Source organism: Acipenser ruthenus, chromosome 13 (assembly GCF_902713425.1).
Source record: "Acipenser ruthenus chromosome 13, fAciRut3.2 maternal haplotype, whole genome shotgun sequence".
Taxonomy (NCBI): Eukaryota; Metazoa; Chordata; class Actinopteri; order Acipenseriformes; family Acipenseridae; genus Acipenser; species Acipenser ruthenus.
In genome coordinates, this window is record NC_081201.1 from 28,413,340 (window position 1) to 28,485,428 (window position 72,089).

General features: G+C 35.0%; 1 protein-coding gene across 5 annotated transcripts; it reads left to right on the forward strand.

Moving 5' to 3' along the window:
* The first annotated feature begins 4,507 nt into the window (after nucleotides 1-4,507).
* pax2a (paired box 2a) lies at nucleotides 4,508-40,757 on the forward strand. 5 transcript variants are annotated; one of them, XM_058985016.1, is made up of 11 exons: nucleotides 4,508-4,740; nucleotides 6,864-7,029; nucleotides 8,812-9,009; nucleotides 13,953-14,038; nucleotides 14,441-14,560; nucleotides 23,992-24,167; nucleotides 26,629-26,749; nucleotides 32,510-32,719; nucleotides 34,978-35,079; nucleotides 36,950-37,036; nucleotides 37,355-40,757. In XM_058985016.1, exons 1-11 carry the CDS (start codon nucleotides 4,698-4,700, stop codon nucleotides 37,474-37,476), a joined length of 1,431 nt encoding a protein of 476 aa, XP_058840999.1. In that variant the 5' UTR covers nucleotides 4,508-4,697; the 3' UTR covers nucleotides 37,477-40,757. The 5 variants fall into 5 exon arrangements, with proteins under 5 accessions (XP_058840999.1, XP_058840995.1, XP_058840997.1 ...); XM_058985012.1 differs by having other exon boundaries at nucleotides 4,553-4,740; nucleotides 37,336-40,757; XM_058985014.1 differs by lacking the exon at nucleotides 32,510-32,719 and having other exon boundaries at nucleotides 4,553-4,740; nucleotides 37,336-40,757.
* Nucleotides 40,758-72,089: the final 31,332 nt, after the last annotated feature.

Consider the following 72,089-nt stretch of genomic DNA (forward strand, 5'->3'; position numbering starts at 1 on the left):
GTGTATTATTTTTGTATGGTTTATAATCTGCTTGCTAATACACATGCACTGTATGCGTATGCTTGGAGTTCTTTGTTGTTGTTCGTGTAAATATAAGTACATGTGATGTCATATGGTTTGTGTGTAAATGGCAAAGCAGGTTTATTGCGGTTACTGTGTATAAATAGCCAACGGCAAATGTTGTTAGAGATTATGTATTAATGTATTAATAGCTAAGGCTTTATATATCATATAATACGCCACTTAAACATTTTCCAATTTGGGCATTTACGTTAAATATTCCCTAAACAATATGCAACTGTAGGTAATAAACCAGAAGCGATACTAACATTTGTTTACGTATTAGGTCCCTACTTTAAAATATACGGTTCGTATATGTCAGTGTTTAATCTTTTTGGAAATCACAGCTGAGTATAAAACAAGTATAATTTCATAAAGGGGAGTTAATTTCTAGTCTCATTTGCATGGCATTATCTTCCCATAGGAAAGCATATTTAAACACCTACAGGATCAATGACGTAGTAGTAGTAGTAGTAATAATAATAATAATAATAATAATAATAATAATAATAATAATAATAATAATAATAATAATATACCATTGGTTTAACGCGTGTACATGAACTTAAGATCATACATTGGAATGGGTAAGCAAGTTCAAAGAAATTCATTTGAAATAACGGTCAGGTCAAAGAGCAGAGCTTGAAATCTAGAATCCCATTATTGACATTTGTATGAAGTGCGTTTAAAGAATCCTTGCCTTGTGTCAGATTTGTAAAGATGGTCCGTTATAAAGAAGAGAGGTTAGATGTCGAACCCAGAATAGAGAGTATTACACGTGTGCCATTAACATTCAAAACAGGCAAATGCAAAACAAAAAAAGAAGGGAAAAAACGCTATCAGCCAGCTTCAGCGTGACCAGATTGGATAGAACTTTTTTTTTTTTTTTTTTTTGCCTTGGTAGGGACAAATATCACAGTGCAGAAGGGTAAAAAAAAAAAGAATTCAGGGGGTCTTATAGGAAAAAAGGAATGTAGCTTTAGGGGAAATGTGCTCTGGAGTGTGAAATTGCAGCCCATGGTGCTACATATTGTACCAGAAGCTCCCTCCAAAAACAGTAACAAAAAGAAAAATCATCCCCAAACCTGGCCAGAAGGCACAGAACTGAGACTGGCCTTCTTTAAGAGAGACCCACACGGTTCTTTATATTTTACAGTGTCTTAACATGAATCTAACCCATGTACGTTTCAAAAATACATACATACATACATACATACGTACATACGTACATACGTACATACATACATACATACATACATACATTTCTTGGATGATTTTGCCTTGTAGAAAACAAATGTTTTTTAATTTAACCGGTAATTTAAAATTAGCAATATAGTCCTGCAGGAACATATGGAGACAATGATATTTTGAAATGTGTTATAAAATTGGGTCATGCGTTAAAATGTAGATAAGAATCCAGGAATTCTCCTAATAAGGGACAACTCTTTGAAGTATTTTTTGAAAGGCTTTTCGTCAAGCCCTAATAGCGTACTTTATGCTGTTTGTGTTTCATTATTGTTATTGTTTTGCAACATTTACGTTACCGTATGTTAAACTGACAGGGCACCAACTTGATAAAGTTAAAGAAACACACATTTAAGGTGCGCGATTAAAGTTATTTAAATGACCAGTTGGTTTATTGAATTGATCACATGTATTGGGAAGCTAATGATCCAAATCTCGAGATCAGTATCTCTTAAAACACAAAACGTTTATTTTACTTTAATTTCCTCCAAGGGGCGGATACGCTTTTTGAAGTGTAAATTCGAGAAGGGACTTCCTAGTAAAAAGGTTAATGAAAAGTTGTATTATCCAAGACTGGGAAACAGACAACCTGTCTTTAAAGGATTGGCACAGCTGAAACCTATTTAGAAATTCAAAATATGCTGGAACATGTCATGCGTTCACATATTGATATGTATAAATATCTTACACATTATTGCTTACATTTATATAACATTGTGTTATTTGTGCGAGTTACTACCGGGTAGGCCTATGTTGCTAAAATAAGAATAACTATCACGATATTTTGTAAATGTTAATCGTCCTTTCATTTTTTGTTGTATTTTTGTTGTTTAAACAGTAGGAAATTGGAGTTGTGTCTACACAAAATGTTATTATACATACCCACATGCAATGCTATTAACAGAAACCGAAAAAAAAAGAAAAAGTTTATTCTTATTTTTATTTAGTGAACTACTGGCTGACGTTTGGTGAAAAATGATTTGACTTTGATGTTAATGATTGTTAGTAAAACTGCTGCTGGCTGGAAATTTACAATTCAGAGGGTTTAAAATCGCACTGTTAAGTCAGTGTTAAAAATAACACTTTTCATGTAAACAAGACAAAGCTTTGTGAGTCTCGTTACTAAACTCTTTCCCTTCGTTTCAGGCGTTAATTCATAAAATCACGAAACTGTGTCGTGATCTGTAGCCTAAATGGTGTGTATTCAGTCACAAACACTCTAAAACAAGCAGAATGACACAGTACCTCTTTTTTCTAAGTTCTCCTTCTCGTTTTCGATCTCATGAATGTAGGCCTATTCATTCTTTTTTCTAATAATGTATTGGGTCATTGTGCAATGCAAATACAAAAGAGAAAGTTTAGAAATTGCGTTTTTCCCTCAACATGTGTGATATTATTTATTCTTGTTTATACATAATGACTTTCTACGTGCGAAATTTGTACTTAGCCTATTCATGTGAAAATTGTAAAGAATACTTGAGGAGAGGTCCCATTCTGAATTCTGAGTGTAATGACAGAAAATATTTTTTATACAAGTGATTTGCTGACAGAATTAGTGACTTAAAAGTTCTTTTTTTCCCCCTGTGGTGTGTATAATGAATGTGTAATAAATTATGTCCATACGTTTTGATACTTGTATTTATTTTCCTGTTTTAATCTAGTAAACAAAATATAATAGAAACACGTTTTTTTTCTTACTCGGCTGTTATTTGTATGAAGGGCTACTGAAGACTGATAATATCTTGCTTCTGTATTTAACCGCTACTCTGGCCTAAAGTTAAACTACTCAAAAGTTTTTTTTTGTTCACCCTCAACACCGTTATCAGGAAGATCTAAGACAAATGAAACCAAGGAGCGCCATCTACAGAAGAATATTAAACACAACACAGTAACCCAGCCAGACATCATGTTTTCCACAAACATTATTAAAATCAATGTTAAGGATATACCAATTCAGGCCTAATTGGTTATTTTACCTATATTCCATTTATATACGGTATATCTTCTTCTTCTTCTTCTTCTTCTTCTTCTTCTTCTTCTTCTTCTTCTTCTTCTTCTTCTCTCTCTCTATCTATCTATCTATCTATCTATCTATCTATCTATCTATCTATATATATATATATACACACACACACACACACACACACACACACACACACACACACACACACACACACACACACACACACACACACACACATACAGATTGGTGTGGGTATCTGTGTACGTGCGCATGTTTTAAAAATATGTATCACCACAAATAAAAATGAACATTATTTAAAACATATCCAGTTTTAAATATATAATATACCCAATTGAATTATCACAAGTTACTTGTGTCTATGTGTGTATTAAATTGGATCCATAAAACGAACAAAGCATTGTTTGTTTTGTTTTGGGTTTTTTTTTAGCACAGATGCTGTATAAAGTTTGCCATATAATAATTTACAGATTCAAATAGTTTTGTTTTATTTAGTTGTTTATTTAATGCTTTTGAGTATAATGAAACCTCTTATGTAAGTCTAAATAAATAGAGTATTAGCAATCGATGTGCATGCTTTTCTGTTCTCTTGTCCTTTTAATTTCGCTTCCTTTTTTTCTTATCCCAAACTCTAAATGGTTTTCCCCCGTCTGTTTCCCTCCCCTTTCGAAGTGTCAGATGAAGGGACCTCCTCATTTGAGCTCCAGTTTTTTGCGTTGGCGAATCACAAAGTGTTGGAATCTATTGCCTTTGTCTGACAAGTCATCCATCTCTAAGCAAGGGGAGATCTGGAGGGAGGGGGTGTTGCAGCTTTTAGAAACAGAGACACAGGGAGAGGGGCTTCATTCTCAATCCAAAGCTTCTTGCAAGCACATCCCACCTTCAGAAAAAAGACCACAAGACACTTTCAGAGTGTCCATGTTTTCCCTGTCATCTTTATACACATATCTGATCAAACCCAAGACCTGCCATCAGTCCCAGCGACACCATAAGGAGGAATTTCTACTGCAGTTTTAAAAGAAGACGCAGCGACTGAGCAGAACCTAGTTTCTTGTCTCGTCAGCATGTGCTTTGAAATCATCCAATAATTTCCAGATTTGGCACATTTTGTTTATAAATCTGTTGTGATTTAAAGTATTGGTCATGTTCTTCACCTGACGCACCTTCCTAATCTCTTCGGTGCAAGGACTCGACTGAAATACGCGAGAGTGCAACTTTGCCGTGTTTTTTTTTTTTTTTTTTTTTCTTTTTTTTTTTTCAGAAGTTGTCTACCGATCGATTGAATTCGGACATAGACTGCTTGTTTTTGTTCTTATCTAGTAGCATTTTTTTCGTTTCCTTGAGTTTAAAGCTGCATTATCAAGGCGAAACGGCGGCTTCAGTTGATTACCTTTCTTTTCTCTGCTATCCTATGGATATTCACTGCAAAGCAGACCCGTTCTCAGCTATGCACCGTAAGTACACAAAGCCTTCTTATTGTAAACCATGCATGTACCTGCATGCTGTTTTTCTGATACTGTACTTATCGCTTTAATAAGGAGGAATACATTTGTGAAATATATATTAATGTGCCGTAGGTACTGTGAAATCATGCTGATTTGATTTTTAAAATGTGTGTTGGGAGGAAAAATGCATGCAGTCACTCATGCGAAATCTACAGCATGTACCAACGTTCCCACAAATAGAATGTAAAGAACAAATAAGAACAAATCCTACATCTATATGGAATATTACTGGTGTGTTTAATATCCTAAAGGTCAGTGTTTGACTTTGTGATTAGAACATTTACAATTAAAAGCCTTGAACACTGGATCTGTACAGGTGTAATTTTAACATAAGCTGCGAAACGTAATATATATATATATATATATATATATATATATATATATATATATATATCAGGACATAGTCCCATGGTTAATTATTATAGAAACAAATAAACAACATAATTGTTGGCACTAATGTATAATTTCCAGTATATAATTATAAATACCAATAGAAGACGTTGGCAAGGTATCTATTAATCACGTACTTCCTATGTCACCAAAACATATAATAAGATAAGTGCTTTGAAGAATTCTACAAATTACAGTACTAAGATAGGTGATTTAGTAGTTTAAACTAGTTTTGTGTGCCATGCAATATAATTATCTAAGAAAAGCTCCTTGAAAAGTTTGGTCAAAAAATGTGACGCAAAATAATATATATATATATATATATATATATATATATATATATATATATATATATATATATGACTGTATTTTGCGTATTTTAAATAATGCAACGGTGATATGTGTAATATGTGTAATCTTTTTGCCTAAGTTATCAAGGCTCGCTTTAATTATTTATGGTAAATGGCATGGCGAAATTAAACAGCGTGTAACTTTATACCAACAACATGTGCTGGGCTGGAGAGGAAATATCTAATCTAATTATGTTCTATTTCTATAAAATGACTGCAAAATGACTTGAGTTAGATGGGTACAACTGTAATTAAAAAAATGGTGTACAAAATAATTATCTAATTATGAAATAGGGAAAAGAAAGGGGAATTGTTGTGACTTTATGTTAAATTGATTTAGGCCTTGAAATGTCAGGTAAAAAGACGGGTGTCGAAAATAAGCACAACGTTAACATGTCCAAATGTACACACAGTTCAATTTTAGAGGGAACCAACATGAAAAATCCATACTATTTTGGCAATATCACGTAAAGTTTGACGTGTTTAATATGATAATGTACAGGGTGTTAATCTGCAGATGACGCACTGCGTTTCTAACACTATCTGAAACTATAACGGCATTAATAATGGATACCACAAGAATTCAACTATGTTTGGAGATAACTGTGTGTTTTAACATATGCGTTTCTTCGTATAATGGTTAACGGTGTTAGATAAATAAATAAATAAATAAATAAATAAATAAATAACTGTATTATATGCATATGTGTTGGCAGCCTAAATGACTAATGTTGCTTTTATCATTATTCAGTGTTAAACAAACTTTGAGAATATAGATAAACAAGACAGTATGAACAAGGTATTATTGCTATTACAGCTAGGGAATAGGGAAGTGGTTTAATTAAAGTGAAAAGCGAGCTCTGTTCGGTAGTCGGTGATGAAAACGAACAGAAGTCAAATACCTTTGTAAAGCAACGGATTTGTATTTGTGCAATGCTCATTTTTTAAATATATAATGGAAAATATAATTAGTTTCTCAAAATATAAGCAATTGCATTCCTGTAATTAATGGTATTGTGTTATATTTATTTAATTTGTTTGAAAGAGAAACACTGAAAACGTGTGTAGGCCGATAACTCCAGCCTATATTATGATCATGTTGTTATATTGTGATTAAACAGAGATCTCATTTCCGGCACAATGTTGGTTATATCTTTAATCCTTTAATCTGTTAATTCTCTAATCGTTACATTTCCTCGCTCTCTGATAATGTACTTTTATTATCCTTTTTTTTCGTGTAGGTCTGTTTGTTTCCTAACTATATGCATGATCTCCCCCGTCTCCTCATGTATGTAATGTTATGTGTTTTTTATGTTGTTGTTTCCCATATAGGGCACGGGGGTGTAAACCAGCTGGGAGGGGTGTTTGTGAATGGCAGACCCCTACCTGATGTGGTGAGGCAGAGAATTGTCGAGCTCGCCCACCAGGGAGTGAGACCTTGTGACATCTCCAGGCAACTAAGGGTCAGCCATGGCTGCGTTAGCAAGATCCTTGGCAGGTAAGCAGCCATATTCCTTCCCGTTTTTTAAATATAAATTAACGATAACGGTGCCACTAAACCGCATTTCTTTTATAGTAAATCCCTATGAAATCCAGTGCCCCCTTTTAAAAATCTATCCACGTTTGCACTGGAATTATAGTGTCATACAAAAAAAAATAGTTGACAAACATGTATTTGTATTCTTGATAAATCCTATTAAAACACAACACTATGAATTATAGTTTATGCTTGGCAAGATTTTATTTATTTATTTATTTATTTATTTATTTATTTATTTATTTATTTATTACACATGATGAGATCGACGTTTTGAATTAAACCACCATAAGATAATAAAGACATAAAAATGAGCCGTGCGGGTACTGCGCAGCAGGTAAGTACAAATTAGACTAAGGAGCACCGTCCCCTTATCTAAGTCCATCCAATTTAAATTGAAAAATATAAAAAAAACATATACACCTGAAGTACACCTCCATCTTGAAATCCCTCAAATAGGATTGCTTGATGTGAATCCTGGTTATTTTAATAATGATATGGGGAAGGGGGAGGGGGCTTTTTAAATAACCTACTGATGATTTTTGCCAGTAAGCTGACAAAAACACAAATGCGTAAGACTAACTTCAAATTCCATACATACACATATATCGAATAGCTCATTGTGGCACTAATGCAAATATAAATAGACCTAACAGCAGCAATCAAAATGCAGTGCTCTACTGAGATTCCTTAATGTGCGTTAGTATGAAAGTTTTTGAAATATTTTTTCAGCTATCAAAAGGATTTCAGAAGGTATATCTTTTTTTTTTTTTTTTTTTTTTTTTTTACTTATTTCTGTCATTCTCTGAAAAATAATAATGCTTAGGAAATGTTTTTAGTCAAAAATGTTTTAAATGTTTGATTGGTATTCATTCATTTATTATTATTATTATTATTATTATTATTATTATTATTATTATTATTATTATTATTATTATTATTATTATGTATTTATTTATTTTTTTTCTTAGCAGACGCCCTTATCCAGGGCGAGTTGAATTGGTAGCGTGTCTTTCTGTTACTGTATTGTTGCACATGTAGGCCTATTATTATTATTATTATTATTATTATTATTATTATTATTATTATTATTAAGTAATTTTAAAATGTTTCATAATTTGTTGTTGTTTGTGACAAGTTACAGTTAAACACCTATTTCCAAAATAGTAGAACAGATTATTCATGCGGCGTTTCCCGTACATCGTGTTCGCTAAATGCACATCAATAAATGCACTTATGTCCCAAAATGGGAATGTTATTTATGAATCTTATTTCAGAAAGAAAGAAACATCTTTATATTTTCAGAACGGCGTTTTTCGCCGTTCATTCTGTTGTTCTTTTTTTTTTAAATTCGAAAACATACAAAACTTTTGTCCCTTCTGGGAGCGCAAGAGCCGCCACCCTGGAGAAATAACCAGGAAACCGATATAATCAAGGTTTTAATCTTCTATATATATATATATATATATATATATATATATATATATATATATATATATATATATTTGTTATGTTGTTTTGTGAAATCTGCTGGGTTTACGGACTGGAAAGAAAAATGCAAACAGTAACTTTTAAGCTCAATAGCGGTGCTACCCGCGTGAAATGAAAGCACCAAAAATTGGATATATTGTTATGCATTGCAATGTTCCTTACGGTTGAACTCACATTTAAAATGTATTATTATTATTATTATTATTATTATTATTATTATTATTATTATTATTATTATTATTATTATTGCAGGTACTATGAGACAGGCAGCATTAAACCCGGAGTTATTGGGGGTTCTAAACCTAAAGTGGCGACCCCCAAAGTTGTGGATAAAATCGCAGATTACAAACGCCAGAATCCCACCATGTTCGCGTGGGAGATCAGAGACAGGCTGCTGGCAGAAGGCGTCTGTGACAATGACACTGTCCCCAGTGTGTCATCCATCAACAGGTAAAAAATACAGATTTGCTACGACCTGTCAATAATAACACTAAAGTCATATGTAGAAAACAGCAATGTTACACCAACGTCTGTCATTTGTGGCATTGTGTACTGCATCCAATGTGTAATCAATCAAATTGTAACATATGTTTTCAGTATAAGAAATAATACAATGTGTCTTCGATTTAGAGCAAAGGGTATAGTAAAATAAACAAATATCAGCACAAAAAGAGACAAATCGGTTAAACAACGAAAAAAAGTGAAATTGGTTTATTCCTTAAACTAAAAAAACACTTCCCTATTCTCTATAAACAATGCGTTCAAATAATCGTCCACAGCGGGGGAAAATAGTTCGCGCTACGGAAACCGACATAGTGTTCCAATGCATACCATAGTGTATGATGTGCAAGTATTTATATATATATATATATATATATATATATATATATATATATATATATATATATATATATATATATATATATAGTTTTACTAATCCATCGAATACAGAAAAGTAAATTCATTTTATTTAATAGTTTAGTGCATATTGAAATGTGTGTTTTTTTAACTTAATACAGAACATTTGGGAAGTATCAAGTAGCTAGTAATTTCGAATGTAGTTGAAGATGAATTGGGAACCTAATTGAAAATATATAGACTTTTACTAAATGATGCATGTAATTGAAAGCAATATAAATGTAGACTGAAGATGCGGCTTTAAATATGATATTCAATAATGCCCAGGTTGGTTGTTTTTAAAAATTGTTAAGCTATTATGTGTTTTTAAATAAATTCAATGCGAGCACTATATCATTATTTGTTTTCAATACAAACATGTATCTATAATACGTATTTTAAAAGTCTATTAAAAAACGTTGATTTTTTTAAATACCCTCTGTTCACCGAGGGTGGTCTGTATAGTGCAATTCAATCCCAAATCCTTCAAGAATCAGCCCTTACAGAGGTAGATCTAAAGCTGAGAGCACCACAATCACATCTGTCTGGATGAAAACCGATCAATACTCTGTAACCAGATCCACTGGCAATGGGAAATAGACAGCACAATAGTTCAATATTAGGGCTAATGTTCTAGAATAGGCAGTTTCTTCATTGTGAACTGATAGTTATGTTTCCAAATAAGCTCAGACCACATCTGAAGCAAAATCCATTAGATAACAGCATGGCAATAGGGCTGCCTACGAAATAATAACAGTATACATGCAGGTATCATTAATAACTATTGAACCTTGTTCACTATTAGTCTTATTGACATTTCTTGTGAACCCAACTGACTTTTATTTTGACTGGAAATACACTTTCAATAGAAACCGCTTTTTGCTGGATATTAAAATAACATTTTTATATTTATATTATGGATTTGGAAGAAAAAAAAATATTGGATTAGACAGTGTTACAGTAGCACTTCATAAGATTCCTCTTTGGAGAGTGGAATGAAAGTACACATCTATCTAATAAAACAAAGGGGGCAGTCAAGACTTTATTACCTTGGAGTAATGTTAATTATATAAGCATCATATGATTTTAAAATCAAATGTTTAATGAGATATGCAGCATAGAAAATATTCTCCTAAAAAGTTAAATAGCACTGGCAGTTCATAATTGCACCCCAATATCTAAAGCTGATGTCACTCAAATTGTCATTTATAATATTTAAAGGTGTGGCACATGAAACCATAACAACCACAATGCAGAAGCTCTTTAGCTATCAATCACACATGACGTCTTAATTTAAGATGTTCTATATGCTTTAAATGTTAAACCTATTGCAACTAAATGAACAAAGTCTCACTTGTGTGCTTGTATACTGAAGTCAATTAATCAAAGTAATCTCAACATGCTTTTTGTTCCAATAATTGAGTGTTTTGTATAATCAGATTGTGCTGAAGTATCGGATAATCCGGTTTTGTATAATCGGATGGCAGCTTTATGCTAAAGACATTTTTGTTGACAAAAGCATTTTCCTCACTGTAGATGTCTTTTAATAATAAAAGTAAATGGATGGATGGGATAGATCAGGCAAAACCACAGATACACATCCTTCTAATCTGTTTACTCCATGTAGACCGAATGCTTGGCTTTGGTCACCTTGTAGAGCTCTGACCCCTTTCTTGGCTAAGTGAATTACATCATAACCAGATTTTTAAAAGCCAGTGTTAATAACAAACCCTCACCAGCCCCTTGTGTCTTCGCCGGAAAGATACACGGGTGAGCCAAGTTTAACAGGAGGTATCCAAGAAGGAGAGAAGGGAGAAGGGGAAGAGAGCAAGACTGAGAGTAAACCCCCTACCCAAGAGCATGAGTAATGAACTTTGCTTAGGAGGCACCCGTCCATAGAGCTGGCATCAACATTACATTTAATGAGCTGATTGGAGAGCAAGGGCAGCCTCACATAAGACAGCAAAAAAAAAAAAGTTGAAAAAATCCATTTCATGCCCTGTGGTTGCTTAAAAAAGGGCAATTTGAGCAGGTTCCAACACATGTATGTGATCATTTTTAAATGTGCATTAATTGTATTAAAAGACCCCTATAAACTTTTCATTTCTAATTAAATTCAACTGAGTGTTTAGAAATTGAGCTCTCTATGGGCCTTTGTTTATGTGGGAAATTAAAATGCAAATACAATTGAATGTATTTCTATTACTAGAGGAACTTCAAGAATCTGATGTTTTTTTTTTAATTGCTTACAGAGTAGTTATCACTTATTGTGTTAACAAGCCTTTAGTCTAAAATTCAGCATTTAGTTGAAGATATTTATGAGTGAATTATAGTGTGAGTAAAAAAACTAAAATTGATCCAAAATCTTAAAAAAAAAACAAGAAAAAACATTACTTGGTCCTTCGATAATCTGAAATTTCATGCCACCCTTAATTTATCAGCTGTTAAAAACTGCAGACATTTAAATGCACACATTCATAAATAAAAAAAAAGCAATATGAATCACTTTACAGAAATGTCCTGTTTTTAAGTTAAATATAGAAATTACTGTTAATATATATATATATTAAAAAAAGCATTAACATTACATTTATTTCACTGTAAATAAAATATAATATTTTCTTCACATCCATTAAACTTCACTTCTGTGTCAGTGTAGGCTAACAGAGGGAATCTAGTCGCTCTAAGGCTGATTTTTTATTAACAAGCAGGTACAGCATTACAAAGCAAATAAGTTTGAATCTACAACATAAATTAGACATTAGAAAAGAGACATGCTACCTCAAGGTTTATGTTCTAAAGAAACTGACCTCAGGTCTGTTGACAAAAGAGGATGTTCTATCTTTAAACACTTTTTTCCTGCATGAATTATTAAAGATTACACAGAGATGAGGTTGTACCTTGTGTCTGAGCTGCTACAAGGAATTGCCACCAAATACCTGCTTGTAGACATTATGAAAAACAAGGTCCTCAATGGCTTTCAATGGTATTGATTCAGACTCAAAGCAATTTTAATATTTCTTCAGGGAATTTTCAGCAACAGCTGAAGTCATTAATTCACCCTTCCAAATTGCTTATTCAATACCAGGAACATGGATTCCAAATAAAGGCCCTGAATTTATGTGGCTCACACGAGTCAAGGGGTCAAACAATTGTTATGAAGGGAAGTTAAAAATCCAAATAAAATATTGATATGTGTTTTCTAGAAAAGGCTTGTAGCTTTTGTCGCCTTGCCCCAAGGACAGTGCATTGAGGGAAATTGGAAGCTGCCTAAGTCATTGAAATCAATGGATGTTTGATGTTTATAGACTATTTTTGGTCATTAACTCTTAGTTGCCCTGACACTGGTTGGGAAGTTCATAATTTCAAACTAAATTAAAAAGTCTTTTACTATTCCGCAAGTCAAATGAACACATGTGTATGATTTGCTTTTACAGGCATGACAGTTTATTGCTCCACCAATGCATTAATTAAATATGCTAATCAAGTATGTGAGTTTATTTTCAGGGTTCATAAATTGTGAAAATCTTAGGACTGTTGTGTGTTCTCAAAATCTAAATTCTATTGAAAAACTTATGACTATTTTTAAAATTTTTATACAAAAAATGTTTAGAATGTTACGGTTTATGTTTCAGCTTAAAGTTGAACTCTAAAAAATGGATACTTGATCTTTCATGATTAATTGTTTTAAAGTTTACAAATTATTGTGACAGCTAGCCTCATTTTAAAGTGCCAAACAGATTAAATTAGTCTAATGCTGGAGTAAGCTTGTGCACAGCAATAAGGTACTATTGCTTTCCTGTCACATATAATTTATAGCTTTCCATTTGCATCTGTTTGCCTGTGACTAATCCCCAACTTTTTATCCCCAAGCCCCGATCAATAGAATCTCATCTGCATTGGCACTTGGGGCTGTTCAGTTATACAGAGGTGTTTGATTTGGGGAGCTCAAAGCCAAGAGTGTTGGGCACTCCTGTGGATGTTATAGAAAGAGAGAGGGAGAGAGGTGGTTGGGAAGGAGGGAAAGATGGTTAGTCCTGGGCCAGGTAGAGTCACTGAAGCTGATCATTGATGTGACTTCATGGTTTGTTTGCAAGATCATTCAAGCCAGATTGTATCCATATTTTACCTTAATGGTGCAGTGACCCTTTTTTAATTTGGAATTAAAAGGTGCATATAGCAAAATAGGTTTTAGGACAGCTTTAGCTAAGGATTTCACACAGTCATATTCAACTTAACTCTTTCCTCATAAAAGAAAGCATAAAGCCATGGTAAAGAATGTGTACAAATCCAGTCCGTACCCACATTAAGAAATAGAATGAGTCATGCTTGACCTGTCTGACTTGTGATTTCTGTTTGATCTATGTCCAGCATGACATGTAAGGTCCTTCTGCGGTTGTTTCTTTGTTTGTCTGAAATTTTATTTATCATGGCTTGCATGCCGTACATTTGAGTAGATTCTGTTTTAATAATTTGCTCTTATTTATATCGTGCAGGATAATTCGGACCAAAGTTCAACAGCCTTTCCACTCTTCCCCAGATGGAACAGGGACACCGCTCTCAACAACAGGCCACACCATAGGTAAGCCAGAAAATAAATAAATATATATATATATATATATATATATATATATATATATATATATATATATATATATATATATTGGTTTGAAATGTCTTACTCTGCAAGCATAATTGAATACAGGCTGAGTTTTAATTCTTAACTCAGCAAAGAGACTTTAAATATGCCAATGTTCAAAACTGAGGGAACAAAAGTCATTATTATGTGGTGCTAATAGGTTATGTCCAAAGCTAACTGCTTCAACCCTGAATAAAACAAAAAGTGATTTATTTAGCATGTTATATGTAGAACGATCATTAAAGGTAGAAAGTCTCGGTTCAAAACAGTTCTATAACAGTTTATTCTCCTTAAAAGTAATAATCACTTTTCAATTATTTAAAATAACATTTTCCCCTTTCTCAGTACCAAGCACAGCCTCCCCGCCGGTATCCAGTGCTTCAAATGATCCAGTTGGATCTTACTCTATCAACGGCATTCTGGGTATTCCACGGTCGAATGGTGAAAAGAGGAAACGAGACGATGGTAAGAGGAATGGGGATATTAAGACTTATTTGTTTCATGCCTTGTCACCTTGTCACCTATAGGTTAGCATTTCTGGCTACAGGATCCACGCCTCTCATCTGCTTGTTTAAGTGGCTTAGATTTTCTGAAGTCTTGGCTCTGGGCCTTTCCGTTGACCCGCAGATAAATTTAGCTTTACCTTTTTAATTTTAAAATACTGGGTCTTGATTTCATGCAATGTGATACACAAAGAATTGTAAATTATTAGGCAGCATGGTCCTCGAGTGGTGTAATAAGGGATCATTTTAATGGATGTGCAACAGAGCTTAAGGTGTTCCATACATAGGATATCACCCTTACATGGAGAGTCAAGAAGCCGGAGCACATTTGGAGGTCTTGATTTAAAGTTGACTTTTAGGATAAGTATTATAGTTCAGATTTAATTTGGAGGTGCACACATTTTTTTTACATGATGCTTGTTTATTGTTAGAACAGAAACACACACAAACTAGTATTTATAGCTGACATCGTAATATAATTAGACTTTTGGGCATCTAGAACTGGGGTGGAAAATAATCAATATTCTTATATTTTTATGACAATCATTAGTCAGGGTTATTCTGTTTGCAAATGGTGAAATGTGTTTATGCAGCAAAATAATGATCATGCATCAAGTTAACAAGAAAGCCAATGATTTTTAGTTGACATTTAAAAAAGGAATACTGGCACAGCAGCTTATTTGACTAACTAGACAAGAATGCTAACACTATTGTGTGTGTTAAAAAAAAAAAAAAAGAAAAAAAATCCAAAAGCACCAATTAGGCCCCTAAACCTTTATTTCTGCAAAGAGTGGAATTCATAGAGAGATCCCGAGTTTATTTTTAGGCAAGGGGTTCATTCATTGTGAAAAGGTTAGGACAAAACCATTGGAGCCAAAGAAAAGTTAGCTGAAAGAGCTGCTCAAATCATCATCATTATCTGGCTCTTTAGTCAATTCAAAGCAGCAAACACTGAAGACTAAGGAAGATAGTTCCTTTTTTATTTCAAGTCTTGACCTCCACTTTTGTCAGTGTTGTCTTGTACAATTAATCTTAGCTGAAATGATTAAGAAGAGTTAGGATAATTACATGTCAAGATGATGTAGCCAACCACCCAGGTCAGCTGGAGAAAGCGCTGCTGATGTGGAAGACATTTCAACTCAGCGGCTCAAGAAGAATGATTTTTTTTGAGTGAGTGAGTGAGTGAGTGAGTGAGTGAGTGAGTGAGTGAGTGAGTGAGTGAGTGAGTGAGTGAGTGAGCGAGCGAGCGAGCGAGTGAGTGAGTGAGCCTGAGGGCTTATGGATTATCGGTTCTGCAAGCAATAGGCTTTTTAATGTTATTGAATAAACATCTCCCATGTGAGAAATCGAGCAGGTGGAATAACACCGAAGGAGTCAAGGGACTGATCTGGTTGGAAATTATTTATAAAACCGCCATTTATCAATGCAGGCAGCCTTATTTCTCCGTTCCTCCTCTTCTCTGTAGTGGGCTGCCAATCGGGGAGGAAAATAATTTTTATACTAGATTTATTTATTTATTTATTTATTTTTTTACTGATGAAGCTCTTTCCCAAATCCCAAAGGGAAATCCACTGGTCAGAAGTTGAATGGCAGGGTAGATTAGGATGTACCTTGTCAAATGCCAGTCATTCTTCGGGTCAGAGTAACTCAACCTGTATTTTGATTGAGATTGGCTCAGGGGAGGGAAGGCGCTGGCATTAGTAGAGAAGAAGGGATTGTTCCAGAAAGTGTTGGGGTTTTGTTTTTGAGGTCCATATATTTCCACAGCTTAATGTGCAATTTCCCTTGCTTAACTTGCTGCTGAAAGGGAGGGGATTTATACATGGTCGCTAGTCAGTTTACTTAACACTTGCCTCTCCCACACAGAGAAGGGAGTTCCTGCCTACTTAAAATACCAGTTTGTGAGTGCATTATTGCCATCTGAAAGACTAATTAATGATTCCCATGTGGAAAACTAATAGAGATCAGTTTGTTCTTATAAAGCCACAAGCATAATGGAATTCTGTTAGTAAACACTTTGTTTACTGCATGCATAAAGTACAAAGAATGAATGCTATCTCTGTCCCCTTATTATATGGATATTGTCATATATTAATATTGTTGAAGCTTGAGCTCTTTGCAGAAACTACCATGATTCAATTAGCAATTAATACTAATCCTTTTAACAGAAGTCAGCATGCTAATCATTATAATACATTTACCAGTTTAATAATAATAATAATAATAATAATAATAATAATAATAATAATAATAATAATAATAATCCCGTAATAACCCATGAATATTGTTTTCTCTATGTATACAAGTAGAACACATTGTTTCCCAGTAAGAGAGCAGATTCTGTTTCTGGATGTGCATCTCAAGAGAAACACCACATCTTGTATCTCCAGATCTTTCTTGGGTCTTTTGAAATACCAAACTGCTGTGTTTTTTTTTTAATATAGATATATATTATAGTAGTTAATTGAAAAAGTACATTTGCACTTTTCCAGTATGATGATTTTAGTGCATTAACCTATATGGATATTGCTCTGAAAACCCACATGGACCTTCTTCTATGGGTTTTACGAAAGCATTGCTTTTAATGTAATAAAGTATTGCACACACATTTTTGTAATTCACTTGCAAGCAGATTTTGTAATTCACTTGCAAACAGACACATATATCTCCTGCAGCAATAAGGGACCTTCAGTTAGCAAGTAAAACAATTTTTTTCTTTCTACATTAGAGCAATGATTCTTAATGAAAAAATAGGAAATACACATTATAGTGGTGCTCAGTCAAACCCCAGCATCTGCAATTTTAATAATCAGGCCCTAATGAAGACTTGAGGACTGGTTATTTGAACCCCTGCCAATCGTCTAGAAAGCTATTTGTTATTTAAACATAGTCCTTATTTCACACTGAGACATCAGGGAGGCTGTACGACAGTTAATACATGGTTTAAATTTCATAGTAGCACAGTAGCCTTAGGCTACCTGAGACTTGTTGGGTTTAGTACTGTATATCTCAGCTTGATTAGATACTAATAACATTTAGAGAAAAAAAATGCAGGCGATTTAAGAAGAGTTAAAAAATGGGTCAGACAAATGATAGATTTGTAGTCCAGATAGCCCGACAATGCCAAAGCTGCAATCTGGTATTCTGCATCTCCTAACTTCTCAGTCAATAGTGCCCTCAAAGAAAGGTCCCCATTAAAGGAAGGATGTTGAGATAATGTAGTGTGACACACGTTATGTGCACCAGGTCTTCAGAAGAGGAGCTTCAGGGACACAGGTGTCATAAGAGCCATTAATCTGCCATTGTCATGTGTTATTGCAAATTAAAAGTAGCATGTTACACTTGCTGGCTATTGGTGGTGCTGGCAGTAAGAAGGAGGGGGTGCGGGTAGTTTCTGTGATTGTTTCTTTGGTGGATAGCCCCCTGCACGTTGTACAAAGTGACATTTAAGAGAATTTGCAATTCCGCTGAGAAAAGCTATTAATTCGCAAATTAACATTCCCCCCCCCCCCCCCCCCCCCCTTTTCCCTCTCCCTCGGATGTGCAAGTTATTGAAAAGACAAAGAAATAGCCTAGAGCAGAAGACCAGGCTTCAGTTCTATCTGTGTAAAGATTGGTATCACTGCTTGCAGATATATAAACCAATTACTTCAGCAGCCGAGTGTGTGCCTCAACTTATTGCTTCCTTTGTAGGCCCTGAATCCATATCCAGATTGCTTTGTGTATCTCATTATGTAAAATAGCATGCGATCACCCGCCTGATGCATAACTAGCCCGGGAAAATGAAGCTTAGGTGAGACAATTTTTTGGCCAGTCCACTTATTTATTTCCAGGAGCTCAGCCAAATGAGAACAAACAGTTATTGCCGGACTGTTGATTCCTTTCAAAAAGAAAATCCTGGTAATGTTTTTTTTGCAGGCTAAGGGCAGGTTACCCAATTTCAAGATGTGCCCATGAGCAGGTCAAAAGGTCTAAAGGCAAATTACAGGTTCAGTGTAAAGGTCATTCAAGGGCATAGTTGAAATTGAAGGCAGAAATTGCACGCTCTCCTTGTCACCATTTAAACAAGGCAGAAATATGAATACAATGGTACAAGTCAAAGAGTATGTTACAAAATCCCTTCCTCTTTTGATGTCACTAAGTAGCAATCCACAATGCTGGCTTTTGACAGCCTCTAAAATGACTAGGTGTTTAAGAGCTATACATTGACAAACATGTCAAGATGGCTTCTGTCTGGTGTAACGTAGTTATGAATGCCTGTTTAAAAGCAGTTTCTTAAGGGGGAAAGGCAAACAGAAATGTACATGTTGCGTTATAAAGATAAAAAGGAGTCCTTTTCGGATCTGTTATCTGATATATATATATATATATATATATATATATATATATATATATATATATATATATATATATAGTGAAAAAAGGTTATGATCATTAATTCATCTTGGTACATGTTTAAAAGTTAACGTGACTATATTGTTCGCTATAAACAATGATTACCTGATTATGTTCTCCATTAGATTGAAGATTAATGTTAATGTTTTTGTGGATTGTGACCTGGGTTTCTCAGTTCTTTTACTTGTGGGTTCTGGAATGCTTCCAATGTATTTTTACAGCCAAAATAGGTGGGTGGAGGCATGTTGTAACAAATAAAATATTAAAATATTAAAGGTCTTGCCATGGCAGTGGGATGGGCATATGAGGCAGGATGTCCTTGTATGATAACACCAAATCAACAGATAGGATATAATAGTCAAAATCAGGTTGCCATTTGATCATGCTTGATACGTGTGGACTGGGATTCAAAACTACAGGGCCATGGAAGTGGATAACCTTTCTTTAATAGTGTCAATGCTATTCTTCCTGATGACAGGTAGCATGGAAACCTATGATAACATCTGGCTCTTGTAGCTAACCAGCTAAAACAAAAATCTTCACTCTATCTAATGCTCTTATCTACCTGATCTTTGAATTGGTATAATGCTATGCAGGAAGACAGATAGACAGACAGGCTGCCACAAAACAACAGCTCATGTCTAAATTCCAAGTGTTACAGGATGTCTACTCACCTAGGTAAATACAGCTTTAAAGATATTTTTCCCCTTTAAAGATGTCTTTTTTTATGGTCTACAAAAGATAACCCAAACAATGCCCAAATTAGCTAACCAAGCAGCATATTCAATCATAGGTTTGTTCATAAAGTGTCTTCCTAGTAGTGAACAACCTCCATCCTAAAGCTGTACCTGAATTGTAAACAGTAAGGAGCAGTATCCGAGTAATCTGTTTCTCACATTTACCCAGAGACATGTTCAGTAGTGCTCCGAATCCAACCTGTTTTAGAGAAGTGTCCATTTCTCTTTGAAAACAAAACTCTGAATATTGAAGGCAACCCAAGCTGGGTTTGAAAGGCCCAATGGTTGCTAGAAACCCAAGGAATTAAAAAAAAGGAGAATAGAAAATGTTTGTTTCAATACATGTGCGCTTCTGCCTAGAGGTGTTTTAGTATTAAAGAGGACAGGCCAATAAGCATTTTGATTGGCTGTAAGTGATATCATTGGATCCTTGAAGCACTTAAAGAAAAACAGGAAGGATTTCACACAAAGAGAGAAATCATGTCAGAAAAAAAGTCAATTATGGGCACTGATGCTGAGAATTAATGGAGCAGTGCATTACCAGCAAAAACAAAAAAACAAAAAAAAAGGATGCATTAATTGTGTACCAGAACACAGCATCACCAAGGCAGCAGTGCTAAATGAAGGGAAACTCACATGCTAGGATCACGCTCGTGACCTAGACGAAAACGAGAAACAAAGACAACCCAGCTTGTGTGCTGTAAAATTAAATTAATAAACCGCTTAAACGTGTACAAAACAGTACATAAAATGAATGGCCCTGTTTTCGCTGCCATCTCTTTGGATACCATTGTTTGCTGTACTGCCTTTCCGCACCATAGGCTTTGTAAATGCAAGCATTTTCTCAAAACATGCATAGTTAGGGAAGCTGTGCTTTTTTTTTTCCTGTGTGAGTGACCTGAAGTAGCTGAGCTTATAAGGGTTTTCCTACTATTATGAAGCAAAAGTCTTAAAACATTATATATTTTAAATAACAGGGAAACAGGATACAAAGTAGATGCAATTGGAACTATTCATCTCTGTAAAAAGGAATAATTTAAATGTAAGTGTATGTTTTTTTTTTTTGGTTTTTTTTTTAGTATGGGAAACGGACACAGGGGAACTACCTTACTCCCTTGAATTATTTGGGTTATCTGTAATCTGAGTTCATTTTGAAACTCAATTGCAAATTCTACATCAGAACCCAATTATATAACTTGTATATAATTATAAATCCTAAAAGAAATACAGTTTTGGATATAATGAAGCTTTAATAATATAGTAATATATGAGACCTCATGAGACCACTAACACAAGTGTAGGCTCATGTTGAAATCCTGCTTTAAACCAGAACTGAGTGGCTGTGTGACCCCGGGAGAGTCACTTTCCTGTGCCTCAGTCCCACTTAGCTGTAAAACTTTGAGGCAAGACCCCACTGTGAAGAAGACGTGACACCTGGTTTGAGCCCAAGATGAGTAATTAAAGCAAAGATCAATGAATTAACACAGCTAAATTAGGCTTACGAAAAACACTTTTGCTGATACGATCTTATCAGGATCATGAAGAGATAAAAGCAGGACATGTGTTTTCCTTGTCGTAATACAGATAGAAACAGAAGATAGTTGTAAATAAACAATCCACAAAATGTATCCTTTATGGAGCAACAGACTGTCTTTAGACTTTAACCGAAGAGGACACAAAACACGAGCAGTGTCTTCACGCACTCTTATCTCGTTAATATTTCAATGATGTGCTCTCTTTCCGCAATTTGTCTGTTCACTAATGCAGGTAAACGCTGAGTGTTCTGGAGCACACAATGGCTCGGGCCCACCTCCTGCTATGGGTCGTGACCCCTAGGTGTCAAACCCGTAGAGAGGAGCCTGTTTTATAGAGCTGGTTATCTGATCTGATAGTCTGGTCCCTCGTTACTGGAGTGTTAATACTGAGAGATGTCAAAATGAATAGACTCAAGTGTGACAATGATCAATAAAATACCGACAAAACCTCGCAGAGGGAGGCTTTTACAGATATAGCCCCAGAGTTTTCCTGATTAAACTTAATTAATGTTACATCACAGCTAATCTGGAAAAGCCCTACTAACTGCTTGGAGTCTTAGGAGAATGTGCTTTTCAGGCTGTATAGCACCATAAGAAAAGTAGCAGGCCATAAAAGGATCATCAGTTATTTTTTTATTTTTTATAATGCTGTCCTTAACAGACATACTGATAGCATCCAGCGATATTTTCATTTTGACACACGTTTAAGGAAGTTCTCATACAAAAACTATTAACAACGATTATGAACTATTATGAAACTGCAGTGCTGCTTTTTATTTGTCACAGTAATTCAAACATCCTTTAAATCAGCTCCTTAGATGTTAAATAAACATATTGCTTATTAGATTGTTTTTATTTAGTATAAAGCATCCACTTCTCAGAAGGGTTAAATGTATCCACACTTTAAAGAACAAAGCGTTCGAAATTAACTGTGTAATTGCTTTTTAGTTCACACAGCTGCCTAGTTGCAGCTGCTGTGAGGAAAGTCTGTAAGGTTTATTATTTTGCCTATGGGAAGCATGCTCCACTGTAGTGAATGACAAATGCCGTGTTATCGATCGCATTTTGTACTCAGGCCAGCTGATAGAAAGTAATTAATGACTCTATTTGCTTCAGTACCGAAGAGAACAATTGAGTTTGATACAGCAACAACTGGCAGTGGTGTGAAAGGCCCCCGAGGGAGCTGTCCATGAAAAATGCCTGCTTGGAGATATGTGGTCCGGCCCCTGGGATGTGAAAAGATATATAATATACTCACAGGTTGAAAAATGTAAATATTTTTAACAGGATATATATATATATATATATATATATATATATATATATACACACACACACACACACACACACTATGATATTCAATTACATTTAAAATAAAATCCTTTATCTTAATAGCTGTATGTTCAATATGTTTAAGGTGAATTACATTAACATTACATATAATTTTTATATATTTTATGATACAGTTAGTGTATTACAATATATGTTTTATTTATTTATACAGTATATATCCTAAATATTAAGAATCTCTCTCTTTATATCTATCTATCTATCTATCTATCTATCTGTTTAGGTATATAAACAGACACGTGTATACATCCAGTATAGCCGCATATATGCAATACAGTTCTGTATATATTTTGTTCTCCGTGAGACTGTGGCTCATCCTCTGGCCCCAACCATTGAAAAAGGTCAAGCTGCAAAATGGAATGGCAATAACGCCCTGAAATGGTACTATCAGTGAAACATGATTGATCAATTGAATTCCATAGCAGAGAAAAATGTGGGATTAAGTAGAGTATTATACGCACAATGAGTTGAGGCATGATGTTCATTTCAAGTTCATTTCGTCTGCCTCCTGCCACCAGATCAGGCAATCAATAGGAGCCTTGCATATCATATATCACAGCTCTCTCGCTGAGGAGAGAACATAATCTGCTGCAAATTTAGAATGACAGATTTGTAAGGGAGCTGAAGCCCTCCTGAATAAACGGCAGAGCGGTGAGGCAGCAGCCACTGCTGTTGCAGTTCGATTGGTGCTGAAGGTTTTTAAGAGGTTTAAGGTGTCTTACACAAGCAACAAAGAGAGAGAGAGAGAGAGAGAGAGAGAGAGAGAGAGAGAAGGTATCCCCCTTGAAATATGAGGGTAATAAGGTCAAAGTTCAGGTAAAAGGCTCATATTTTCTGAACTGGTTATCATGAAATGATTAACTGGTTTATGTTGACTGTAAAAATGCTATTGTATTGATGCCAACCTCTAGTTTTCAAAAATAAATGCATCACCTAAATAAACAAAGCAAAATCAGATTGTATAGGCAATCTTGTCTTTAAAAAACTAACTTTATATGGCATAGCCTAATGTAAACCCGCTGAACAAAATGCATATTTAACTAAGACACCTGCACTCCACAACAAGTATAAATTTGTGCTGATAGTAATCCATCAATTCCCACAGACCTGTCATATCATGAAGGTGCTAATACTGTGGTAGTTTCCAGTGGTTCCTAATGCAGTGTGTAAAACTGACACACATGGCTCAGCATTTTCTCAGAATGATTAGAATCTATTTAAAGTATCCTCGGACTGAAGATGGGGTTCTTTAAAAGGTTCCTTACAAAGCCACGCAGATACTTAGACGTAATAAAAAAAGGAAACCTACAGCTTCCGGGGGAGAGCTACGTGAATGAGAAAATCGTATAAAAAAATGTCACTTTTTCTTCTTGTAGATGGTACAGATGGTTCTGGCCCAAACAGTGAATCTCATGGTAGTGTGGACAGTTTACGGAAGCACCTGAGGGCAGATGCCTTTACTCAGCAACAGCTTGAGGCTTTGGACCGGGTCTTTGAACGGCCTTCATACCCCGACGTCTTCCCAGCCACTGAACACATGAAACCTGATCAGGTCAGTATCTGTTTGATTCAAAAGGTGCACACACTGGGGCAAAACTAGGGGCAACCAAAATACACAAATCAATGAAGGTGATACAAATTAAATAATGAACAACATAAAATCTGTAGTTGCGCTCCTACTTTAAGGCAGTAATTTAAATGTGTCTATATGCAATAAATAAACTCATGTCTACTGTTTACTGAACAAACAAGAACCAGCAATGTCAAAGCCATGGCTGTCTACAAGACAAACCTAGAATACAAAATAAATATTCTTCAAAGCACAGGTGATTAACATAAGATACTGTTAATATAATATTATTCCAACATCGTCATTTGTCTTGAAACAAGTAATAACAAGTATCTTGGTTGGCAGGTCTGTTCTTTAAATTATATTATCTATAAATATAAGTAAAGAGTGACCTTTTGAGTTTTATCAACTACCATCTTGATTGTTTTCCTCTTTGAAGTTAGAAGTAAAAGCTGTGCAAGCTATTCATCATAATGGAAGGAATTAGAGTCACTGTCAAGGCAACAAAACCATAAACACAAAAATAAGCCCTATATGTACAACCTTTTTTATTGTAGGCACTGAGTTTATTACAATGGACAACCTTTATTTACTTTCATTATACTATTAAACAACAAGAGACTATTCATTTTTCCCTTGAAACTCCAAGCAGGGCCTATAAAGCAAAAGCAGTCGCCTAATTGAGTTCATTTTAATTTCTCTCCAATCGTGGTGAATTATGCTGGTGATAAATCAGGGGGACAGCCCTCACCCCTAGTAGAAGGCCTAATTTGCAGCTAATTACAAAACTGATTTCAACTGGAAGATCAATACCAAAACGAATTGGAAATGACTTGCAATCACAAAGAGCGGCAGTGAGGGTATTAAAAAAGGAGAGGGAAAAGGGTAGGCGTGTGGAAAAAAGGGCCTAGACCAGTACAGAAAAATCAGTTTTAATTTAATGTAATGTTAATCAGACCACTTTCCCTTTCATGGATTCTTTTCTCTTTTTTTAACTCTTGAAAAGGCAGGCCCATTAGCCTGTGTCTGGTTTCTAAAGACACGCATTAAAAACCAATTCTAAAAATGCAAAACTCAATGGATTCAACCCTCCCACACTTCTGCTGGCCATTTGGCCATCCTTTTCAAATCTCCAGTTTTTTTTATCTGCTTGATAACATAGCTATTATGCATCTGAAGCCTTTAAGAATAGAGGAAAACATCCACAATTGTGCCAGTGAACAGTTGTAGCAGACAATTAGAGTTTATCTGTGATAGAAGCAGACAAGGCTGGGGTCACAGACATTCCCTCTGGGACCTCTGTCCACTGAGCTGCTCAAACACACTTAAGGGGCAGGCAGAGACACCACAAATATACTGGGCTTGCTTCATTGCATACTGAAAGAATAATTTAGAGGCTAAAGTTAAAATGCATAAATAATAAAAAAAAAAATACATTTATAATTATAATAATATAAATGTCCCTGCGGAGTTAGAAAATTGTTAACAGCAATGACATATAAACCATGTATATGTTGCTTGATGACGCTTGTAGAGACGAGGTTGGTCGCACACTCAAAAATCTCTTCTTCTTTTAGACCTGACTGCAAATATTATGCATCAGATTCCTCTTACGTTTTGTTTTAAATTTGTTTTACTATTAATTGAAGCAAAACAAGAAACAAACACAACACGTTGTGACACACAATGTGTCTTCATCAGGTGTTGCTGTTAACTCTGCAGAGACATTAATATATAAAGTGCCTTATGGTCGGCACCTCTTTTTGGAAAAAGCTCTGTTGTGCACAAATGCCTTCAAGATATAATATAATTAGATGAGTTTTTACACTGAAATGTCCATTCACTTGCATTTAAAGTCTAGTTAATTTTGCTGGTGACATTTTGAAATATAGTAAACATAAAAGCAATACTACTGTCACTTCTAATAGCAATAATAATTATTATTATTATGAATGCATCCTCAATGATTGAAGTCTAATTTCCCAATCAAATTATATTTTAATACAGTACTACACTCTCCAAAGTTTAATTTAACTTTATTTTTATTTTTTATTAGCCCTTAGCTGTCTTCGATTTTGTATTTATTTTTTTACTTATAATGTTTCATGCATATGTCCTCCTAGAAACGCCACACGCTATGCCTCTGTAACAAAGCTTCAATGTTTCCGCCCTTGGCTGGTCAGGGGTATAGCTGCACTGAAGCACAAAGAGACAGCTGACGCCTTGTCTTTCTGTTCATTATGAAATCCTGTTTTTTTCTTTTGACTTGATTATTTTTTAAAGAAAACCCAACAAACACATGGGTTATCTATTGACTGCATATTGTCCCATTGTCCTGGTTATTTTGTCATTATACTATAAATAATAATTTGTATCAATAATTATTTTTTTTAATTAATCCAGCTATTTTGCTGAATAATATAACTCTTTTTCTTCTTTGCAGGCTAACGAGTATTCTCTACCAGCACTGAACCCTGGGCTTGATGACGTAAAGCCCAGTTTGTCAGCAAGCGCCAACCAAGACATAGGCTCTAATGTGTCACAAAGCTACCAAGTAGTGACAGGTAAGATGCTTGTGCTACATTGCAAAGCTGCTGCTTCCACCCTATAAACTGTATCTGTAAAATAAATGAACAATGCATAAAAAACGTACCCAGATAAGTTTCGAAACTGATGAAGAATGCAAGGCTTCCCTCATTAGTAACAGCTGTTTGCAACAGACATCAGAAGCTGTAATTGCGCCTAGACAGTTTATCAAGTCACCATTAGATCGCTACCTACAAATGCCAGGCAACAATGGTAAGGAGGAAAGGGTAAAAAGGGGTATGGTTTCAAACAATTTAAAGTAAATGAAGGCTTAGCTTTATTTATTTTTTTCGTCAGTCATTGGATTTTCCTTATTAAGCAACTAATAGCGAACCAGTTTCACTGCCAGCAATATCTGCATTTTTTTTGTCTGGCATACTTAATGACAACCTTTATAATTAAAACATTGTTTCATAGTTGCCACTGTTATTAGCTAGAAGAAGAAGGTTAAGTTTACTGATAGCCAACTGTCGGCCTGAGATTAATATTGTGGGGTTTTATTAAAATTCACATAATTATGCAGGAGCCATCAAAGCCAATGAGTTCTGTGTGGGGTAGGATGATTGAAAATTACAGTCCCCCTTCTGAAATGATACCAAGCACTGTTACGTGACAAAGAAAGGCTTTTTTCTCATTAATATGTGGGCGGCTGGTTTCTCATGAGAAGAAAGGTGTGTGTTTTGTCCTTTGTGCTCAGGTAGTTGTATCAAAGCAAGCTTAGTCTGGAGGGGTCCTTCCTGGCAGGTGGCTTTATTTGCACCTGGGAGTTTTAAAGAGGAGGTATTCCTTTTTAAAGGGGTTAAATAAAGGTCATCTGCCGATCTAGCACATAGCCATTTACCTTCCCGTGAAGGAATTCCAACACTGCCCTGTTTATATATTTTTTTACATATGTAATTGAAATTTGTGAATATGTGAATAAAACCTTATAAACAAAAAAATAATAATAATGAAATGTTTTTTGTTTTGTTTGTATATGTGTCGTAGGGAGAATGTACATATTGCATCTCGGGACAGCAGCATTTAAACCAACTCTGTGATTTTTTTAATGGCCAAAACATTTGTTTTTATCAAGTGGTTCTATAACTAAACACAGTAAAGCAAAATTAAAAAGCGTTCAACTGTTTAATGATTTTCCTCAACATTTTAATAATTTGCATTATTGTTGTTTTAAATACATTTATTAGATCTTTAAATAAACGAGGGCTTGCTTTTTTTTATTTGTGGTTATTGTCACTGGCACTTAAAATTTTACACTTGATTTTCCCCTAGTGACTGTTGACACTAATAACTTAATTTGCAATGTATTTTAATCAGGTACACCATTTCGGGTTTGGTTAATAGCAGGACATTATAGTTTACTGGAATATGATAAACCCAAGTGTTAGGAACTGAAGCCAAGGAAAGAAAGGTTCTAAATTATCTTTTTGCATTTAGGCTTGGATCCAATTTTTAATTAATAATGCCTTTACAGGGGAAAGAGCTGAAGATTATGTTCATTCTTAAAATGTTTTCTGGTGCCAATTAAAATGCCTGGAGTTATTGATCTTGTTGATTTTATGTCCTGGAATTTGCATAATCTATTAAAGAGGAATGATTCATGAACTCTTCATTACCAGAGGAGATTGGCATTTTAAAGGACTGCAAAGCTAAAAAGAGACATCTTTTGTGTCCTCTGTTTATACCATTACTGCTAAAAGTATCTGTAAAGTAGGCAGCCGATTCAAATAAGAAAATAATTTAAAGCATTGTGAGCATCATTGAAATTCACCAGGAAGCAGCTGTCTCCTTTTAAATGAATATTTTAATGCACTTATGTAGTCATGTTTCTATAAAGTGGTTAAAAGGAAAATACTGAGGTTTTAGTTTTATTTACTGTGATATCTATGAATGTTATTGCTTCTTTTTTTATCTTATATTAAAAGCCTCTGGTGCGAATCTTTGTCTAAAACAGACAATGCAATGAGACATGAGATATGTAAGGTTTGTTCAGTACACTGACTCAGATCACGACGTTTAAATAATATTTAGACATTTCAAAAGTGCTTTCTAATCATGTTGTTCAGGCAAACAGTATTAAGGTTTTGTGATAAAACTACTATGTCTTCCTCAGCCTGTACTAAAGTAGTCAAATCTATGTTGGACCATCGGGACAAAATAAAAGAACAATTTTAAAGGTGGTTCATTTCAGGACTTTCCTATCTTTTATTATTTATAATGTGTGCTTAAAAGCAAAAAGTTTTAATTTAGCTGCTAATTTGGGCTCAATTTGCAGCATCAGCTGCAAAGCAAACAGAGCCTAATGCAGGGGGTGTCAAGTGGCATTCTATAGATACAGAAGAATGAATCAACAGTAAAAATTCTTGAAGCATGTTGCCTGCTGAGCCTATTAATCTGAAACTTCCTGGTGCCAGCGGGATGGCACAGTCTCAATGGGCACCCCTTGTTCCCATATTGAGAATTTGAGATGATTCTGCAGGAGGCTGGTACGTTCTTAAACTCTTTGAGGAATGGAATGTTTTTTTTATTTTTTTTTAATATTAATGCTGTTCAATACGCAAGGCTTTTGGAATGGTATTCAACATCCAGAAAAGGACTGGGAAGACATGTACATGTTGAGTGGGAAGCATGTCGTAATCACGGTTAAAGTGTGACAAAAATATAATCAGAAATAGCTGCTTTGCAGCCCATCTTCAGGATAACCTGTTTGTACAATTAATTTTCCAAGTGCGCCTTGTCATTCCTCTGAGCAATGGTCAGCCACCTAACCTGCTGTTTCTGGTGTGTGGTCTAATGCCCTCGGTATCTGTATGCTGGAGGCCCACAATCACAGCACAGAAATTAATGTTTATTTCATCATCACAATAGCACAGTAACCTTTGAGCACCGATTTGATAATGAATGACTTTCACTGAGCGTACAGGGAATTGAAGCAATTTGGCTCTCCAAACATTCTTTACTTAGTTGTAATTAATTAGGGTATACAGGTTTTTGGATGGTGATAAATTGCCACATCCTAGATTTAGAATTGGAGGTTGCTCAAAGATCTTTTTTTTTTTTTCATGTGAACATGAAGGTGTCCCTGTCATATGTTCCATGAAAATGTAATATTTTACCGTCCTAAAGAAACCATGTCAGGTGACTTTGTTATAATGAGGTTAAAGCACGCTGAAGGTTATTTGATGGCGTGAATGTGTGCTTGGTGAATACATACCGCAGTGGGATTAGAACAGGGATTGTAAAAGAGAGTTGTGAGAATTTTCACAGCTAAGCGGTACCAGTGGGAGTGCTACCTCCTGGGCCTGTGTTTATCTTCCATTGGAATAATCATGGATTGACAGTTTTCTTTTTTAAGGGTGGCTTGTCCCCAGGACAATAAGAAACACCATTTGTATTAGTTTCAAAGTTCACTGGTCTAGAACACAACACCGGGGTCACTGTTCTATGTTGCCCTTGTCTGTTAGACAACCAGTGTGTGTAAACACTAGTCTCTAACCGTGAACAAACTGTTTCTTTTTTTTTTCTTGTGGCCATTTGAAAGACCAATACTCAATACGGCTTTGGCTTTGGATACTAAGTATAAACAGTAAAAGATGAGCACATAAAAAACTGGTAAACAATCAGCATACATAATTTTTAGTTTAAGCAAATTAATTTGAATATTAAAATTGATTTTACAATGAGTTTGACTGTTTTTAAAACAGTTGTCCTTATCAGCTTACAGTTTATTGATTTTTACAAACCACATATAATCATGTTTTACTTTTCTGACCTGTTAATAGTAAGAAAATTATATTTTCTTGATAAACAATGCTTTAAAAAAAAAATCCAATTGATTTGTGTGGGAAAGAGGCCAGTAAAGATGCTCGATTTCCTGGTGTTAAGTTAGAGGGTTGTCACTAAAGCATCCCATATAAAGAAGTCCTTGTCTTAATGAGGAATCTCTACACACAGATCTGTTGTAAAACAACAATAGTTAGGAAGCACCTAATGAGACCATCATGGAGTCCTGAGAGTCTTTGTAAACAAGCCCAGCAAAGAACAGAATATATGAAGAGGACACGTTGCGCCAGCAACAGTGCTTACAGTGATTGCCTAGGTTTCTAAGTCAAAAACCAGAGTGAAATAAAATATGTTGAGCTTGTAAACCTAAAGTGTAAGGGTTGGACTATTCACTGCTTGTTGTCATGTTTACCCTGTCCTTGTGCAGCAAGCTTGTTTCATAAACTGTATCTATAAATGTAGCCTTTGTTGTTCAGGCTAGAGTGTCATTGTAAACATAAAAAATAACTCTCTAAGAATTAGCCTACAACATGGTAAAAAAAAAGGGGGGGGGGTCAACTGGGGCTGTTTGCTTTTAAACATTAGAGAAACAATAGTTTGTTGATCTAGTACTTGTTGTTTAAAAATGTTAAATGTTAAAATAAAAAAATAAACGTATGCATCAATATATACTTAGCTACGGCATTTTGCTTGATGTCTGTACAGATTTATCTGATGTCTGGAAAGAATTCACTTGCATTTATTCAGCAACCTACCTGCATAGTAAGAAAGTATTCCCTCAGTACCTGCTGTTGTACACACAAAAAGCCTTTTATGTGTACAACAGCAGCTCCCCCCCAATCCGCCAAAACAAAGTATTATGTGCTTTTTGTGTGTCTGCAATATGTGAGGATAGCTTGCCATTAACGTTTTGACAATATTAGCAAAATAATGCAAGGAGTTTTAACCCGTGTAGGATGGCCTAATCATTGTAAAGAAAGGCTTCAGTCAGGGCTTTTTGCCTGAAATGCTATCTGTGAAGACCAGGATGAAATCCAGGGGCTGGGCATGGCTTGGCATAATGCCACAGCAGTAATCTAGTCTGCTTAACCAGAGATTACCATTTACATAGACAGGTTGCTTGAGAAAAAAAGGAATGGGTTTTAGGAGATTACTCTTTTACAAAATAGGAAAACAAACTGCCACAGGCCTTTAATAAAAACAGGGACTCGTCATCCATTCTGCAAAGATTAATCTCACCCACACTGTCTCTGTTTTCGCTTGAGCCCCCTGTCCATTAATGTGTCACCTTTCTGATTCTGTGTCTTTCTGTGTGCTGTGTGTGCTGCAGCTGCAGTGTCTTTTTCTACCAAACTGTCAGTCAGTCACATACACTTTTGTTCCACCTTCTGCATACCCCCCTCCTAACAAATTGTTACTTTTACTGGAATGTTTTGGAACATTCTTTCTCTCTTCTATTAAAAAGCACAAAGCTATAGAATTCTTCACTGCGGTAAATTCTCAAATGGCCACAGAACTGCTGTAGGCTCAGAGGTTGTCATTTTGTGTTTACACATACAAAGAACACCATGATCATCCCCTGATTGTAATATTTCCAACTGTTTAAGTAAACAATTATTTATTTATTTCTACGTCAAAGATACAACCAAGTGGTAAAATCCAATAACAAACCCAAATTTATGAAAAACTGAAATATATGTGCTTTTTTTGGTTAAATTTCATAAACAAGTTTTTAGTATAATTTCCATGAGATCTAAAAACAGAGATATTTTGGTCAGATTTTTCATAGTTTCTAAAACAAAATACACACACCACAGTCAGTGACATGCAGTTCCACATTCCATTTTTCCTTTTGTTTACACATTTTTATGGCCATTCTCATCACTCATTATTTCTTTTTCTTTCCTTTTTTCGTGTGTGTATGTGTCTCTTTTTTTGTTTTTTTCATCCGGCAGAGTCCCATTCATCCTCCATCTGTGTAAAGCAGGAGCCACACGAAGCGTCGCTGGCTCCTTTCACCCCCTCCTCCCTGGCAGGCTCAGGCCTTGCGGAGTTCCAGCATTTCCAGCACACCGTGTCAATAGACGCCTCCACCCCTTGCTACAGTGCATATACCCACCACAGCCCCAGCTACGGGCAGTATGCAAGCCAACCTTTAATAGCAGGTACACCACTACTAAATACACCGTACGCCAAATAGGTGTGGGGGGAAAATTGCTACTGGAGAACATACTGTGCTGAACTAGTGATTCCTTTGAAACAACGAACATCACATATCATAGTTCCCCTGTGTTTTAGCCCTTTTATTTATCTACTTACTTTACATGTGGCAACCACCGAAATGACAACCTGTGAACAACAAGTTTTGTGATGCCTGAGTTGTTAAACAACGCTTTACCGTGGAGAAAACCACCTATTTTCTGTAGCTTTGAAATGTGTTTTCCAGAAAACATAGCAATGTATTCACCGTTCGCATCATGAAACCATAATTAGCTGGCAGTGGTTAAATTTCATTACAACACCCATATTCAGATCTTAGAATAGCTTGCCGTAACTGGGCCTTGTTTATATATATATATATTACCTGAAATTTCTTTTACGCCCAAAAAATTACAAGTTTTTTTTTTATTCCAGTAGTTGCGTTAACAAAAAAAAAGTTTCTGTTGCCAGCTTCATTTTATTAAAACATTTGGCACAAAGAGTATAGTTGATTTACTACTGGAGTAACTGCCATTTACTTTGTTGTGCGATTATGGTAAAGTTTTCATATTTTATGGTGTCATTTTCAGGAGGACGCTGGTGCCATGCTATTTTTTAAGGCAGAAGCATGCCTTGATGTTGCTAGGCACTCCACTATGGCTTGTTAAAATATTCACGGTTGTATTATGTAAACAAGAGCAACTTTGACTGCTGTCTTCCTCATTAATGTTCAATTGGTAAATGATTTTCCCCCGACCCCCAGTGCCCCTCGTGCTAACAATGTATCATTTGCGGGCCTCTGAAGTTCAGGAGCTAGAGGAGCTTTGGCTCGGCTCAAACTACGTGCGGCAGCACAATCACCCTGGTGCCTGGGTAGGACAGTCACCTGTCACAACTAATTACGTAGCTGAATGTGGAACCATTGTGCTCAGCTCAATATGATGCTCACGTTTTAGTGGGACCAGAGCCACAAAGGACCTGGTGTGCATCTATATTCTATCATGTCAGATGAGTAGGATATTTGAAAGTGTGGTTCATTGGGGTTAGCTTAACTTTGTTTCTTTACTGTGATTTTGGCTGAAATAAGCTTAAGGAATTTCACTTGCAAAGTGGCAGAACCTGCAATTCATCCTATTTTTGTATACTAGGGAAACTATCTTTTAACAAAAACAAACAAAAAAACTGTCATATTGAAAGTAGTTTGTTTTAAATCTTGGTAAAATATTATTTTTCTCCATTATAATTCACTATTTTCTGAGTACGTAATAATGTGACCCTATTTTGACAACAATATTGAATCCCACGGTTAAAACTGTCTTAAGCCAATACCTAATGTTAAACCATAAGTTGTCACCTCTGCTGCCTGACTGTAGTGTAATACAGTATCACTGCACTTTGATACAGGTGATTATGCCTGGCCAAGTGTTGAAGGCTAGCTAATCCCTAGTGTAAGGCAAAGTCTTCACTGTTGGTGTGACAGTTTTATAGAGCCAGGTGAATCACTGACCCTCACAGCGACTGCACATTGTCTCTTGAACTGTCTTGCTGTAGCACACAGGACATGCAGTTTTATTTTATTTTTTCCCTTAAAATCTCATTTCGTACTTCTTTACTGTTTAACGCCAAAGGCAATTTTTATTTCTCATTCATTTAATTCCCCATATAACATACTGTAATATATTTTTGAAAAACAATCTGTCAAGCCCATTATCACCTGTCAACTATTAAATGTACGAATAAATACACCTTATGCAGAATCATTTCAAGCGTATATATAGCACACAGACTTGAGACCACTTTGATGTGTGTGTATATATAAATGTATTAACCAATACAATAGTGTAGTAAACACATCCAAATCTGGTACTGTAGTTTTCATTGTACTGTATTTAAAATAATTTGTACAGGGTTTTTAGCTTTCCTGTTCTATTAAGAAGTAGCTTTATCTGATTTACAAAAGAACAAAAAGTGAGTATGTGCTTTGATAGTACCCCCATTGTCTGTAGCTTATCCTATCTATATCTTGCACATAGCAGATACGGTACTTGTTGTTTTAAGAGACACACTGGAAATCCTGGGGATTAAGTGAATGTGAAATTGTAGATGCAAGATATAATAACAATGCAATATAAAAGGCAAATAAAGGCTTGTGGATAAACCAGCCTGTTGCATTCGAACTAAGACAAAGTGTTATAAAGGTTGTGTTTTGTGTTGTGTTTTCTAGGTCGTGACATGGCAAGTACCACCCTTCCTGGCTATCCCCCCCACGTGCCACCGACTGGACAGGGCAGCTACCCCACCTCTACACTTGCTGGAATGGTCCCTGGTAGGTTCATTCATTTTATGAATCACAAAAGCACACACATACCCCCACCACACAATGCAGGGTTTATCATGTTCTCTTTCTCTTGCTTCTTGTCTTGCCTTCTTTCCAGTGACTGAGGCCTAGAGAAACTTGGACCACAAGATACTGTAAATAGCCCACAAAATGTAGAAAAATCAATTGCCTCCAAAAAATATTGTTTGTATGTTAAAATAAATGAATAGGATACAAATAGCAAGAACTTTCTTTCACACACTGAATCACATGGACAACACACATAACAATTAAATCAAGAAGCTTTCATGTGAGTAAACTGCATCAATATAGCAAACATTTTAAAAGCCATTCGAGTCTCCTGTAAGCTGTTTTTAGTAGTAAAATTATTCCTTGCCATGATACCATGCTGAATTGTATTCTTTTGACCCAACAATAAACACATTTAGGATAATGATTACCAAAGGAATCTGCATGCCTAGGCATGCAGCATTGACCTTGAGTTAGAAAGTGAGAGTAGTTAAGAGACAATCTGATGCGGATAAGGAAATTAAACGTGCTCGATAACTGATCAGTGGGAAGGCAATAGGACAGTTCCTCTCAGTTACACTTCAGTTCCAAAGCTCATTATCCCCTTGTGTGCGCACCTTCACAAGTCGTCGATAAACATTGTTTTCAGCCATCCTCAAGCCCCAGTGCTACAGAGCGTATCTCTTTCCCCTCTACTTAACCTGCAGTGCAGGTTCACAGCAAACAGTTAAGGGTCACAAAACAGGCAAGAGAGGCCTGTAAATATTTAAATCACTATCTCTCCTAGGAACATGGCAAGAGTTTCACTGCCGACCACAAGCAGAGAGGTACTATCTCTATGCCATTTCTTCAGACCAAAAACTATTGTTGCATTTTCTTCCAGCGCATCTTCAAGATGTAATACACCATAGTATTGTCAAACGTACAGTAGTTACCCACAGGTACAAAGCATAAGGATGACATATTTATTTGGCACAACAATAATACATTGTTGGCCTTTATTAATTAGAGTAAGCATGTGCTAATGTTATTCTAATCTGTTATAAATTGGTAACTTAAACCAAATAGTATGGATGCTGTACTGTTTATTTGTGATAAGAAAGCAAAAACCTATTTCACTGTTTAATGGACAGCCTCCACGTAGTATTAAGGCTAATATTGTTACTTTCTAATATATTTTTTTAGTTTTATAATTCATTCTGTGTCAATATGTTTTTATTAAGCATTCATTTTCATCAGTCACACACAGTAACGTGAAGCCCTGAAATCCTTTTAATCCAAAGGCTATACATTCTGTGCGCTTTCCCATTCATCGGGCCTAGGTCGACTAAGATTTAGTGACAGGCCCCAAACACTGTTAAACCAAAAGCCGTTCTTCACCAGCTTCATATAAAATCTCGCCTTTATTGTCTCATAAAAGAAAGAAACGTGTTGGACCCACAGCATTGCTCACTGCCACGGTCTGAGTTACTTCCTGAAACTGGAATGCTGCAACACACAAAAAAAGGGGGAAAAAAGGGGAAAAGATTCTATAGAACAGCCTTTACTGATGAAAGTTTCAGGAGTTTATATGGGTACTAGCAAGTCAACAGTATAACCTAAAGAGCACACCCTACTCCATTACATATGTTGACTAAAGAACAAAGAGAAATCTTACCTCAAGATAGAAAAATATATTTTAAGATTAAAATACTACAGTGATATTCATCAGCATGCAGCTGACAATAGTAAAAGTGAGTTTCCTGATTTGTGTCTTTCTCAGTATTGAACTATAAATAATGTAATTCTTAAAATGCTATGTTGTGAAATATAGAAAACAATTAGTCTTAATTAATAATTTATTTTTTAGGGAGTGAATTTTCTGGGAACCCCTATTCCCATCCACAGTACACACCCTACAATGAAGCCTGGCGGTTTAGCAACCCTGCATTATTAAGTGAGTATTACTTTTTGCATGTAAATAGGTAGTTCATTGTTTCAATAATATGCACATTAAGCTTAATCTTTATATACCTATTTTAATATTTAGCAAATTAGTCATTTTTTTTAGAAATCTATTTATTTTATAATACTATGCACACGTTTTCAATAGCATGTATTTGTAGGGATGCCAATTTTAGGGATTCAATATTGTTTTTAAAATAATCTTTTATTTTATATATATATATATATATATATACACAGATTTCTTTGTGTGTTTTTCAACCGGTATTCTTCTCCTGTGTTAACTTTCAGGTTCCCCTTATTATTATAGTGCCGCATCTAGGGGCTCCGCACCTCCCACTGTTGCCACTGCCTATGACCGCCACTAGTTACCACAGAAACCAAATGAAACTGCAGGACGATGGGTGTGGCCTCTATATTGTACCAGTCTGATTGGCATCGGGATGAAAGGCGACTCCAAACCATCCGACTATCTCTTGCATACAGTGTGAAGGACGGACACCTAACAGTTTCACACACACACCACGCACACACACACACACACACACACACACACACACACTATTTGACCTTTCGAACTATATACACCAATCGGCAACATTTTAAAATTTCAAGAGACTGTGGAAGAATAATAAAAAAAGATAAAACATGGTGTACGGAGGACAAAGTAAAGACTGACAAGTGTTTATTTTTTTTGTTTATTTGTTCTTCTTGGATCAATACATTCCTGTACTTGACTGCTCCCTCCTCTTCTTCCAAAAGGACCAGCATTTGAAAGCAGTATAGTTGACTCTGAAGAAGCATTTTCTTTTCCCAGATGCATGGAAAAAGTGACACTTACGCTTCCTTGTTAATGGAAATGAGAGACTGTATGAAGCTGTCTGCCATTCAAGAAGATTGCAATAGAGTAGGCTGCAGCTTTGGTGTTCAACCACTCCCTTTGTCAATGCATTCAAAAACATTCTTGGAAAAAAAAATATATATATATATATATATATATATCTATCTATATATATATATATATATATATATATATATATATACACACACACATATATATATGTTTATGTTTGACGATGCCATGAGAAGATTAAGTGGACATGTTTCCTGTGATACACAATCAGATGTAAAAATAAATAAATAAAACAAACCGTGACACATCATGGTCTTCTACCAACCAGAAATTAAATAAGTAAATAAATATTCTTAAATTAAGTTTTTTTATTATTATTATTATTATTATTATTATTATTATTATTATTATTATTATGAAGGTCAAGGCAAATGATCTTGAAGAGAGTCCATGCAATATCTGAACTTTGTTTTTACTTGTTTTTGCACTATTATCTTAAGGTATGATGGTATAGGATATAAACACTCAGAGTTCACTTGCAGTAACTGCCTTTTCTGCAGCGGGGCAGTATGGACAACCTTTATTTACAACAACAAAACAAACCTGTGTGAAGCTTCATTTTGTCAATTGATCAGAGCTGGCACTTAAGGAAGCTATTAGAAGTTTACAAATTCCAGAAATATGCCATTATTTTGGTTACATTTATAGAAACATGCTCTGTGCATGACTGTAGATAGCTATGAAGACAAACTTTTTTTTTTGTTTTTTTACACAGGCCTGTCTTGAAGCTTCTGTGACACTACCTGCCATATGCAGTAGCTTCAAAGCCTTAGTCCAAATTTCTACTCCTTTTGGCAAATATTAGAAATGGGGGAAATAAAAAACATTCTTTAAAAAAATAATTGTAACAATTTGCACTTACAAAAAGTAAACATGTAAATGTTTTTTGTGAAGACATCCATAGCTAATAGTTGAACTTGAGAGACACAGTTTGTGGACAACCATACTTCTCTTTGAAGCCTAGGCAGTTGTGACAAACATAACTACTTTCATTCAAATACATTCATACCACAGGCTTCAAGCCATACCGATGAACACTTAAGGTACCGTATGTAAAGATGACTGCAAGCACAGTTTTTTTCCTACCACTTTTTAAATACAATTTTAAGTTACACTGAATATGGAGACACATTAAGGCATTTTTTTCTAAATGAAACTGATACTTTGATCTACCAGTGAAGTCCGGTCAACAATTTGTACTGAAAATCACAGAACGTTTTACACCATTTATGTAGCCAAGAAGGAAACAACAGCAACTCTAACATTAAAAATACTATTTCAGTGTGAAGGAATTGTCGACACATACTGCTCCTAACAAAACTGGAAAGTGAATGTACTTCTTACCACATTTGCCAAAGACTTAGTTCTTGTTAATATTTTATTTACAGTATGTGTATGCATTGTAAAAGCAGTATTATAGTAAAAACAAACTAGTCAACACTGAAAATGTATGTGCTAATATTATGCAGAGACAAACATCGTCATTGTGCATATTTAAACTCTGTAGACTGGAAATGTAAACAGAAAGGTGAATTCTAGCAATTATTTAATGTTATGTTATTTGCAACAAATTGCTGCTTTGTAGAATGATTTGTGTATAATGTGAAGACAATTCTTCTCTGTATATAAGATCACCTACATCTTGACCATTGCAGTATCGTACTAATTTACTGGTCCCATCTGTAGATATTTCAACAAAAACATTACATCATTTGTGTGACTGAAGTCTCGTAGTGCTCTTTGAAAAAATAAAAGAAAACAATTAAGCACAGCATGAATTTTGAACCTTGTGAACTGACAGTCCAAGGGTTTCAAGATGCAGCCCATTATCACCTTTAAGGGTTTGCTTCAACATTTTTTTTTTTAACATTTGTTTCTTTTTTTACAAAACCTTTACTAAAATCACTATGCAAATTAAGAAAATGGCTTTCTTTAATGTCTTCTTTTGCTGGGCTCTACCAAGTCACATATTTCCCTTTCTTTAATTGTGAAAAAGCAGTTTCAAATTGCTAATATGAACACAACACAGCAAAAAATGCTGATACAAGTATTTCTATTATCTGATTGGAAAGACTGTTGTCACAACTGTTGTCTGATCATGCTATCCATTCCACATTCATTGTGAAGTGTTACCATGTTTTAACTGAGGTGTCAAGAGAGCCTTGGGATTTCTTCACTGCATTTCAGTAAAATAAACTTATTTTTTTGACCATTAAAGTTATAGTGACAAAATCCCCCAACCTATTTCATTGTGGTCGTTTGCATGCTTTTCATACTTGCATACCCGGTGGAATAAAAATTACAAATGACTAACTTCCTGGACAAAGTCTGCATTAAAAGCTTCTCATGTATTTTTTGTATTTTTTTATTTTTTTTGGTTGACATTATATCTGAATCAGATGACCCTATAAAACCCCAAACGAATGACGAAGAGAAAACAAAATGTCAGACTGTGCAATGATGCATTGCACCCCCTTGCTCTGAAAGCAGAAATGATTCACAATCATATTGCATTTGGGATCTGGATATAAACTGCTGTATTTGTCACTAACTATGATGCAACAGTTTGGTACTTTATCGTACCATCTTTAACAAAAAAAAAGGAGAAGGAAAAAATAAGACTGCACAGACGATAAAAGAGGGAATGGGTCTCTTCCAGTTGTAAAGATGACACAAGGGACATGTCATAGATCTAACAAACATTTTTGATGGTCTATACCTAAAGCCACATGGCTTCAATCATTGTTCCAGTTCTGTTCAGATTTTTTGTGCACATGATAAATAAATTTTTGTATGTCAACTCAGAGTCATGACTCCTCCATGTAATTGTAGAGATAATTAACACTAGCAGTACCCTATAGATGTCCATTCTGAGGGCTCCAAGGTTACCTAATATATTAACCAATCCCAGCTGTTTTTCCTCCTCTTCTGAATGTCGCAGACACAATGAACTCCAAATTGGATCAGGCACTGGAACATGCAATGTGATGGGGTATTGCTTGGATTCAAGAAACTAATACAGCATCCACAACATACAGTGTCTTGATTTGTATGTATAATAATCCTGTTATTATGCATTACTACATACACAACTTAGATACATTAAATAAGGTCAAAAGCATGTTTTATACAACATTTGTCACTACAGTAAATGGCCACACAATTATAAAAACATGCTTTTAATGTTTTCATGTACAGCACTTTTTCATCAGGTTTTTATTAAGTAGACTGAATTGTATAAAGAATCAACAAGAAGATTAAATGATGGATCAAACACAGCTACATAATTAGCACATACAGTAGTCTGGCATTAGCCCGGGCAATTATGAAACATTATAACAATATGGTGATAGGTATGGCACAGTCATTATGTAAAATCAAGGTCTAGGAATTTCTTCTGACATTAACCAAAATGAACTGATAGTATTATCTTTGTAAAAAATGAAATGTGGATAAATTAAATAGATGTATGGATGTAAGCAATTGATTTTACCATTTACTTGTGCTGCTTTTGTCTGAGTAATTTATTAGTTTGTTACAATAAATGCCTCAATATTGGACATTATTCAGTAGATATACAGCAATATACATTAAAATACATTCAAAGAGAAATCAAAAGCTTCACACTGAGACTGCAGTAACATGTTAGTATAGTGCTCAGGATTCATAAAAACAGTAGTATTTTGTTATGCAATGATTTATGTAAATTGAAACCATGATAAAAGAGATGCAAGAAAGTAACAGTAGAAACTTTATTTAAATACATTTGTCTGGATTGACAAAGAAAATTTACTGAAAGGTAAAAACATTACAAACAAACAAGAAACACCCTCAGATTACCTTTAAACACCTACTTTAAATGTTTATTGTTAACTGAGTTGTTTATTTCTAGTTGGGAAACTTTATTGGGTTAATAACTTTATGGTTTGTACTGTATCTCAGATTCATATGCTTAAATATTAGTGATTTTACATATGCAATTTGACATTGTGGCATTTCATTTTAAATATATTTTATGTGAAGCAACATTTGATTTACCTTGACAGGCACCATCTTGGCATTTCGTTTGCAGACTAAAGCCTCATGCTCCTTAGTGTGGCACACATGGCGATGTATTAATGCAGTATCTTTGTGCAGTGTAAGGCAGATATATTGGGGTCCACCATCCTTTAAATCCCTAAGTAAGGACCCTACTTGACAAACACATACACACACACACACACACATATATATATATATATATATATATATATATATATATATATATATATATATATATATATATATATATATATACATAGAGAGAGAGAGAGAGAGAGAGAGAGAGAGAGAGAGAGAGAGAGAGAGAGAGAGATGCAAAAAAAGGCATGTCACAAACTAAAGGCTTGGGTTACACAATACATTTGGAATTAAATTACTTCCAGAATGGTCTTGATACTAAGGAGACATCTTCAGGTAACTGGCTATTATAATATCAGCTGAAAAGACAACAGTTTATCATTTATAGTTTTATAATTACCAACTGTTCCTGTCATCAGTGTTTTTGGTCAGGAGAATGTCCAGAAGATACGTTTTGCATCAGTTATTTGTGTCATTGTATGCCATTGCATTTTATAATGCACTAAAGTAATATTTTTTACCATCTTACATTAATTGTTTTGTTAAAACAATTCATATAAATGAATGACTTTGAGGTGGGAGCTGGATTCACAGAGGTTATTTTGCTTTGATGAATTTACTTATTAAATGGCTGCTTTGATTCGAGATGATGGTATCACGATACTCATACAGTCCCAGGCTACAAATACGCTGGTTCCAATTTTCCACTCTGGGCAAATTGGCCATATTACATTTACTATGGAGGGGGCAATTTCCCTGTGATTACAGTCCCTGTTTCAACTTGGCATGTGCTTCTTATAATTGGACAATTAGTCCTCGGCGCTCGGTGCACCCAGTGTGTACAGTGCTCGGTGCATCCAGTGCATGCAGTGCTTGGTGCACATGGTGTGCTCGGTGCACTCGGTACGCATAGCGCTTTGGTGTTCGGTGTTCGGTGCGCTTGGGGCAAGCCAGCCATGACGAGCATCCCATGGTTCCACGCCTGCACATCCTGCAAGGCGAACATGCCACTTGGCGATAAGCACTCGCTCTGTGTGGTGCCTAGGGGTCCAGCATGCCACTGAGGCAATCCTCGCATGAGATCCCCTGCGCTCAGGCTCCTGCGCCGACACCCTGTAATCACTCCCCCTCTTCACAGATGAGAAGGTTGAAGCATTCGAGGCAGGCTAGGGACATTATGGACCTTAAGGTGTAGATGGCCCAGGTCCTTGACCTTCTGTCAAGGCAGCAAATAGAAAGTACTGATTAGAGGAGAAACCTCAAAATGGAGCCAGTGGTGTACCACAGGGATCAGTATTAGGTCCTCTGCTATTCCTAATCTGCATTAATGATTTAGATTCTGGTATAGTAGGCAAACTTGTTAAATTTGCAAATGACACAAAAATAGAAGGAGTGGCAAACACTGCTGCTGCAGCAAAGGTCATTCAAAATGATCTAGACAGCATTCAGAACTGGGCAGACACATGGTAAATGACATTTGATAGAGAAAAGTGTAAGGTACTGCACACAGGCATTAAAAATGTGCATTATAATCTATGAAATCTATGAAATCTATGAATCTATGAAAAAGACCTAGGAGTTTATGTGGGGAAGCTATAAAAAAAGGCCAACAAGATGCTTGGAAAAGTGTTGAATTTAAATCAAGGGAAGTAATGTTAAAACTTTACAATACATTAGTAAGACCTCATCTAGAATATTGTGTTCAGTTCTGGTCACCTCATTACAAAAAGGATATTGCTGCTCTAGAAAGAGTGCAAAGAAGAGCGACCAGAATTATCCTGGGTTTAAAAGACATGTCGTATGCCGACAGGCTAAAATAATTGAATCTATTCAGTCTTGAACAAAGAAGACTATGCGGTGATCTGATTCAAGCATTCAAAATTCTAAAAGGTATTGACAATGTCGACCCAGGGGACTTTTTCGACCTGAAAAAAGAAACAAGGACCAGGGGTCACAAATGGAGATTAGATAAAGAGGCATTCAGAACAGAAAATAGGAGGCACTTTTTTACACAGAGAATTGTGAGGGTCTGGAACCAACTCCCCAGTAATGTTGTTGAAGCTGACACCCTGGGATCCTTCAAGAAGCTGCTTGATGAGATTCTGGGATCAATAATCTACTAACAACGAAACGAGCAAGATGGGCCGAATGGCCTCCTCTCATTTGTAAACTTGTAAACTTATTTTTCTAATTCCAAGAAAAATCAAAACAGTTGGTTCAATTGTTTTAACCTAAACCTATTCTGTCATAATAAGTCACAAAAATTGCGAAGAGTTTATAAGGAATGTTTGTGACTTTTGTGGTCAAAATCTCATTCTACATGCTACACCCCAACATCAAATTGAGTTAAATATAGCAACTAGTTAAACAATACAATCTAACAAGGAGAATTGCTGTACCTCAAAAAAATAGAAGGCACCCAAAAGCATGCCTGACTTGTTTGTTATGACTTTGATAACAATAGTTTGACTTTACATAAATACATTAATAATTCTCAATTCATTTATCTTAAGTTGTCCCTTAAATAAATACATAAATAAATAAATAGTAAGCTATGTTTAATTGTTTTTCTAAGAAAATCTTTATTTATTTATTTATTTATTTATTTAATTTGTTTAACATATTATGTCAGATTTAAAGCCTCTACACACTGACAGCACCTCTTTAAGGTGTGACAAGATGAATCAATTACTGTCAGACCTTGTAAGCACAGCATCCACGTGCATTCCTCAATAAGTGTAACTATTAAGCAATTGTTTAGCTCTTAACTTTTGATGTTAGAAATATCATACGTTCCCAACAGAAGTTGAAATTAATTCTGTTTGGTTTTTTTATAGTAAAAAAAAAAAACAGGTTTGTTGCTTTAACGTTCCTTAAGACAGGTTGCCTATTGGAGAATGGAGAATTGTGCATCACTACAGTCTGTGAAGTTTAATAATGCATATGGTTTAAAAGTAGACTTATTCCTTCTGTATCACACCACTGACTGCCCCAATCCTGTTCCTTCCATAGCAGACGCTCTTATTCAGTTGTAATTCAATTTCTCTGCCTGTTGTTTATTTCATAGCTCCCCTGTGAAGCATCAAAAGCTGATGTTCTGTCAGCCTCTAACTGTCGTATATGTTTGTCATTCAGCCCTTGTTAAAATATAAAAAAAAACACTTGCCTTCGTTCTTCCCCCAGCAGAGAATTCCCAGTAGTAAAATTATTCCATTTAGATGGAAACTTTTTTTTGTCACTCCCCTGTCTAAATTGGCATATCTGGCTCTTTTGCAGAAACCAATAAACTGTGAACCTGGATGCATCTGTCAATCAAGCTCATCTTTACTTGAGCATGCCAGATGACAACAAAACACACACACACACACAAATACACACACACACACCAGAAAGGGATCAGCTGATTGGTTCTCATCAGCAAGGCATTACAAAATGCACCTGGCATTCTCCATGATACCCTAAGACTCTGAGGGCCCCATTCATGGAGCAGTGAGCTTCCAGAAAGGTTTTTTTTTTTTTTTTTATAACTTGTAACTCATTCTGGTATTATTATTTTTTTTTACAAATCCTTAAAAAGTACCATTTGCAAATTGTAATGTACCATACACAAATTAAGTAAAATTAACAGGTAAAATTAAGACAGGAGGCAAGTTCAGAATCGGAAATCTTCCAGAGTAAAGCAGCAATAGCAATAAATAGTGATTGATTTTCATTTTAATATCTTTCTTGGAAAGTACAATATTTGTAAAATTGTAAAGTTGTAAAATTATATTTTATCAAGCTGCAATAATGAACAGCAAGATACCATCACAGTTTATGTTATTAATTAGTCATTTAGCAGACACTTTGTCCAAAGCAACTTACAGAGATGATGGGGTGAACTATGCAACAGCAACAACTCCTGCAGAGTCACTTACAATAGGACCTCAATTGTTTAAACAAGATCGGATAAAGGGGCATTCAGAACAGAAAATAGGAGGCACTTTTTTACACAGAGAATTGTGAGGGTATGGAACCATCTCCCCACTAATGTTGTTGAAGCTGACACCCTGGGATCCTTCAAGAAGCTGCTTGATGAGACTCTGGGATCAATAAGCTACTAACAACCAAACAAGCAAGATGTGTGTGTGTGTGTGTGTGTGTGTGTGTGTGTATATCATTTAAATGAGAAAAGAGTTGCATTGCAAATGCTCTTCTTCTTCTTCTTCTTCTTCTTCTTCTTCTTCTTCTTCTTCTTCTTATTATTATTATTATTATTATTAATAATAATAATAATAATAATAATAATAATAATAATAATAATAATAATAATAATAATAATAATAATAATAATAATAATAATAATAATTGTTGTTGTTGTTGTTAAATAAAACAAAAGTAAAGTTTCTTGTAAGCTGTAAACTAAAACCTAACAATTTTTCAAGGGGCTAGACTGGCATGTATAATTATAAAAGTTATTTTGCAGCACTCTTCAAATTAACAAAAACAGCAAAATACCAAAGAAACCTTTCAAAATTAGACAGAAAAAATAACCCAATATTTTAGATCAGTGGTGAAATGTTTACCTACGTGTTAATCCCCCTCTTGCATAACAAGGCCAAGAACTGGGGTAAAATAAATCCACTAACCCATAAGGTTCAGACTTCAGAAAGCCATTGCTTGCTGGGATGAGTCAGAACAAATAGTACATTTTATTAATGCAAGGAGGATTATTCGGAAGTGGCATATGATGTAAAAAAAAAAAAAAAAAAAAAACTGTTTTAAATAATAGTAATGCATGTTTGAAATGGACTTGTCATTTTTACACAATAAACAAATAAAGCATATTTGGATTGTTTGTTATCTAGTTTTGTAACTTGAATAGGTGTATTCTCCTCATTGGGTTCCCTATGTTTAATCCATATTAGTGGGCTGCTTTGAGTTACTTCCTGATTATATGAGCACCTTGTGTATATCATGCACCTCAGGTATATTATCCTAGTACACTGTGTAGAACACTATATACATTTTATATAGAGTTTTTTCTAAAATCTGTAAAAGAGTGCACAATATATTCTGAACATTACAGTAAACTGTATAATGGTATTACAAACATTGTATTTGGGCCTATAATTACAATTATTGGTCATTTTGAACATCTGTGCATGAATATGTGCATGAATTACATCTTTTTAGTTAACTTTTCAAACGGAGGAAGGCACAGATTTAAAGCGGGGGTTGTCAATCAGCTGTTCTTTTCTCTGGAGACTGTTGTAACGAGTACATTGAGCTTCTTGTTATTGTATGCCTTCTGTTGCAGTGCTAGCTGTTTCTGTTGTTTTGTGTTGTGGGTGTTTTGCTCAGCAAGCACACAGGGATCTGGGTTGGCACTTTATGCAATTTGCACAGGTGATTTCAGCAATGTGCATTTTACTTTAAACAAAGTTGTACGATGATGTCAAGATTCATGTGTACTGGATGTTGAATCGGTAAAGTCTATCAAAATGTTTATTAGCAATACGAGCAAAGGAGAGATATAATGGCCCAAAGTCCAAAGACAGGCATTCTGCCAGAACAGCTAAAAGAGTCCGATCCACTGTGAAGTTAGTGAGTATTTGGGTCTCCCCTTGTCATGACTACTTTCAGTCTGGATGCTGTGTGTGCAGTATAAAATATACTCAAGGCCCTATTTTTTTTTTAAATGTTCTAAAACTGGTAAAAATGTTGCTAAAAACTAATATCAGGGGTAAGTATCTGGGGTAATATCAGAGGACGGATAGAAAAGCAGAATGTTAACGCTGTCTGAGTAACTGTAAAAAGTGGAGTCAGGTGAAAAGTGTAAAAAGAAAACAAACCTAAATGAGTTTAATAAATAAATGAGATACATCCATGCATAGATTAATAAGGGTTTTAACTAGAAGGGTAATACAAATAAATATAAACAACCTGGTTTGTCCAAAACTTTCCAATTTTACACTGTGTTTTACACACTTTTACACTGTGTTTTAATTCCATGTAATCTTGAAATGGGTATTAGAAAAACTAATAGTCATAATGAATAATGATCCCAATAAAGTTGACCCCACAGACTGGGGAATTTACTATAGTGTAGAAAATTCGATCAGAAGAAGTATTCTGCCAAGTGTACCAGGCTGAACTTGCACTGAGAGTCCATCCCGAAACCTATTGTACTATACCCCTCATAAGGGCACATCAGAAAACGGACTTTCCTGGTAGCCAGCAATGAAACAACATATAACTAACAACTGGAATAAATGAATGAATGAAAATGTGTATATGAACACTTTATTTTGCTTTTCCTTTACTTCCAGCCATCGTTTGGTATAATGTGTTGTTTATGCTATGCAAAATGGATAAGATGTCCAATGTGCACAGCTGTCTCCTAGCAAGTGAAGGCACCACTGTATTCTAGATGTTGTAGTTTATTCTAGGAACATGTTATGGGCATGTGAGATATCATTGAAAAGCCCCAAGCCTCCTCTTTCATTTGTTTTCCTAGCTCTTTCCGTTTTCGAGTTACAGGCACTTGAACACACCTACCGATTTGCTGCGTGTCACAGCACTGGAGCACTGAATGAGGGGGTGGTAGAAAGTACACATACGGGCATGCCTGGCGTCAATGGAAGGCGCGAAGCCTGCGCTTTTAAATGACGTTGAAACCGGAACGCTATCTTTTGAAGCGACCGAGTAATAGGCAACAAACAAAACTTAGGAGCTGACTCATGTCACATGACTCAAGCCTTCGTTTTGGTTTGCTGTAGTTTTGCTTAGGAGCGTCTGTTCAAGACATACATACATCATTGGAAAGCTCTAATTCTGTACTTTCAAACAAGCCTTGAAACAGGAAGCTAGCTATTACCCCAAACCTAAAACAATTTGGGAAATTCAACCAAGCTACCTGGACTAGAATTATCCTTTGCATAGTGTAACAGGATGGGTGCCTGACAACTACTTAAAAGGAAACAAAAATCAAGTCACTAGATCCACATAATAACTGATATTAAAGCACCATGGGGTCCAAATGGACCCCGGGTTACCTATGAGGGTTAAACTGGATTGAGTAGATCAGATTTTTTTTAACACAAGACCTGTAAGGCTGAGACATGTGGGCATTAAGATTCTGCAGTCCAAACCAATCTTCTTCCTTTTGGATGTGAATCCAGCGGCCCTTAGGAATTCTGAATGTTTTCTGTCAGTCCCTCTCTTGTATCTTTTAGTTGGAACAATAATTACTCCCTATTTTTCCTGTCATGTGTCACTGGTTACAGCTTGTCAAAAGTGGTCATAATTAATATAGTACATCTTAGCAGTGTTTAAGAAAAATGACAAAAGGTTAATAAGTTACACTGGTTTCCTGATAAATGCAATTTTACATCTTTTGAAGGATCGTTCAAAGGAACCTTCAACAGGCAATAGTACAGTTTATTGTGTTTAACAACACGTGTGCTTGAACCTTATGCATTTTTTAATGAACTGGTTTGCCACCACTGTCTGAGTATAAATGAGATGTCATATCTTGTTTTACACAAAAAAGACATTACTAAACAGAAATCAAATAATAAGATGACGTGATTATGTATGTATTTTTTTTTTTAATAAAAGGCTTTATATCAGTAGTAAATGGGGATTAAAACACCTTCAGTATAATATGGCATTTTCCATTTCAGCATGTATACTGCAGAAAAATAATACTAACTAGCCCCCAATGATACTAATATTGCAGGGGGGGGGGGGGGGGGGGGGGAATGCCTTTTAAATATGTAACACTGGCTTTTTTTAAAACGGTTTGTCAATAAAAGATGTCTACATTTACACACAAAATGTAAATTAATAAGCAATTTTGCATCTAAACAGTATTTCATCTGTTAAACTACAGAATTTTCACTAGAATTAAGTCAAAATATAACAATCAACAACTTCATAGCACTGAATAATATCCTACACGTTTAAAATGAGACAGCAATGGGTTTGTTCAAAAAGCAAGTAATTGGAACAAAGAGGTTTAAAAAAAAATAATAATAATAATAATAATAATAATAATAATAATAATAATAATAATAATAATAATATCTGCTGATCAAAGAAAGTAAAAAAAGTTGTGTCATATATATATATATATATATATATATATATATATATATAAATATATATATATATATATATATATATATATATATATAATTCTTTACAGGACACTCCATTTTTTTTTTACTTTCTTTGATCAGCAGACATTTTCTAACCAACAAAAATCATAAGATATGTTGCTTGAGTGGTACACACAGGCAGAACTGGCTGTCAAGTAAAAGCTTGTCAAGCATACTTCTGCTCACTATCATCTAGTTGTCATATTTGATGGTCTGAAGGAGAAAGGGCATTTCTGTCCTGTCAGTCAACAATACCTCATTAGTGAGTGTTTTAATTATGCAATTCAAGCTCAGGGCTTTCACTTTGCTTAAAAGGGGGGTTCTTTTAAATAGCTTATACTGCTCAGTAACCCAAATAGTTGTTAAAAAAGGAAGACATTTCAGTCAATTTCGATTTTCTTAACTATTCTGTCCAGAAGAAAACGTACAATTTGTTATATAAAATAAAAAAAGTAACTTACAGCTTGTCTAGATATTTACAAAAATCCTTAATGTGAAGCTACTTGTCAAATCAGAAAGCTCACAGCTGTGCAATAATCAATGAATCAACCATTCACCCGATTATAAACAACAAAAATATTTCCAAAGAGATGCTTTATGTACTTAAAACGTATTTTACAAAACTACACAATACAAAAACTGTTTATGGCCAAAATGTTTACAATAGACCAGGAATGCTGAAATTGATAAATGTACATTAATACAAATCTCTTTAGGTGTATGTATGTAACGCAGAACTCGGATGCAGAGGATGACATTCCTTAATGTAATCTTAATTATCCTTTCTTCACCTCTCTACAAAATATAATTTGGATTTATATTCTGCAATGCTTTAATTGATGTAGCCCTTTTATTTTTACAACACTGGCATATAGAATGCCATGTTTTTTTGTCACAGAATGACACCCAGTTACTCTCACTTTAACCTCAACAGGAGTGTCAAGCTATGATACACACTAAGGGGTAGATGTATTAAGATGCAAGTGTGCAAGAATCAAAATAACATTGTTTTTGTTAAATGTAAACGTCATCTATACAATGTATTCTGTTCCGTCTTCATTTTACCTATTTTAATACTGTTATATATATATATATATATATATATATATATATATATATATATATATATATATATATATATATATATATATATAAATGAAAGGTCTTTTAATCCCAACAGATTCTATAGTGGGGCCCCAACCTTCACCCCCAAAAAGCTTTTCATAATCATACAGTAGTCCCTCGCTAAACTGGACATGTTTGTCTGACATAAGGAGGTGTCGGGTTTAAAAACAATACAATAAAATCGCACACGCATACATTTATAGTTCTCAATGTATTTTAAATATAAATCACTGCACTGAAATAACACTTATGTGTTTTGGGTAGGCTACACATTACATTATGTAAAAATATAAATCTGTACAGTAGGCCTATACAGTATACAGTACAGTAGTAAAATCAAATGAATATCTAGCACACTTTTTTTGTACTTTAGCCTACTGGTAACACAAAATAAATCATGCTGCTACACTGTACACATTAGTGTACAATGCGAATAAAAGATTATTTTAAATTGAAACTAAATGATTTTAGGGTTTTTTATTTTATTTTAATTATTATTATTTTTAACTTGGTCTACTTAGTAGCCTAGACAATTAACACAAACTAGATCATGGTCCTATACAGATGGCACATGTGTGCAGTCTATTGCTCCCAACACGCTGGATAAACCAGAAATGTCATAGAAATTTGTTTTCAAGGCTTGTAAGTACACCCTGACTTTAGTGAAATTAAGTACTTGGGTGTTCATCTTAAATACATTGAGCACAACTGGCAACACACAAGAAATTGTAGACTGGGAAATGCCAGCAACAATTGTGACTGTTTAAAACATGCTTTCAAGTGTTCTTAACAAATTGATGCAATTGTAAGTGTCGTAATTGCCCGCAGCTTTAGTACATCTCATTACAATATTTTTGATCCCTCATTTGCACTCCACCCTGTTTTTGTGAATTTCTGCAGGAAAGCCCAGAATTACATATTCATTTAAGGCTAAAGCACAAATAAGAACTGAGGCTGCAAAGCATTTGATGTTAACAGCGTTGCGTTTGTTTAATACATTTCACGCTACACTTCCTTCTGGTTTGCATGTGGTTTGCAATGATTGTAAAAGATGCAACACTTTAGTACAAGTGTTTCTCTTTTGTTTTTTGTTGAGGTAAAATTGTAAGAAACCTAAACAAGTTAATAGTTGAGCTAATGGTTTTGACTCTAGTAAGATGAAGGAATTTGAGGGGGCACTGATAAAAAAAAAAGTTTAATATGCTTAATTTTAATTTATGATTGAGGCTGATCTTTAAAGATTTTTTTTTCCAGTGAGAAATGTTTTTATATATATAAAGTGCACCCACTTTACCCCTGTCTTCTCGCCAGTTCAAAATGTCTGTTTAAAACGTCTCCTAAGGACTGGAGATCAACGAGTGGCCTCTGTTCCTCCTGTCTAGCCAATTACCTCTTATCACCTGGCAACCTTAGCAGTGGATGTTGCTGAACTACAGAATCCGGGAGGCAAGAGTTTGTACATCTGTAAATACAGATTTTTATTCTAAATTGAAAAACCCCAAACAACAAAGGGTTAATTTTAACCATTGTGTTTGCAACTGTTCACATATTTTATTTGACATAATATGGTTCCCTTCATATTAAGAAAGCTTTAAGTTTGACTGTTACTGTACCTTTAAGGCTAATCCAGTCACAGTCAACTGCCATTTATGACCTTAATAGTTTTTTTTTTTTTTGTTTGTTTTTTTTATTAAATGTATGCTAATTTATTGCAGAAAAATGAAAAATGGATAACATAAAATGTATGTACCTCACAAAAGAATGTACTGCAATACCAGTTTATATTTATAGCCATAACACATTATGTACATACATATATAAATACACAAATCATGTACATACATATATAAATACACAAATCATGTACATACATATATAAATACACAATTCATATACAGTGGGCAAAAGAAACAATAAGTGTGTGGAGGTCAATTTTATTATTAGGCACATTTTGAACTACCTGTATCAGTTGTTCGTGTGTCAACACTGAGGAGTTTCAAACCAGCTACACAATGTATGCAGTATGAAAATAATTATACTTTACATGTGCATTTACTTATGTATGTATGAATAGCTGTATATACTGTATATATGTACCTATGTTGTTCAAGAGGAAGAACATTTTAATAATGTCTAATAATCTACAGTAATTGGATATAACTGTTTATAACCTGCAGTGTTTCATCACTGTGTAAGTTCTCCTCTATTTGTACTGTGTTGCTGGAACAGTGTTGCTTGTTATCATGACTGAACTGTAATTATTAGGTAATTTTTGACTCTTGCTGTGTGTGACCATCCAGGAGACACTTACAGAAGTTGGAAGGAGGTTCCTAATGACTGAACTCTGATTGATTGAACATAATAAGAGCTCTGCTTGAATGAAATGGGCTTCAAGCGTGCAGCAAGATTCAAATTGGAACAAATGGCTATTAGTTATTATCACAGGTGATTACAAAACCAAGCCAAAACATTTGATTGGACGGGTCATCACAGCCAAACCAGACTAATGCCATTCTTTGCCAAAACTCATTTTCTTTCGACCAGGAAACAATTATTTCTTATCACTATTGTGTGACATATGATGCAATTAAACACTAATGTATTATGCCTCACTATATTATTATGTCATGCACCACACAAAAGGGGTGGAAGTCCCAGTGTCTAAAAGGGGAAGAGCTGACCTGACTGCCCAATCAAGGAGAGATCTTTTAAATCAGACAAAAGCCCATGTCTAATTATTCCTAGCTGTCAATGGGTTTTATTTGTTTGCAACCCACGGAACCCTGAAAATTCAGAATAAATCCCTTCCAAGCTTGACAGAGGCTCATCCTCCCTGTTGATGGGCCAAAACCAGAAAACTGGAAGGACGATAAAGGCAGACTCACCAACCCCCTCCCTCCTTCCATACTAACCCCCCACTCCTCTTCCCCCCTCCCAACACCCAGTCACTGTCAGGCCAAACACATGATGAATTGCCCTGTCAACAGAATTCATTCAGGGACCAATTAATTCAGCAGAAATGAACTAGAGCCATCAGTCGCTGAAAAACTCAGTGCAAGGAGCGCAAAGTAGCTCACTTTGCAAGAGAGAGAGAGCGCTCTGGAAGTTAGTCTGACAGAAATTGGTCATTTAATGCTTTAGCGCACTGGAGACAGCCCTGTCATACAGGAAGGCATGGCAGGGCTCCCCTGGTACTTTATTTATTAATTATCCGGAGCAGCAAGGGGCATTTAACTGTCTCACTCCGGGCTCGTCAACTTGACTTCTTGTCATTTCCTTTCCATAAACAGATCCTTTAACACTGTTCGGAGGTTAATAGAATGAAACCCATCCACCTTTTGAAAATATTAATTTTTACAAGGAATAATTTGAATATATTTATTTGTGTCTTTTAATGTGTCACTGAGCCACTTTTAAGTTGCTGTAAAGGGTCAGTTTAACAGCATGCTACTGACCTTTTAACGTATAGTGACATATGATGTGCGTTCCCACTTACAAAACGATATCCAATAAAGAAGTAGTCAGTATCACAAGTTTGGTGGAGAGTGGATGTAAAAAAAATAATAAACATGGACACTTTTCTTGAAAGTGAGGACCAATGAGGAACTGTTAAGCACACTGTGCCTAAATCTATTATTGTACAATATTTTTAAATGCTGTTTTCCTTTTTTTTTTTTTTTTTTAAAAAGCAAATGATTTACAGTATGAAAATTTGAAAGTGGTAGTATGGTTTTGTGAAAAGCTTCTTGGTTTAAAAGGTCGAGGTAACCTCAAAAATTATGAAAAAGGGTAGAGAAGCTATTAAAATTGTCTGATTCAACTGTAAACTTCACCAGCATTGATATATTTCACAATACAAATTACAAGTACCACTCTTCTATTTAAATAGATACTGGTGCAGTGCTACTTACATCTATTGCTGTACCATATTTCATAACCTTCATATGATTATTAGAATAGAGCTTGTTTTGGTGCTACATTTTAGTACAATACTATTGTACTCATATAATACAATAATCATGTCAATGATGTTGAGTATATCCATTCCTGCAAGACTTCCAAATAAATCCTTGTGAATGTGCATCAACCCTTCATTCAATAGGAGGGAGTTGTCTAATTTAATTTTGTTTAATTTAGAAGCATGTTGTTCACATTTATGGATAGTTACAGGTACATGATATACTATTTATTTAGATACAATCTGATAAATGAGTTTGATTAAGAAAAAATACAGATTAAACTTATTTATATTAGGACATGGTCTGTCAAAAGTTAGCAATGCGTATGGCATACTTTTGGGACAATATCACAATTAGCACTACTTACAAATGTAGCACTACCTACAAATGTGTTTTTTGTAGGTTTCATTCTAGGGCAAAATGATGGGACACCTCTAATTCCATCAGAAAAAGGAGGGAATGGCATGTACAGTATTGGGGAAGAAACCATTATATCTCTATGAAACCTAATTACCATGTGATTTTGGGCTGGAGATCAAGGGGCTGCTGCTTCACCCACTGGTAATTATGATGTCCATATGGTCAACGCAAAGCTATTTAGCGGGAAATACAATCAGGCTGCAGTTCCAGCAGCGCTGCCAAAAGTTTGATCTTTTCTTTTGTGGTTGTGGTTGATTCAAGTTTGAATTATTTATCCAACCTTTCTTTAGCTGGGGAGTGGAGTTGATGTAAGAGAATGATCAGTCAGCTGCGATGCAGGCACGGTTGGCAGGTAGTCCTTTCTCGGCTCAGCAATGAAATCTGAAGCTGTTTCCACTTAGTCGTATGGAATCATTTGTATGTTAGAGGAGCTGCTATGTACTAGGGCTTAGTTTGAAACAGCAGGGTATCCCTTTGATATATAAATCCATGATAAACTCCACCGGTCCATCTGAACTGTGCCCCTCTATTCCAACACCCTGTGACATTATTCACATCCATAACTTTAAACCCTCAAAGAAGTCAGATATAAATAACAAAGTACTATTTTCCAAATCTGAACCAGTCCATGCAGTCATTATTTTAGACAGCATTATGGGTCAAAAACATTTTTGTCCTTTGTTTCAAGCTAGTTAGTTCTAATATGTGAATTGTTTTCAATTCCAAAATGGCAGGAACAACTAAACTGTTTTTAAAATGTATCTCTGCGCAGTGCAATGAAGCCAGTAAACTCGACGTTAAAAACATTCCATCAATTTGAAATATTGCCATGTGGAGCAAAACATAACCTGCATTAAAATAAATAGACATTTTGATGAAGGATGCACAAAATTACAGTAGCTGTGGATGCTCGTGGTTTTCAGCAGCTGAAGTTCAGAAATTAGATTCTACTGTTTGAACATCTACTTAATGCTCACTCTGTTTGTGTAACATGAGACTCCTCAAGTGTTAAATTGCAGATATATCTCATATTAATTCATTCATTATAATTTTATGGCATGCCTGTATTGTGACTTTGTTGATTTCTGGGCTCTACAGCAGGGAGGTGCAATCAAAGGGAAATGTGCAATAAAAGTTTAATACACAGCTCCCTATGCGATTCAGAAAGAATGAGCTACAGATGTTCATAAAACAGTAAGTACTGCAAAGATAGAGAATACACACCGATACATGCCATTCTGTTAATTTTTTTGGTACTTTATTTATAATGTTTTGAAAAATAATTTGAGCATTTATTTTATTTGATTATTTTATAGATATTCGGCTGGTTTCACAGACCTGCACTTTGACCACATTACCTAAGGTAATTAAGGTCTGTGAAACCAGTCATACTATACATATTGAACTATCGTTTAAATTGTAATTAGTTCATATCTATTTCATTATACAGTTCTGCAAAGTACTTACTTGCTTGCTTACTTACTTACTAGAGTTGTCCTGTTATACAGGGGTAAGAGCAGCATGGAATGGACAATTAACCATTCTCTCTATATAGGATTAAATAATGAATGATAGCCTAGGCCCCGGCCATCTAACTTTTAACTGAGCTTTTTAAATTCACTCTGACCTAAAGTCTGGCACCTCTCTTGTCCACTTTATTGCACTCAAGGGAGTATCACAAAGCTCAGTGTTTACTAAGCTGAACATGAGCCTGATAGACATTGCAAGTGTATCTCAAGAACAAGCAAACTACAAAACGTGTTAAAGGAACAGGGCTCTGCACTTTACAGAGGTGGTTGTGGAAACAAAAAAGAAATGAGACCCTTATTGGCTCATGTTTTTTATACTATAAACTGTCCAAGATATCCCATTCAGATGATTGGACGTAAATAGCTCTCAGAGACACAGATATGCGTTTTTAGATTGTATTCATTTTTGGTTGATTTTGTCTTGTTTGTGTTTCCTCTCACCGTTCATCCCTGTATCCTTGCTTCGCTCCACAGCTACTCCTGCTGGGAGAGGGCAGGCCGGAGTTTCCCAAGCTCCCACAGGATAGACACTCACGAACACTATCTGATAAGCATCCAGCTTTGTAACTGGGGATGAAATATCTACAGTAATTTTCAAGTTCGTCCAGGCCATCCTAAAATCTAGGACTCCAGCCTAATTGCACCAAACATTTTTTAAATGAAATCAATTCTGTTGAATACACAGCGATTTCTTTTAGTCTTTTGCCAACACTTGGAAATATCACAGGGGAAGTCATAAGTACTGGATATACAGTACAGTAATAAGCCAATAGGTTATCACCTATTAAACGTGTACCATACAAAAGCAAGCATAAAAAACATTACATAATGCCCAACATCCACAACACATATCCACAGTTTTTACATAAAATGAAAAATAAAGTATGAACCAATAATAATAATAATAATAATAATAATTATTATTATTATTATTATTACTATTATTATAATTATTATTATTATTATTATTATTATTATTATTATTATAACGGCTTGTGTTTTGGTGTGATAATCATTTCCCTTAACATACTGTGCGGTATTATGATTATTATGCTCTAAGTCTGTGGTATTCACTTGTGGCTCTCCTTATTCCAACCATGTTTTTAACTGTAGACTTGAACAGTCCAGACCTGTGTTCAAACCAGGTCTGTAGATGTTTAATTTAACCACAGTGTTTAAACAAGTATGATACCCGACTGGAACAAGGTTTGAATTGGACTGAAAGAGTCAGTATCTGTTTACTCATCGAAATAGACCACAGTGTGTTTTTGTATTAGTCAGTATAACCTACAGGCATGCTTTCATATTTTTAAGGTTTTCATTTTTGTAAATGCCTTTTTAATTAATCTAAGTAATGCTGTATACTGCTCTCTTTTGCTACCAACATGTTGTCTCTGCAGAGATTCTGCCTTAAATAGTGGATAATCACTACTTTGAAAAAAAATTACCATGAAAAATGCACTTGACTAATACACTTTTAATATGAATGTCTTTGTTGTAACATAAAATAAAAAAAAATGATTTTGCTGCTGAGTTGTACATGTCAAGCCATTTAAATAAGCTTTTGTAATTTCACAAAACCTCAAGACAAGAGTCAAAACAAGTAAAATGCATGGTGGAATAGTGACGTGTTAATCCCTCTCTTTTAGGCATGAAATGAGATTATAAATCTTAACTAAGTCCTCAAAAGACTGTATCCTGTTTTATGTTTGTTTTTTTAGCCTGCATTCTGATTTACTTCAAGACATGCATAGATTTGTTGAGGGTTAGGAACTGATCTTCCAAATGTGACTAAGCAGCTCACAAATTCTGTAAGCTTTGTGTCCTTACAAATCAGTGGGTATAACGGTAAAATATGTCATTAATATTTAAAGGTTGAACTGTGAGCTGTGGATTAGGGTTTACATGGGTTGATGATCTTTATTGTTAATTATCTGTAGATATAACATTAATAATGTACATACAGTAGATATTGCCATGAAAGGCACATCATGCGGCATGGGACTATGTTTCAGACAGCAATTGTGTTCTTCAGTACTGGACCCAAAATCAATAAGGAATACAATATATCCAATGCCTCAACTGCATGCAGCTGATGTACTAAAAATATGAAATAAGATTTAAAAGGTAGAATTTCACACTGTTTCTTGAACTGTTAAACACTTCAGTTGTTTGCATCCTGTGGGCTATTATAGTGCCTGCAAAGTAATACAGTCCCTTGAATTTAGATTTTAAGCCAAGTAAAGCAGACACTTTTCCAGTTTAAAGTTAATGGGGGAAAAAAAGAAGTGAGAGAGCGAGATAAGGAGATGTGCGGCAGAATATAATTAATTAAATGAGACTAATTAGGAACATGAGAGCAGGTGCCAGGCTATGGGCTGACAGCACAGACAGCGAGACAACATAAAAAAAACTCCGGTTAAGGGGTGTAACGTGACAGGAAGAGGGACAAAACAACTTTCTGCGTTTTGTCATCTGAAACCTCCAAGGAATATATATGACAGAAACTGTAGACCCAGACGCCATGGGGGTCTTTCCTTTGTTAGAGACCGATTATTTTTTTGGCAATTGCAAGTTTGCACAAGCGAGAGATTTCTTTCTCCTTAATTATTTCAGCATATGCTCAGGACTGGCTGCAACATCAATAGAGAACTGTTTTTTTTTTTTTCCTCTACTGATTTTCTTTTCTTTAACTTCTTGTGTCTCTTTTCATATCTCTTAGTTTTTTTTTATTATTTAAATCCTGTGTCAAGTCTAAAAAGTGTTTTTATATCTCATATAACAATGTCAGCTCATATAGTTAACTATTTAATTCCAGTTTAAATAAAAGTAAGGATTATCAAATTGTTTTAAAAGTTATTCAGTTCTTAGAAAGCATGTGCATAACATGTTTTAAGATATCTGAGGAATGAGCATGAACAAAAAAGAATCAGAAATTGTGTTGATTTTAATGTTTCTTTTCAGATGTTCAGAAACTGAATAATGTAATATATAAAGCAGTATAGCATCTTAAATATGTTTCTATCATTTGAGTGCTGTTCTATTAGATAAATAATAATCCAGAATTATTCCACATGGAGGGCATGTAAAATAGAATATACATACAAGGTAAACATGTTTTAAAAGGAAAAGCATTTAAAGTACATGACACCTGATACTGAACTTTCTGGTGTGTTTTGAATACATTTAACACATTCCTGACATAATATAAAGCATCCACTATAAAAAAAAAAAAACGTTTTAGTGAATATCAATTTCACCATAGTTCAGGGTGCTGTATGTTTGGTGAGGCAATTTTAGTTTTTTGTATAAAAATGAATACAGTTTAAGTGAAACCTTGCCTGTTAAAGCACAGTTGCAATACTGTAACAAAACAGTTACATCAGAAAATAACAAAAATGACATAACTGACTGTATCATTATAACACACTATTTTGTATTACAAACACAAGCATATTCTCATTACTGTACACCCCAAGAGCACTGTAAACTGTAATATGAACCCCCTGTTTTAACTATTGCCATTTCCAGTAGGGGTTGCTGTAGGGGTGCATAAAGCCCTTTCTTATAGAGAAAAAAACAGATTGAACTTGAAACCTTGTCTACCCCTTTAATTGAACTTCCTGTTTTTCTATCATGAGCTAGTGGCAATCAACTCAGATTTCTGAAACAAGAGTAGAGCGCAGGGTCACATCTTGCTCAACACACAGAACATACCATTTCAACAAACATGCCCTGTGCCTCTTACTGTAACTCCCCACTGGTATGTATATTTCAGAGCATTTGATGTGCTCTAAAAAGTGTTATTTAATGTAAACATTTTAAAAGATTAGTTAACATATTTACAACAGTGTAAATGAATGGCATGTATTATTCATTGGTTTATTGTAATATTCACTTTAATTCACTAGGGGTGTGAGAAGGGCTATCTTATCTATGTCATGGGCAGCTCTATCTGTGACTAATGCTATGAAGAAAACCACCAGGTCAACAAGTCATTTCTGGTAAAAATGTAAGTTAATTAAATTCCCCACATCTGCTTATTTTAGCAATGCTTACTTGTGATAAGGTTAAATACCTTTGATGGACCATTTTCTCCAAATAAAAATGTCGTGTCTCACATTTGGCTCCATTACGGTGCACTGAACCATTTTTTCTATATATAATATCTACACCGTGTCAGGCTGCAAAACACGATACTGTATCTGTGACAGAAGCTACAATGAAATCACAGCAAAAAGCAAGCCAATTAACCCTCCCTAAATCAGCACTGTACTGATATGTGGGAAGAAAGTCCAACTCATGCAAGTGTAGCCCAGAAGGGGCATCAGCCTCTTTTATCACAATTTACTCGCTAACAGGTTACAAATGTGGCATGTGATGGAAATAATGAGCCTTGATGTCACTTAGCCTGCAGCCATGTGTATGGAATAGTAAAACAGTGTCAGCCTCCCAAACTACTGTGCTGCTGTTTGCAATAGACTCCTCAAAAGGAAAAGACATTGTTGTGGCTAAAATACCAGACATGGTATCAGCATTATAATTTATATTAGGTCCTGTTTATGTCAGAGGAAACAGGTTTGGTGATTCATTGCTGTATTCGTTTATTTATTTATTTCAAAATGCTTTTTGAACAAGGTACTGAGAAAGCTCAGTAGTGACATCCTGCCACTAAATGATCATGACACTTATAATGGTTGCCTTGGGGTGTATTGCAAGTCCATAATACAATCAAAGGGGTGTAAAATTATGTCATAACCAACGAGAAGAAAGTTCACACCGACAGAAGTAAATTAGGTTCTGGTGTTATTATGCCCCATAAAAAAGGGCCAATTTAACTAGCTTCCCTTTTCACGGTTGTGAATATGTGAAAAGAATAAGCAAACGCAATGCTGTTTATACCAGACGTGTAATAAATATTTCATTACATATCATGTAATAAATCTTCCTTTAGAATCAGAATCAGTGTGTTTTTACTGAAATATACAGTGAGATAAAAACTAAGCCTGGCTAACATCAAATACATACATTTACATTAAAAAAGAGATTAATTCAGCAATCACATAAATATCCCCAAAAATGTGTATAATGCATATAACTGAGCTGCCTTGGGTAGCATATGTTGTATAACACACACCATAGTATACTATACAGTGTAAAATACTATACCCAGAGTATACTATGCACCTTGTATATTATGTGCAACCTGTATACTGTATAATACAGAGAAATTCTCTGAATATAACTAAAATAGCTAATTTCATATTCTGAAAATAACTGTATTCTTTGCATTTTCTATGCTTGGCAATACTGTACATTTATAGTGATGAAAATGTCATTCATATTTTTAAACCCTTATCACCAGCAACTAATTTGCATTAAAGCAATGAACAGTCATTTACAGCATTACAGTAAACGGTTGGGAGTCTAAAGCCCCTTCAAATTAATTAAAACATTTTAACAAAAATATATAGATAATTGTGCAGTTCCAGGGCTCAGGAGTCAATTTTGAGAGGAAGACCACAGATACAAAGTTCCAGCAACATATGTTATGAATCTGAATGAAGAGCTTTGAGTCTGCTGCATAGACACTGCTTGCTAGAAAGTTCAATATATTTGGAGTGTGCATGTCTGTCAATTCACCGACAGTTAATGCAAAATCAGAGGGCGAGAATGTTTTTTTAATTATCTCTGCAAGGCTCGGACTGTGCATCATCATTAGCTAGACTAAATAGCAGTGGTCAGCGACTCAGGTAGTGGTAAACGGTGCAATTAACAGTCTGAAGAGAGAGAACTGTATTCAATTTGAAAGCCTTCTCTCTTAATCCATCTCCCCTGATCATGTGAAATGCTGAGCTATGGGCTTTTACATTCAATTACATTAATCTGGTTAATTCAGAGTAAAAAGTCAACATTTTAATCAAGAACTAGCAAACTCCGGCAAAAAAAAAAAAAGGTATCAAACAAGTTCAGAAGAAATTTAAATGGATCAGTGACATGTATTTGGCTTTAGTCTGTCTCATTTTGCTTTTCCCAGCTCCAGCAGACCTACCATGCTAAACAAAAGAAAAGATTACAAATATAGAACTAATATTGCTTCTGGTTATCATTACTCCTGTGTTAGAAACGGACACTCTTCTAGTACTAGTTAAGAGTCTCTTGTTAATTAGTATAAGCAGGTTTAATTCATGGCAATTTTAGAAAAGAGACGTTCAAATACAAATCAGTTGTAATTGTAAAACAGATGGAAATTATGAAAATACTTAAGCAGTTTTGCAGTTTTATTAAATATCTAAAAATATATACATTTTAAATAAGGGGGATTCAGTTCTTACATCATACCTAAAGGGGGGAAAGGGGGTTGTAACCATGATGACAAATAATGGTGAGAGGGGAGAGAGGTTCAAGGCTATGATGACATATTCAAAATTCAAAATGTTGGCATCAAAAACAGAATTTATATTTTATTTATTTTTTCTAAAAAATAAAGTCCCACCAACACCTGTAACCTTGGTGGTATTAATACAAGGTTTCACATGTTGCAGCTCACATGGATAGAAAGAAAGTATGTCAGCAACTGATGATGATGATGATGATGATGATGATGATGATGATGATGATGATGATGTAAGAGCATAACTTGTGATAATGGGATAATGGGCAGGGGAGATCGAAACAGGCCAGAATGTAATGATGTAATATTGAAAGTCAGGGCTATCAGTAAAAATGTGAAAGTGATAGATAGCTATAAGTGTGATTGAGGGTTCCAAAAGTCCTGTAAATTATAAGTATATGCTTGTTTTGGACACTGTGTTGTGGCCCATTTTCAAAGAAACTTCTATCAGATACTTGCAAATAATCCAAAATAAAGTCATTACAATCATTCGCAAAAGCAGAAAAAATAATGCATATCATATCTGTTTTAAGCTAATACCATTAGGTAGATGTAGGATGGTAAAACAGGTGGATATTAGCATTGGAAATTATACAAATTCATCTTAAAAATCAACTGTTTCAAATAAAAGAAACCCAAGCAGACAATGCCACTGTTTGCACACTAGTGTGCTAGATGTACTTATTTTTCTACTTCTCTTTGCATATTTGCTTGTTAAAGTGTTTCAGTTCTTAACTGACCCAGAGAGCTGGTCCTGATTAACTAGGAAATCCACAGCACTCTTCATTTAATCAGAGTGGACAGAGGTTAGAACAGCTCAATATCAGAGATAACCAGTCTTTGATCCATACAGCCATGCAGAACCTACAGCCATACGATCAGAAAATGTACTGTCAGGGATTTCAGATTTAAATTACACCTTATTAACCCACAGGAGTGTGAGAGTGGAGTTTTGGAAAATCTAAAGACTGCAGTTGCATCATTGTGTAGATAACAGAAACCTTCATTTGGCCTTGGGAGTTATTTTACAGTAGGCATTGTAAACAGTTTTAAACTATCAGCTTTACAAACTTTAATCAAATTAATGATAATGTTAATACAGCTATGACAAAACGTTTTGCATCACCTAGAATTTTAGGATAATTAATTGTTTAATTAACATAATTGTTTTTGAAAAAAAACATATAAACATAATTTAGATATTTTATTTAACATCATGTAATCAAAGAAACTACAAAATGATAAAAATGATAATGTCTACCGGAAGCCATAATAGAAGTACAGTATTCATATTATATTTCAAAATGTCACATTTCAGTTTTTTCAGCATATGGAAAACTGCAAAGCGGTATGTAATTCAATATATTAATGTAACATTATTCAGCAGGTTTCATTCGAAGATAAATGAATTCATTCTATAGGGTGATGCAAAACTTTTGGCCATAGCTGTAGGTTTGAAATTGGGAGAAAATCAGGGGGGAAATTATAATTGGACACACTGGATGTATTAAAGAAAAAAATACTAGAGGCATTTGGAGTAGTGAGAGTCTACTGTATCACATTTTCATAAAAATCAGTTGTTTACTCAAAATGTTACAGGGCCGTCAGTTTGATGCACATATTCCATATTTCACTTTCTGATGAGTAATATTTGGACCTCATTATGCAGCTTGAATATATTTCTTGTTTTTCTGAACTTTGCTGTTAGTTAAAAATATAACAAATATAATGTTAATAAACCATTTTGTTTTTATGGAAACACTTCTGATTCTGCCACAGATATTGTGAGATATTGAATCAGGTATCACAATGTAAGAAATAATCCATTAAAGTAAAACTTGGAGTTTGCAGTAGTTTTTAGTCTTGCAATGCCTCCTTGTTACTTTCAGGGTGTGGGTCAATTAACTAAAAAATCAGCTAATCTGACTGCATACATCCCCATTAGTTTGGTTATTTGACATTATTCTATAGAATACATATGTGTAATAGCTCAATATTTTTACCCACAACTAATAAAAAAAGTTATACTGGATAATTGTCTATATCTATCTATCTATCTATCTATCTATCTATATAATTATTATTTTATGGATTCATTGATTACACAACGTTGTTGTTTTTTGCTTAAAATACATTGAAATTCTCCAAGCATCTACTAATGTAAAACTTTATCGGTGTTATATATTGAAACATATTGTAATTCACTGAATTTATGGATACGTTGAATCTTGGCTGAAGAAGGGACTCTGTTAAGGGATAATGAATATATGATTATTACACATCTCAAATGAAAAAACTAGTTAAAAGAAAAGGCTATTAAATTATCAGAAGATAATTATTTCCCAATAGACTCTGAAAATGTAAAACATATCTATAGACACAGGGTGTTAATCCTATTATACTAATGAAGTAACACGCTTGTAATTAATAAATTCCTTTTAACCGTACGTGCTGACATGCAAAAAAAAAACTGCAGGTTTCTTGCACTCGTATAAAAAACATTAATTGATCCGAAATTAACACAGGCCCAAATCCCTTGGCTCTTCCATTTATCTTTCTGGGTCAGCTTCCATTTTTTTTAATGCTGCCATTGAAATTAGTTTCACATAGCCATTCAGCTTCCCAGCACCGCTTCTTCCAAATACCTCAGGGCAACATAATTTCCAATTGTGAACAAATGCTGTTGATTTTCATTAATTTACAGACACTACATTTTGGACTCTTTTTTCACCTCTCTCTCCCTTCGTCTGTGCTCCAAGGCAGGTGGGAGCGTCAATTTTCTTCTCATCTTGTGGCAGTTAAATTAAATGGAATCAGCCTGATTGTTGGGAATCAAAGGACTGGGTGATAAAGCAATTAAGGGTTTCTAATTCTTTGCCTTGGAAAGGGGACAGCAAAGGCACTGGAGATAATTAACTATATATAATGAAAATCCTCTGTTGCCTTTTTTATTCGTGTTTTTGTTTTGTGATGCTGTTCATTTTGCGGGTGTGTATGTCTCTTCGGCAGGGTCTCTCTCCCTCCTTTTCTCTCTGCTAGATGAAAACAGATCTTTAGTTAATAGGCTCTCTGTGGACAGATGAGGTCTATTAGGAGGCTAATTTGAAAATGAATGGGGAAGGACTGAGAAGGGACACAGAAACACTGTGTGTATGCTTCACAGAGGCCTATGTTTACCTCAAGATTTGTTTTTATTATTTCTGTATTTTGTAGCTCATGTCTATGTAAATCAGATAATTTTCTATATCTTTACTTAATGCAATAACGTAAGGTTTTAATTTAAAAAAAAAGTCAAAGTGCCAATTTAAGTGGAAAACAATTGTAACATAATTAATCATTGATTATTGTAATTACCAGTGGTCAGAAATATCTCACAATATATTTTACAGAACATCACAGCAAAGACTTGACATTGGACATTTTTCCTAGTCTCCCATAATCAAGAGATTTCAGAAGTCTAGGTATTCTAACCAGTCCTCAACTATACTTGAGTCATAGGCATAAAAACACACAGAAGTAATACCCCCCCCCCCCCCCCCCCCGCCCCCAACTAAGCACCACATGATCGTGATAGTAAAAATAAACATCATGAAACATTCTTACTTTTGTTTAAGTTAGTTGTATAAGTTAGTGATCAGCAGATTGTCAGTCGCATGAAGAGCAGAATGTGTGGTTTTCACTAACTCAACTGTGCAGAATAAATTCATATGTTTTACTCCAGTCACTGTTAAACAAGCACTTTCTTTTTTTGTTGCTTTGATAGATGCCATTTTCATGTGTTGGACCCGACAGACTGTCTTTATTTAATATATATGGTATCTCAGAACCTTCAATCACTACGAATGTTGTACGAAAATGACTGGTGTAGCTAACTCCAGTCCTTCACATTCCATTGGCTCCCACATTTTACTCATAATCATACACATCAAATCAAATTGCAGAAGCAGTGAGGAAACAATATGCTTCTCCAATATGACTGGATATGACATATGTCAATAAACTGAGATCTGGTCATGTGAACACAATCCCTGCCATGCAGTGCAGTGCATGATGGTCAGCAGTCTATTATAAGTTCCATGTTTTACTTGTAATTATTAAGATAAAGAAGTCTTTTTTTTTCAATCCATCTTGACAAGGCCGTCTATATATTTTTTTTGCATCTGGATAATGAGTTTGAATATCAGCTTTGGAAGATCCACATGGGAGATATGCAGTTATCTCTACAGTCATCTGGACCCAAGGTCACAAAATATGCATCTCATTTGACACAATCGTCAGTCTTTGTCTACAAAGGCCCTGTACTGAGGGACCAAGCTATCCTCAAAGGGCTACTAAAATATGCCTTTCCAGGTCAGGGTTAAATATCTTTATCAAATAATGATGCTTGGCCTGCATTTGCCTCCACTGTACCTGGTCTGTCAATATACGATGGCCATCACTCTATTCCTGTCAACCCAGCTGACCTTTTAGGAGCTCTTAATTAATCACCAAATTATCATTAAAAATCATCTTGTACCATTAAGGCATATGGCATAGTTCCTCTTTGATGTACAGTAGGGTGGGTTTAGATTATCACACACCAAAAGGAGTGATAGATCACTGGTTTTATAGGCCTGTTTTCAATATGAAGTCCCACCACATTAATAGTACCCTGCATTCAGCATGGTGATGGTTCTTGCCTCCCATACTTCCTCTGAGCAGCGGTGTTGAGAACCAACTCTTCCTGAATGGAATAACAGAAAATGGGCATGGCAGCTTGGTTTGGGCCTGTTAAGCAACCAATATAATGGGCTTTGGAAATATTGTGAGAGGAAAAAACATTTGTGTTATGTAATAAATGCAAAATCAAGCCAGAAGTACTATAACGGGGTGCTCTTGATAAAGTATGACTGGAATTTGAACCCATGACCTTCAGTCCCTGAAGTAACAGCACTCCCCACCAACCCCAGTCACTGCTGAATCTGTAACGTCCTATTGGAGATTCTTAATTTTACATATTCATCAGCATGTCTTGTAGTAAGTAACAGTAAATTGTTTAAGCCAGGTTAAACACCAACATCACGAATAAATCTAGTTAGGTTAGCCATAACCAAAGAAAACTATACAAGCAAGACTCTCTCACTAACCAAGGGTCTCTTCAAAAAGCTGTTGAAGGAGATACTGTATGGCCTTCTTTCTTAATGCGACCAACTTTAGGCATTCTATCAAATGGGTTTGAAGTCCATTGAAACCTCATCTCAGGGGACCGCTAAATCTGGTACTTAATCTTAAAGGTCTGTTTTGTATTAATGATGTTTATATAATCTTATTGTGATACTGCTCAAGTGGCACTTGGCTTGAGCCGCTGTTCTGTGTGGTTAAGATTTTTAAACATCTAACTAGGATGCATAGAGAGTCCAGGAAAATAAAGGAGGAAAGTCTTGAAGGCTGCAGAAAATGAGCAAAACGGGATCATATTTTGAGATAAATAGCTTATAACAATACAAGATATTTAAGTAGAAGTGTTTATTTAATTTCACAATTATTACAGGTATTACAGGTACTCAAACTTGAAAAATGTGGTTAAACTGTTCACCCTTTGTTCACCTTAATATTAACAGTATCCATTATCATTAATTGTTAACGCTATGTAAAGATAGAGTTCTGTTTTCTCAGTTGATTCATGCTTTAGCAACACTTTCAGGGCACGTGTTGCTAAAGCAGTTGTATGTTAGCTATTAAAATTAACCAAAATACACAGTGTATGTATTTGCAAATTGCTTACAAACACTAAAAACATGTATTTTATGTTGTCTACTGTTTTACTTTAGATAGTTGGCACACATAAAAGAAAAGTAAAGAATTTAATAAATAATAAAATAAAGAGAAGAAGCAATAACAAAATACAGTTTCGTATTGTATCAAATAACCTTTTGCATCAATAAGGTTTAAAAGGTTGTAAAAATAAGAATATAAAGAAAATGAAATAAATGGAAATGTTAAGGTACTTATGATAGTGTGAGATTTAAGACAATCAGAAGACAAAGCTCAAATGTGTTGTTTCTGCATGTGGTGAATGTAATGACTTCATATATGAATTCTAAACAAAATTACATGAAGTTCAACACTTTGGCCTTGGCTTCATTACAGTGACATTGGCACCCTCTGAAAATTAATCAAACCAAAGGCCATTTTTATTTAGAGACACGAAATTCAGTTCAGATTTATAAATAACATTGAGGTATCAAGTTGAAATAAAAAAAATAGTGTCATGATAGTTGTAATGTGTGCAATGTATTCCTGTTTTTCAATTTCGAAATCTGGTCATCCCAGATGCAATTTTTTCAACAATGTTATTAATTAATACTAAATAATTATATTGTGTTCTGATGGGATAAAAATAACTGTTTAAAGATGTGCCTCTGAATGGCATAGTTCAACTATGACCTTAAGAGTACCTTTCAAGCACCAAAAAAACTGCTTTATAATCATACAAGCAGCTACAGTACAATACACTATGTTCACCCAGTATAAATCTGCAGAGAGAGGCAGACATTTTTTTCTGCTAAGCGCCGCCCTCCCCAGGCTGGAATAAACAATTGACCCTGCCTGGTTTCAAAATGGTGCAACATTGTAACCTGAGGGAATGTGTTGTCATCCAAATGAGATAAGTTTATTTTCTGAAATTTAGCATTTGTTCCATCAGGCGGGGAGGCTATAAAACCTCACGAAGGAGCAGTGGGGAGTCAGGCTCGGCACAAGCAGCGAGAACGAGGAGCCACAGAAGGGCTTGGCCGGCACCCAAATCTCTGCCTACACCTTCTGTGCGAGCCAGTCTTGGAAAGCAGGAGGCAGCAATATTGTGGAACAAATGTCCTCTAATCTGAGCCTGCTGGTCTCGCGCTCCAGTGGGGACTACCACTCATATCGTCCCTCCCCGCTTGCTGAAAGATCAACAATTTTACCCTTCATACTGCACATGTTTTGTTAGAGAGAGGAGCTGTTAAAGCGAGGTTACAACTGCAGGGACTTTTCCAGCTTTCCAGCAGACAAGACAAAACAGGATTTTCTGACACTGCAAAAGGCAATCAGTCTCCACCGCGTAACCAGGGAAATCCAGGCTTCAAAGCAATTTCTAAAGATTTGATTGTGATTTTTCTAATACCCAAGACTGCCATCTTATATTATCTCTCCACCAGCAGCACAGTTTACTTTATAATGCATTTTTCTAACAGTCCTAATATTTAAATTCATCTGTTTAGACAACTAAAAATAATATTACACAGTACAGGAACTCATAACCATTAACATGCAGCAGCTTTTTTATATAAAAAAATGTAGATAAAGTATAGACCCAGCCCCCCCCCCCCCCCCCCCCAAATTGCAACTTGAGTTATTTTTTGTTATTTGTTTTTGTACAATACTTCTGTACCTTGCCCATACAGTGGCCTTTTCAATTAATTATTATCACCTCTCATTCCTCTTCAGATTGACTTTTTTTTACTTGGTCCCTTAAGAGGAATTCTAATTACTGCTGAAATTGAGCAAGAACATTACTTACACATCTTATAGGTAAATACAATTCAAGTTTCATCTAGTATCAAATTTCTTAGGCGTGTGCTCTGGTTTCTAGCAGGATGGTTAAAAATGTGTCAAAGGCCATTATAGGCCATGCTTTGGCACAAAGGGCTCCAGAGTCATACGTACTGTAGTAATCAAACAGGAATGTAAAGTGGATAGGATTTAAAAATGTGGGATCTTAAATAAAATCAATTAATTCCATTTATTTCATAGATTGTTTTACCTTATTACTGCCTCTTTTATGTCAAGCGTTAACCCATTTAAACTTTGAGTTTTAAACTTTACTGATATATAATACGCAATGGGTCCCAGTTTTCTACATTCAGCATGTGCCAAGTCCTCCAGTATGTACAGCATTCATGCCACGACAGATGAATTGTGTAGAAATGGATTTCCCAATGGTGCAACATCTTGTTCACTATGGGGTCCTGCTTGCCACTAGATTTCACATTTAGGTTAATGCAGAGGTCAAATGATTTTCTCAAGGCCTCACAGTGAGTCAGTGCCTGAGATGTGATATGAACACAGGGTGTCATCAGTTCTTAGTCATTTACTTTAACCAATAGACCACTATGGTTCAGAATTGATATAGACAGTCAAGGAGTGGAAGTGATGAAATATATTATGAAGATATAATTATATAACTGTATAACATATGATGTATTCTATTTTATGAAACTCTTTAAGTAGTTCAAGTTTTGTTTTGTAATTCATCAAGAATACTGAGTGTCTGCTGCCAGTTGTTATTAATCTCTTTCTCAGTGAGCCAGTTAGGAAGAAGTTTATAATCAATGCAAACATAATTAACCACCTCCCATTTTTAGCATCTTAGAAGTTATCAGATATTGAAGATGACACAAGCCTGGAAAAAAAGCTCCATTG

Excerpts from the sequence above, each read along its gene's own strand:
- pax2a (XM_058985016.1), top strand. The coding sequence starts at position 4,698 with ATGGATATTCACTGCAAAGCAGACCCGTTCTCAGCTATGCACC. Across the intron at positions 9,010-13,952 it reads AGTGTGTCATCCATCAACAG|GATAATTCGGACCAAAGTTC; the intron begins GTAAAAAATACA and ends TATATCGTGCAG. Across the intron at positions 35,080-36,949 it reads ACTTGCTGGAATGGTCCCTG|GGAGTGAATTTTCTGGGAAC; the intron begins GTAGGTTCATTC and ends TTTATTTTTTAG.